Source organism: Callospermophilus lateralis, chromosome 1, assembly GCF_048772815.1.
Source record: "Callospermophilus lateralis isolate mCalLat2 chromosome 1, mCalLat2.hap1, whole genome shotgun sequence".
Lineage (NCBI taxonomy): Eukaryota > Metazoa > Chordata > Mammalia > Rodentia > Sciuridae > Callospermophilus > Callospermophilus lateralis.
The window spans coordinates 39,002,686-39,074,774 of record NC_135305.1 but is presented as its reverse complement, the minus strand read 5'-3'; the positions used below and the strand labels follow the sequence as shown (position 1 = coordinate 39,074,774).

At 34.0% G+C, this 72,089-nt stretch overlaps 1 protein-coding gene and 1 long non-coding RNA gene across 3 annotated transcripts; one reads left to right on the top strand and one right to left on the bottom strand.

Moving 5' to 3' along the window:
- Window positions 1-13,776: 13,776 nt before the first annotated feature.
- Window positions 13,777-40,256, bottom strand: Tmem106b (transmembrane protein 106B). 2 transcript variants are annotated; one of them, XM_076834074.2, is made up of 8 exons: window positions 40,061-40,254; window positions 37,557-37,778; window positions 33,715-33,778; window positions 27,285-27,444; window positions 21,227-21,367; window positions 20,916-20,965; window positions 20,166-20,219; window positions 13,777-19,241 (listed from the first exon to the last, which is right to left on the bottom strand). In XM_076834074.2, exons 2-8 carry the CDS (start codon window positions 37,774-37,776, stop codon window positions 19,103-19,105), a joined length of 828 nt encoding a protein of 275 aa, XP_076690189.1. In that variant the 5' UTR covers window positions 37,777-37,778; window positions 40,061-40,254; the 3' UTR covers window positions 13,777-19,102. The 2 variants fall into 2 exon arrangements, with proteins under 2 accessions (XP_076690189.1, XP_076690190.1); XM_076834075.2 differs by lacking the exon at window positions 21,227-21,367 and having other exon boundaries at window positions 40,061-40,256.
- LOC143380853 (uncharacterized) lies at window positions 40,228-41,262 on the top strand. Its single transcript, XR_013088730.1, has 2 exons — window positions 40,228-40,357; window positions 41,012-41,262. It is a non-coding gene; the product is annotated as an uncharacterized LOC143380853 (long non-coding RNA).
- The last annotated feature ends 30,827 nt before the right edge of the window (window positions 41,263-72,089 follow it).

The following is a 72,089-nucleotide window of genomic DNA, read 5'->3' as shown; positions in this document are numbered from 1 at the left end:
TTTGCAGAAAGTGTTGGCTTTTTAATATTCTGTATCTGAGAATCACAATTCAGGTTCATAAAATTAGCTCATTTTTTCCTAGAAATTGCCTCTTGTGAGTTACCAGGATTCATCCACTTTAGGGAACATTGCAGAAATTGTGCTTACCTTGCTCTTGGAAAACCCCAGTTGAAATACTACTTTATCTCATTCCAGAGATATAAACAAAGAGAAAAAATACTTGAGGGATGAAAACTAATCAGTGGGTAAAATTGAAATTATTGATATATGTGCTATCATTTATTGAAAAATATACTGTGGGAGTACTCTGTAGTAGAGCACTCGCTTAGCATGCACAAGGCCCTAGGTTGATCACAAGGAAATAATAAAAAGAAAGAAAGAAACAACTATGAGCCTTCTGATAAACCCATTCCGAAGACAAGGAAATTGAGGCCTTGAAAAGTTAGATATTTTGCAAAAGCACTGCTCCCCAGTTGGCAGAACTAATCCCAGAACTCTGGTCTTCTGACTCCTAGACCATTGCTCTAATCTTAATATGTGAATTTGTCTAAATATGATACTCTTTTTATTAGTACCACACTACTTGTTTTTGGTTCATAAATATATTTTAATTTAATAATTATGTGTTCCACTGGCTATTAAAAAATTTCCCTAATCTAACTGTGGAATTAGTGCTTATAAGAAAACTGAAGTAAGTAGAATCTACGACTGGGAGTAAGGGAAATGACAAGCATGAAGGTAAATAGAAGAGAAGAGGTTGGCAGTTCTACCTTTCGCTTCTGTTTATTTTTGAGAAGATAAAGCTGTTGAAAATGGTTTCTTGCTTCTACTTCTAGATATTAAAAACATTGAAGAAAAAAAAATTTAAATAAGTAGCCCATCCTATGAGGGTTTAGATTCACAAGAATTAGTGTTAAAAATCCAAGTATACCTACTTACCAATTGTGTGACTTTAGAAAGTTAATTAACATTTCTGAGTGCTGGATATTGTTCTTTTCTTATCTATCTATCTATTTATTTTTTGAGATGAGTTTTCACTTTGTTGCACAGGCTCACACAAATATCTATCCTCACCCACTGAGTAGCTAGGACTACAGGTATGGATGACCTTTCCCAGCTAGCTTCTTTCTTTTCTTTTCTTTTGGTGAGGCTGGGAATCAAATCCTGGGCCTCATGCATAGGCAAGCACTGTATTAATTATTAATTTGTAAATAGTGATGATAACTCCTTCCTTTCAGTACTGGGGATAAAGAATGTTTATAGAAGACTTATAGTATATACAGTATTCAACCAAAGGTATCCGCCATGTTTTTATCATAATTGTTATTATCTTCTGGTTCTAAATCTTGCAGCTTTGAATGTATCATCATTTATAAAAATCATTATAATGTTTTTAGTTTCAGACTCATTGTCAGTTTCTCCAACTCTATTCTGATCTTTGATGAGAACATGAATAGTCCCTGTAAAATGTGGGCCTCTAACTTTTTTAAGCTCATCTCTTCCCAAAACCTTGTTCTCCACCTTAATTTAGCCACTCATTTCCAAGGTGACATAATGTATCTTGACATCAATATCTGGCATCCTCTTATCAATGCAATCTCAATATGTAGTCTCTTAATGCCAAAGTTTCAACAAAATCCACAGAGTTCTTTCATCCACCCTCAGCTTCGTGTTCTCTTTTGTTCTGTTAGTCTGCTCAGGCTACCAAAAAATACTCTATTTGGGTGGATTAAACAATAGAAATTTATTTTCAGGGTTCTGATGGCTGGGAAGTTCCAGATCAAGGTGCCAACTGATTTGAGTTGTGGCAAGATTGCTTTTTAGTTTGCAGACTGAAGACTTATTGATATGTCTTCACAAGACCTTTCCTTTATAAGGAAGAAGAGAGGAGTCACTCTTTCTTTGACCCTTTCTCTCTCTTTCGCTTCTTATGAAGCCACTAAGCCCATCACAAAAGCCCCACCCTCATGACCTCACCTAACCCTAATTATCCCCTAAAGGTCTCACCACCACATGCTATCACAGAGGAGGGAGTTTCGCTTCAACATACAAATTTGGAGACTGGCTGCTTCCCTGTCCTAACCCATTTTAAATGTAATCATCAGGATCTCTCCTCACCCTCGACTTTGGTATTGTTCTTCCTTCATCACTTTCACCTTACAAAATTAAATTTGTGATTAAATCCATTCTCCAATACTTTGGACTTGTGCATATTAGACTGAAAGTGGCTGGAATAAAAGACACAAAAATGTTGATGAATTCGCTTTTAGTCAATGATAATGAACCCAAGTAGGTAGTTAATGCTGCCAGACACTCAAACAGCTCTTTCCTCATTCATTCAACTTTGCCATTTTCCCTAGAACTTTGCTACTCCCAGTGCGGTCCATAGGCCAGCAGTATTGGTATTACCTAGACCCTGTGAAAAATGTAGAATCTCAAATCCTATCTTAGACCTACTGAGAATCTGAGTTTTATCAACATCTTAGGAGATTCTTATGCATATTTAAGTTTGACAGTACCAACCCCCTTAAAGGACTCTCTTGTCAAGCCTCCAATTTCCTCCCCTATCTATACCCTCAGCCCATGGCCAGAAGTCTCCACTATAGGAAGGCATGGTATTATCTTTGTGAGGAATTGTGACAGTAGAATCTAAGAGTCCCAACAGATAGATGACTGATACATAAAGAAGCCATTCACACAAAAGGCAACTGATTTATTAGCCCTATAGCTGCTTTGTTCTTGGAACTCACATAAATCCAAACACCATAATCACCTTTACAGTGTCAGCACAATTCACCTCCATTATTTATATGTACTTCATAAATGGCACATTCATTTCAACAAGCATACTTCATGTAAATATTGAAAAGCAATGTCATATTGCTTTTCCATAATCTTCAGTTGTCTAGCCAATATATATAGCATTCTTGCTCCCTGAAAATCACTTACTAAATAGGGAAGAAAAAACACTAAACTGTCTTCAACCTAGAAAGTAGATTTTATAATAGCAATGTTTTATGTACTATATATAAAAAGAGACTAATTGTAAAAACTAAGTTTAAGTGAATTATTAAGTATTTCTCTGCAAAATAAACATAGCCTGCCTATACAGCACATTTGGATCACCTATCAATGCAATTATTAGCAATTATAAAGTTGTTTTAGTGGCTGTGTTGCTCATACTGCAATTGAATTATATGTATGGTTAAATAAACATAATGCATATTTTTTCTTTTTGAAGTGTTAGAGATCAAATCCCAGGCCTATGCATGTTAGGCAAGTGCTGTACCAATGAACTATACTACTATCCCTTAATTTCTTTTTCCCTAAACACCCGCAAAAGTCTTTCTCTGGAACAATTATGATACGAACCTGGTTCAGTATACTATTTATTTAAATTATATTCAGTTATTATAGAAAAGTAGAAATTATAAATAAAAATAAAGTAAAATTAAAACCATGGTTTAATTTTACTTTATTATCATTATTTATAATTTTAAAATGGGTATGCATCCTTTCTGAATTTTGGTTTGACCATTTAGCTCATAGTGAATTTCCCCCAGGTCACATAGTTATATAAGGTCACTACTGCAACATGACCTATATAAGAAGCTGCTTACAGGGACAAAGGAACTCCAGGAGAAAGGCTCTGTGCTGAAACTATAGAGAACAGTGCAATATGTGGGTCCTTATGGCAGAGTCCTTGAAGACCTTGCAGATGCCCTCCACAAAGGAGCCAATGTATGGTTCCTTGCTACAAGGGAAAGCTTGAGGGTCGGTCTTTATCAACTTAATAGGAATTAAAATACTATCCCCTAAATAAAAAAACCTGAGTCTTTCCCCCTCTAATTACTCCTCCTTACATATTTATACCCCACATCCAGAAAACAGAAAGGGAAGAAGTAGATCAAGAATTCCATGGAGAGACCATCTATCTTTTCTTCTGCTTATTTGTGACCTAAGAGATAACACCTGATCTGGGGTTGTGGAGAAACTTTAAAGTCAGAATGAGACTGAAGTTTTGATTTAAACTCTTAAGAATTTTTATTCCTGAAAAAGAAAAGCTGCTGCTTTTAAACATTAAAGTACTATTGCTTTTCCAGAGGGTTTTTTTTTTTTTTTTTGGTACTGGGAATGAACTCAGGGGCACTCAACCACTGAGCCACATCCCAAGCCCTATTTTATATTTTTCTTAGAGACATGGTCTCACTGAGTTGCTTAACACCCAGATTTTCTGAGGCTGGCTTTGAACTTGTGATCCTCCTGTCTCAGCCTCCTGAGCTATGTGCCACCATGCCAGGCTTTTCCAGAGCTTTTGAGGATATAATTTTGTCAAGTGAGTTACCTGTATTTTTTCTCAATTATTGTTGATATTTTATCTTAGCATTTATATTGTAGGATACCAAAAGAGAAGAAAACACCACCCAAGGATTTTGCGTCCTTTTCTGGGGAAAGGATTAGTATGCCTTCAGTACTATTGGATAAAGTTTTCTGTAATGTTAGGGGAAGGTATAATTTTTTTTTCATCATCTGTACTTAGAAACTGAATGTAGTTTAAGGAGATGTATACATGTGTCAAGGGTAATAGCTTCATTGCTCAATCAACTTGACTAGGTAACAGTCCCCACTTATTCAATTAAACACTAATAGGGGTTGTTGAATGGCATTTGGAAGTTGTAACAAAGCCCTAAATCTTAAGTAAGAAACATATTGCTGGATAATCTGAGTGGGACTGACTTAACCTTTGGGAGGGTTTTAAAAACTGGGCTTAGATTTTTTAAGAAGAAATAACACCTATGAACAGTAGTTTCAATTATGGACTTTGATTCCTCCTGAGGGAATTTGATTCCTTCATTTCTTGATGACCTTCCTTCCTGATATCTCCTATGGACCTGTTGGGCCAACCCCACAATCATGAATGCCAAGTCCTTGAAATGCATATATACATACATACATACATAAGACGTACATGACCAGTCTTACCGGGTCTGCCTGTCTGGATCTCATTCTTCTTTCCTGAGTTTCAAAACAAAAACTGTTTTACCTATCAAGTGACAGGGAAGAAAGTTGGAGAAAGAAGAAAGAATTGGGAACACTGGAGAAGTGGTAGCAGAGATTTCTATCTGCATTAAAACACATCAAGATCCATAACCTGCCATTCTAAACCTCCTAGTAGACACTTCAAAGAAGTGAATTTTATTGTTTGTTTTTAATACTTTCTGATATGTGGGGTCTTTTCAATATGAGAAATTTCTCCTGCCTAGGGAAAACTGGAGTCTATCATTTTAGATATTTTTCTCTTATCTATACCTTTTCTATCACAAGATTTACTCTATATCTTTTTTTCTTGTGTCCTAACTTACTACTTGGACAACATCCCACACATCTGGGAAGCCTGTCATTTCTTTAGCCCATGCTCGGTTGAGCTATGTCAGAGTCTGGCAAGCCCAGCCATTGGTCCTGAGATTAAACAGCACATGCAGTAGAGTTCTGGGGACCCAGCTTTCTGGGCAGTATTCTGGATGCAAATGGCTAGATTCATGGGGCATAGGCTGAAATGTTGCATGTTAGTCTGAGAAGGAAACCTTAAATGCCCACCATCTCCCAAGATCTTTCACATGCTTTGCTTTTTAAACTTCACCAGAGGTAACTAGGGTACTAGTTAAGGGGTGAAAAGATCATGCACTTGCTAGGAGACCGCATTCAGCAAACAAAATAATCAGTTTAGAATTGGGACACAGTGAGAACTAAACTTTTTTGATGACAAACCACTGATACTGATATACTGGGATAGTTTGATACAGTAGCTAACCTGCTATATAACTAATATAACTGCTAGATACAAAACTCATAAAACTATTCCTAATTTTTCTTCACCTTTAAAAAATGCTGTGTGGTTATTCTCGAATGCCCTAAGCAGGCATCTCTTTTTCTAGTTTTGTGAGCAGGAAATAAAAGTTACTTCTTCTCAGTCTTTCCTTTTTTTTTTCTTTTTCACTAAATGCATTTTATTTTTTTTTAAATATTTATTTTTGTAGTTGGACACAATACCTTTGTTTTATTTATTTATTTATTATATGGTGCTGAGGATCAAACCCAGGGCCTCACACATGTTAGATGAGCATTCTTCCTTTGAGCCACAACCCCAGTCCTACTAAATGTGGCTGCATCTGAAGGTTTTGAAATGGAATGCCCTAGAAGCCTCAAGACTCAATGATCTCCATTTCATTCTCCTTTTTGCTTTGAGTTATAAATTTCCAGCTCTACAAAAGTTTACTTATATATTTATTTTGTTGATACCTACTTGTATTGCATTCAGGTGAATGCAAGTTACCTATGTAATAATATATAGTGATATAATCTTATATATCTTAGTATATATTAGTAATATACATTATAGTAATAAAGTATAAAGTAATGGTCTGACAAAATTTTAGGTGTTTTAAAAGAATGTGTACTCTCTGGTTTGGGTTATATATCTTCATACATGACTATTGGATCAAAGATGATTTTTAGTTTTTTCAGATCTTCAATATTCTGAACTTTTCGGAGGAAGAAGTCAGTCTCCTGGATATATTGCCTATTTGTTGATTTCTCAGTGTGCTTTCTATATTTTCGAGTTGTTTTCTTTTGTACTGCTCCCACCATTTTACCCAAAGAGATGATCCCCTTGAGTTTCCCTTGGGCTCTCTGCTGCTCCCCAACTTGCCTCTTCAGGTACATAGCCTCTTTGCTTCTGTCTTTAGAACAATATTATTCTGTATAGAGGTGCTATGTTCTCCTTTAATACAATCCCATCTTCTTCTTTTCTTCTATTTCAGACATTTCTTTGGTTTCTAGTTAATCAAGAATTCCCTTTGGATTAGAGCTATTCCTTCTATTTCTAAGTTTATTTGGGTTTGGAAGAATATATATGGTAGTGCATATTCAATCTAATATGTTAACATTCAAAATCCTTACTTCATTAATTTATTCATATTAATATTCCAAAAAGAAAAATTCCCAAAGGACTTGCTAGGTCTAGGCAATGTATATTTAAATTAAGTGATGGTGACAAATTAGTCTCCAATGAGGCTATAGTTAGTTTCCTGCCAAAAGAGTGCATATACTATATACTATATATATATGTGTGTGTGTGTGTGTGTGTATATATATATACACACACACACACACACACACACACACACACATATATATATATATATATATATATATATATATACACACATACATAATTTGTGACAACTGTGCATGTGTGTGTTTATGTGTGTGTGTGTGTGTGTGTATCTCCCCACTACTGGGGTACCAATGAGTTACTTCTCAGCTGTTTGTTTGATTTTTGAGACAGGATCTCATTAAGTTTAACTGAAACTGACCTCAAAATTTTGATCCTCCTGTCTCAGCCTCCTGAGTCTCTGAGATTACAGGCATGAGCCATCAGGCCTGGCCTTAATATAAATCTTTTAAATATCTTCAGTCTGAAAGAAAAAAAATAATAAATTTCTGCTTCTTTGTGAATTCAAGTGTAAATTCCCACTCAGACATTTCGATTAAAGTTGATATCTACAATAAATGGATTTAAATTATGAATGGTGGACTTGTGTTAAGTCTCACCTTCTTTGTTTACTCATGAGACCACAAACCTACAAACTGACTAAAAATCAAGCCCATATAATCAGATGATTATGTTACCTATGCCATAGGATAGAAAAGACTGTTCATAAAATGAGTAAACAGACATTGCTTCCTTCATGTTCCAACTTTTCAGTCACAAAGTAACTTAGCCTTACAAAATAAATACAGATGAATACATCTGTTATTTGCACAAGTCTGAGTTTTAATTAACTCTAGATACAGCCAACTGGCTTGGCTAAACATCTCTTCAGCTGAACTGGAATCCTATTAAAACTGTCTGAAGCTTTAAATAGTTTGTGAAAAATTCAAAGTAGTAGCTTGCTGTCAGTTTTGCCTATGGTCCTCCATAAACCAAATAAAAATTCTTACTACTAGAGCAAGTGTCCTTGAATATTTATTTCCACAGATGGAAAATAAAGAGTACCCGAACAATGTTTCTAGCACTTAAAAATCATGTTGCATTTTAAAGACTATTTCAAGTGACTCATGCTATGCAAAGTCATTCTGACTTCCCTGTAAATTGATTTGCCTATATGACAAGAAATGGTATATAAGATGGTTATTCTCGAAAGTCAACTTTATCATACTATTGCTTTGAATTAAGAAAAAAATCATAAATATTTCTGTTTAAAATTATTTACCTTTACTAACTCATGAAGTGATAAAGGTAGAACTAAATTAAAACTCAGAGATATTTCAAGGAAAAACATAATTTTATAATCTATTTTAATGAAAATAGGTAAATATACCACATACTTTCTATGGGATATGATTAACAAGGAAAATTATTTTGTTTATCACTGTCTTAAAGTACAATTCTTCCCAACATTTTTCCTCCATAGCATTCACATGAAATAGTTTTCTCAGCTCATTGGGACAAGCAAGGATGCTGGCCAATAGTGGGCTGACGTACCATTTGCAGTATACTGTTTGGAAAGCTCTGCTTAATCTTTCCCCTGATTTTACCTTGGATGGCATTCTCACAGCCCCTTAACATAGAGTTATACTCCAGCTTTGGTCTCCATGGTGGTAATGAATTGAATAATAAAAAGTGGAGGGGGTATTTTAATTAGCTTTCTGTTGCTGTGACAAAATACCTGAGAAAACCAACTTAAAAGGAGGAGATATTTATTTTGTCTCATGGCTTTAGTCCATGATCACCTGGCTCTGTTGTTTTTAGGCTTATGGTAAGGCAGAACATCTTGGTGGCAAGAATGCGGCAGAGCAACACTACTCACCACATAGATCTGGGAAGGAGAGAGAGAGAGAAAGAGAGAGAGAGAGGGAGAGGGAGTGAGAGAGGGGGATAAACTGAGATTGACTGACTCCTCTCCAAGGGCATCATCCCAAGGATCCACTTCCTCTAATTCAGCCTCCTCAGTTTCCACCATTTGCCAATAGCCCCTTGATGAAGTTACAGTCCTCATGATTGAATAACCCCCAAAGATCCTACTTCTGAATTTTGCTGCCTTGGGGTTAAAGTTTTTAACACATGGGATGGGGGGACATTTCAGATCCAAACCGTAACAGGAGGGTAAAGTGTACAAGGGGTAAAAGTGGTGGGCTGCCTTATTTTTAGCCATTAAACTCTCTTTTTAGAGATTGGAGCTTAAACAAATATCTGAGGAACATTAGAGTTTTAGAGAGGTTATTGAGAAAGAGTTCATGAACTGGGAAACCTGACAAAAGAGTAGCATTCCAAAGACAAAAGGTCAGAGGCAAGTATTCACTAGGAAAATGCAGAAGAAAAATAAATTATTTGGATTCTTTGTTGGAAAGTCCCTAGTCACATCATCATTTTGATTGGCTAGCTATGAATGCTGGGGGTTCTTTTATTTCTTTTTAATATAAGTATTTATCAGAAATGACCCAAGGTAAATTTTTTCTTATTTGCAGTTATGACCTCAAAGGAAGATTTCATTTCTATTTGTAATTTAAGCTACATTGAGGCTATTTTTCAAGTTTACTTTGTGTGCTCAGAAAAAGTTTCATGATCCATCTCCATTTTAATTTTGCTTTAGCACACTACATTTTCAGCTTTTTTATTTTTATTTTTTCTTATCCTTGTTACAAAAGAGTGCCTTGTATGTGGCTGTTGCTTTAAGTTTACTGAACTGTAACTTTGGGTACCTATAAGCACACCATTTTGAGTTCTTGCCAATTCTTGGTATCATAAATCTTTAGGTATACCTTGAAAAACAAGATAAAAACAGTTTTCATTTAAAAAGATTGTGGTACGACTTAAAAAAAAAAAAAAAAAAACTTGCCTTCACTAAATCTTGATAAGAGGAGACTTAAATTAATACCCAGAGTAGCATGCATGAGAAGTGATGGGTCATTTTTCTGACATTGCTATTTGTTAGTTGAAAATTCAAGTCAAAATTAAAACCCCAAATTGAACTAAGCTTCTGTTTTTTAAACTGAAATAGGAAAAATACCAGCAATAATAATATATCTCATAAGTCTGTAAAAATTATATAAAATAATGCATAAAGAATTGTTACCATAGTGGCTAACATAGAAAAGATATTACCTTGATCATCAACTTTACTCCATTAAGCACATTGGCTCCTGAAATAATTTTTCAAAGATTTTTATTTTTCTTGGCAGGAATTGAATGAACACAAAGGTTATAGATTACCACTAATCTTTTGAAAAAGTATGTACATATGTGGCTTTAGAGGAGAGCTGGACAAATTTTTTTTCTGATATAAAAAACACAACATACTTTTTCAATTATTAATCTTTCCAGAGTGTGACTTATAGTACTTATATATGTAAAGCCTGAGCTAACTGACTTTTAAACATGACAGCAAAATTTTGATCTTCTCTCTTTTGGCCATGTCACAGATGCTGCTTTTGAAAATATTATTGGTAAAATAACAAAAATAACAATAAAAAGCATATAGTATACATCTGATCAATGTTTTCACATTACCCGTTATAAAGCAAAGACCTCAAAATCAAAAATATTAAAAAACATTTTAGATTCTGTAAAAATCTAACAATGTTCTTTGAGCTTTTTTTTTTTTCATCAATTTTTTTTTTTTCTTTTTAGCTAGGTATGGTGACGCTCACCTGTAACTCCAGAAACTCAGAAGGATGAGCAAGGCAGGAGCCAAGTTTGAGGCTAGCCTAGGCAATTGCCTCAAACTGAAAAGTAAAAAGGGCTGGGATGTAGCTCAGTGGTAGAGCAACTCTGGGTTTGATCCCAGAGTTGGGGGGAAAGAGAGGAAAGAAGAAAGGGGGAAATTTTATTTTCGGATGTTAAGTAAATAAATGCAGGCAATAAACAAGTAGATCATTAAATATGTACGATATTTTACATAGTGATAAATCCTGTGAAAAGATAAAATGCACTCAGATGAGATGGCACATACCTGTAAAGCTGTCTACTTTGGAGGCTTTTGCAGGAAGATCACAAACTGAAGGCCAACCTGAGTAACTTAGTAAGAAACTATCTCATGGTAAAACAAACAAACAAATACATGACAAAAAAGACTGGGGATGCAGCCCAGTGGTGGAACATTCCTGGGTTCATTCTCCGTAACTAAAAGAATAAAAAAGACAAAACAGGGGTGTTGAAACTGTTAATTATTTCTGGGCAGAAGGTAGGGTAAGATAGGTGGGTGTTATAACTCAATGGTAGTGTTTACCCACAAGCTCAAGGCCCTGGGTTCAATTTTCAGCACTCCAAAAATATAAATGAAATGAGAGCTGTGCTAGAATTTGACTAAAATTAATTTTTTTAAAATTAAAAACTAGGAATATTGGTAACATTATATTGTGATATCATTCATATACATGTATGAATATAGTAACAATGAATCCCACTGTTATGTATAATTATAATGAACCAATAAAAATACAGAAAAAAATGAAGTAAGTATACGAGGGAGCATTTAAAAATTGGTATCTTTTCTTTTTTTTTAACCAGATAGGATTACCAAATAGTTATCTAGTTATTTTTAGAAAGGAAAATAAGATAACTGGTTGGAGAAGGTTATGCTTTTAAAAGTGTGACAAATGACATATTCAAATAATGTGATTTTAGGAAATTCTTTATTTCATAACTTAAAAAATATAAAAATTACCCATGAGGAAAGAATTAGACAATTTCAAGTTTGTAAAAATTTTCCTTAAATACTCACTGAAAAATCCAACTCAAACCTTTTTCTTAATTTAAATGGGCTTTTAAAGATCTCAGGGATGTCTACATTTAGATTTATTCTAAACAGTAGAAATAATTATTGGCAAATTTGTAAGAAAGCAAAAAATTGGCTTTTATTCAGGGGGGACATCCTTTCATGTTTAAGGATGAAATATATGAAGATTTGGATTTATATTGACTTATCTGTTCTACTTTTGGTGTGTGGTGGGAAGTTACTGAGGATTGAATCCAGGTTACTCTGCCACGAGCTACATCCTCAGCCTTTTTTAATGTTTATTTTGAGACAGGGTTTTCTAAGTTGCTAAGACGGGGGCCTGATCTTGGAATGGTCCTGCCTCATCCTCTTGAGTAGCAGGAATTACAGGTGTGTGCTACCATGTCCAATTGTTCTGAGTAACTTCTTAAGAATGCTATCAATAATACATTCCATCTATGAATCTGAAATTTATGAAAGAAAAATGTTTTCCTTTTCATTATGAAATCACTTTAAAATGATAATGCACTGTAGAAAAATCTCTATCATTTAAAAAATTTCCCTGAAGACTACATTTGAAATGTAAAATTAAAAAATTACTTTTTAAAAAATAATAAATTTTTTATCTTGTCATTTTGAAGGCTATTTATGTAATATAAATTTAAGCTTGTATTTGCCCAGTGGTGAGATGTGTTTCAGTTATAAACCAAAGAAGTTCTGTTAGGTCACAGTAAGTTATCATCAAAGACACAGCTGCATAGTATGCTCCAGGCTGGTGCTCAGAGGCCTCTGGAATTAAGAGCAATGGTCTTTTGCTTCAAACTAAATCAGTGAAGCCACATTTTGTCATTTATTGGGGTCCTCCCTAAGACGTTGCTCAAAAACTAAATTCCACACTTAAATATTCTAAAAACCACTGATCAAGGAAACAGAAATTTATCAGAAAAAAGAGACTTGTCAATTTGCTAATAATTAATTTCTCTCTCCCTCCCTCCCTCTCTCCCTTTCTTTCTCCCTCCTTATTCTACCAAGGTATTTTGTGGCACATTTCAACTAACTTCAGGTTATGTTACTTGATGCAAGAATTTTAAAATAATTATTATAACACAAACTCTAAACTGGGTTTGGTGGGCATAATCTAATCCTGGCTGAGGTAGGAAGAAGGCAAGTTAAAGGCCAACCTGGGCAATTTAGTGAGACTGTCTCAAACAAAATAAAAAACAAATACAAAGGACTGGGATGTAATTCAGTGGTTGCCTGGCCTGTGCAAGGTCCTGGGTTCTTGGGTTCAAATCCCAGTACCACCAAAAAAATACAAAAAGAAAGGAAAAAGAGCCACAAACTCCCAAGTTGACAAAAGGTGTTTTAGTAAATGGTGATTAAAACAAAATTTTAAAACAAATTTCATGTCAGTTTAAAATAAAAAGTTTTGGGTTCAAAAACATAATCTTATTTGTGATTAGGAAATTTCTTTAAAAGTACATGTTTTTTTTAAAAAAAGCAAATGCTTGAGTAGAGAGGCAGGGAGGTGTGGGATGTGAGATGTGAATTGTGGGCACTGGGACAAAAAGAAATGCTCAAATAATTTTGTATGAAATAAGACACAGAATGGGCAAAGGGATAAGAAAACTACTGTTTCCAAAGAATGTTGAACATCTCAGTTTGTCTTGGGTCACAAGTTAGGGGCAATAAGAAGTAAGATGTGAACTTAGATTATGCAAAGTTCTTAATATTGGACTTGGGCTTTATCTTCCGTAAATAAGGGATCCACAGCAAAAGAGATTTCAAATAGGAGATTCCAGAGATATTACAGAAGTAAAACAGATAAAATTTGATAACTGATTGAAAGCTAAGTGAAAGAAAGAAATAGAAGTGAAAGATAAGGCTGAAATGGAGTTCAATAAGGACTATAAAGATTAAAGAACTTAAAAATGGACTTTCGGTATCTCCACTCATTTGTTTATGTAAAGGGGATTTCAAAAGCATAACCAAGATATTTGACTGATACAAATTTTATTTTTCATGCTAAAATTTTTTATAAATTTCATTTTGTCATACACAATTACAAGAGTGACAGTTACAACTGAATTAAAAAAATAGGATTTGGGGGCATTTCTATTCATTTGCTATTATCAATAAGCATGTTTTATTACATGAATAGCAGTAATAGTTATAATTATAGAATTACTTGATTAGTAAATTTAATAAATGTGCTATTATGGAGGTCACTACATAATATAAACAAAGTATAAATGCCAAATATATTTCACAATGAGAACTGAGGGTTAAAGTCTAATAATACCATCATTGCAATACCTGACCAAGTGGGTCATGTGAATGAGCAAGCATTCCAAGTCACTGTCCAAAATCTTTTTTAGTTCAGTTCTAGAAGAAAATGTAACATAAAATACAAAGACATGGCTTGCTGTTATCTTACATCTAAAACCAGCCATTACATAATGAAATTTTGGATCTTTTGCAACTTGGTATTTGTTCCACCTCACACAACAATTAGAAGATAAATAGCACTTGTAGTACTTAGAATCACCCAACCATAGCTGATACAGTATCTCCCAGACTTCTAGTTTCTAAAATTCTGGGGGAAGTGGGACACTTTGAATTGTAATAGTCTACATGGTAGTAATATTACCTTTGCGCCATTGGCCCAATACTAATTCTTTTTTTTTAGTATACAAAATATGCTGAAAACATTTCTCTTAAACACATTTCAATTAATGTAATTAAATAGAAGGCAACAACTTCCTTCTAGAACAGTTAGATTTAGCTATGAAAAATTTGCCATATATTAGGTAAATTAACTCATGAAATATTTTTAGAGTTAAATACAGACCTTACTATGTTCTTCAATTTAGAATCTATGCTAAACGTGTGTAAAAAGAACTATAGACATAATTGTACCAGCAGTTCAAAAAATGGAAACTACCATTTTTATCCCTATGGTGACTTTATTTCAGTTGATTTTTATCCAAATTAAGGATAAATTTCAAGAAGCCACTGTGAAGTTTGTTTTCTTAACAAGCACAAAAATACACAAATGTTCATTCTAATCAGAGGTTTCAGATGACAACTGAAAGTTTTTACTTTGATATAAGTACATCTGGAATACAGGAGTTAAATTTTGATCCAAGCACATCACAAACATATGTTGTTTTAATGTGACAATAAAATTTTTAAAGAAATATTTAACAGTCTTTTTATCCCACCATTTTGAGCACATATTTTTTTTTCTTAAAAATAAAATGGTTTACAATAAACATCTCATTTAAAATCTGATTTTACAAAAAAGCGAGAGAAATAAAACTAATTACTTTTAGATGCACTTGAGCCAAGTAGTTGTTGCTTCTAGTTACTGTGAGCTAGAAATCATTACCTGGTGACATTATGGTAAGTAACCTTTTGGTTATAATCTAGTAACTTGATGTTCAATGCATATTGCTTATCAAAGAAGACTGGTATATATTGGAAAATTTAGAAACTTACATCATTTATAAAGTACCTAACTGAAGCGATTTTCTTAAATAAGAAAAATTATTATATAAAGAACTGTTTTTTCTAACTACTTTGAAAAACAAAGAAAATGGGGGAGAGTTAGATGCATGGCCTTCAATGAAATATCCATAATTATATTGCCATAATAAGGCTAAGAACCACAAAAGATTCATTAGGCCAAAGTTTCAAGTCTCCTAATACGTTACTTACATTACGTTTGATAGTTACTTCCTACCTATTTTTTATATTGCACTGTTATTTCCAAACTATACACCAGAGGATCTGAGGTGAGTTATATTTTGTTTTTGTGAAATTTTTTAGAGAAAATAATGACCCCATTTGCTTAAGCAAACAAAAACCTACACACAAATAAAACTACAGTCATTTAAATGTTATATACCACAGTAAAGATGGTCATTTAACAATTTTAAGAAATTTATCTGGTATCTAATATTTTCATACTGTTCTTATTTCAAATGTCAAATGCAATAATCACCATTATTTATAAATAATTTATGATACCATGTCAGTTTTATCTTTATTGGAATGATCAAGGAGCATTAAATCTTAATGAAAAAATTAAGCTGTAGAATATTCTCTAAATATCCTCATTTAAAATATTTCAGGGAACAACTTAAAGCCACCATAATCTTATTTCATCAGTACTATTTTGATTGTCACTATTAACCAAGTGAACTTTTCTCTTAATTTCTCATCCCACTAACCTGAGTAAGTAGAGCTTTCCAATGAACATTTTAAATGATAGGGCATAGAGGTGAGACACAGAATAACCAGGTACAGCCCCAATTAAATTATGTACTAAATATGTGATCTCATAGTAAGTCCCTCAATATGTCCATGCTGCTCTTACTTCTAGGTGAGGATCCTATCATCTTCCTTTGGAAGATGATCTAAGAAAAACTACAAAAGAGGGCTAAAAGTAGCAAATGTGTAATATACATAATATTGACACATAAAGGCTTTTTACAGTGTTGGATTTTGTGAGAATAACCTAACTATTAAATTGTAACTTAAGTTATTCCTGAAAACATTAGAAACATGTTGTAATATCATTATCATGTCCCTGGGTAAGGTTTGAGAGCAATTATAAAAATATATTAATACCTATCCTATTCTAGTGTGTAAGAAACCACACAGGTCACTGACCTAAGAAAAACTAAAAGTTTCATTCATTATTTCCAGATTGATGTTTTTTATGGCTATATTTTTGCCTCTCCTGTAATTTTATTAATTTACAGCCTGTTTTGTTCTAGGCTTATTCTTATAGTTACTCAACTCTCTCTGAACATAGTCATAGTGACTTCATTTTTGTCTTCTACTAGTCTTTTTGCTTTTTTTAAATTCTAGGGTTTGTTTTTTTTCCCGATTCAACCTCCATTGAAACTAGATACAACAAAGAGTTTTCACTTTAAATAGTAAAGAAAAGACATTAAAAATTAAATCGTACAAAATGTTCTTCCACTTTCTTGCTTCTTCAGGGGATACTATGCGTGTACTCTAAGAAGGATAAGAGTCATAAACCATCAGAAAAATCTGTTTAATTTACACTCTGTAATCTTCCAAAGTTAAAACATGTAGAGCAGAAAAATCAGAAATGATTATCATATGAGGCATATATAAAGAATGACTCTGAAGAAATGAATGGTGACACTGATGTAAAGGGAACACAAGAGCAGGGTGGAACAAACAGAAGTAATAAAAGTTCTGCAAGATTATTTTTTTTTCCCACATGGAGGGCCAAGGAATACTATATCTCTAATTTACTAGCTAAATGTGAAGCTGGTCAGGGATGGAGAAACAGATTTAGAAACCGTCCTACAGATACTGGCAATTTTTGAAGTCACAAGATTAGAATGTTTGATGCAAAAGGGGCCCTACATCATTCATAGAAATAAATTATGTCAAAATGAGAGAATGTGGAAAAGTAAAAGGAGAATAATTTAAAAACATACAAACAGAATCAATATCAGAGAACTATGTGGTTTCTAGGAAAATGGGAGAAAACACAGCAGAAGAAAAATGAAAGTAAAGACTGGGTTTGACTAGAAAGTCTGAATAAATTTAAACGGGCGATCTGGGTTTAAAGTAAGAATGGCCCAGTTAACAATGGATTAAAAAAAGAATAAGTGGTAGAAAGAAAGAAAGAAAAGAAAGAAAGATGAATGAAAGAAAAGAGAAAAGAAAAGAAAAGAAATATTCTACCCACTTAAAATGTCTACTCAAGAAAACTTGGAGTAAATGATCTGATAGCTAAGGGGAGACCTGAGTGTGTTTAAAGGTCAGAATTAAACAATTAAAGTTTATATTTTATACTTGAAAGAACAGGCTGTTTCAAACCTGCCAGGCACTTGGGGATGGGGGAAGGGAAACCTGATTTCTGTCACTAGGGAACAGAAAAAAAATCAACTTCTACCCATTTACATTTTTTGGCATCATACTCAGCTCTATGCTTAGTGGTATGTATTTAAAAGTTCCTTAGAACCTGGAAAGTTAAAAGGCTAAAAGACCAAATGGAAAATGGTGCTGGAAATACAAAACAGCATAATGAACATACCAATAATTTATTCGTAAACACAATTTTAAATAAAACTAAAACCAAAAGCATATAACTTTAGAAATGGAATCGCTAGAAGGCATCATATCCAGGTGATGTGCAAAATGATTAGATTTTTAAAACCATAATATAGGTTTTATTTTTATATAGCCATGGTTATTTAATGGCAAAATTTATTGAATAATTTCTATCAAAGAAATAATTTTCATGTCTACAACATTCATAAAATTGGCAACTGGGTACCTATTAGTTGTGAAAAGTGTCTGCAACATTTTTTTTAGTATGGAAAGTAACATTAAAAAAGTGAAGCATCAAAATAGTTTATTTCAAATCTGTTTTATGCCAGATCTAACATATAATTGGTATCTATTCACACTGTATAGGTTTCTGAATTTCATTTCCTATTTTCTTTATTTTTATGATCAACTTGCTTAAATTTTGAATCTGTACCACTTCATTTGATGTTTATTAAACCTGATAAAAAGCCATGCATAGTTTATTTACAATATTGTACATTAAAGGTCTATGTTTAAAGATCACAGGAAAATTTCACAAAACTATAACTAATAAGGGAAGACAGATGAAACACTTCAGAAGTTTTTAATAATTTTAGGTGCAGAATTTTGCAAAGACTATTTTGGTTGGTAAGTATTAGGCAATCACTAGTTTGAAATACGACAAAATCATGCAAATGAGTAGAATTTCAACAAATTAAAAGCTAAAAATATTTAGCTAAAAACCAAAATACTGTGTAGTTGAAATACTACCATGTAGTAATGGGAATTTATAAAATAGGAAAAAATGATTATTTTTAAAAGTTTTCCATGAATAATAGGCTTTCAGTAATTTTCTATAAAAACATTCAGAACATAAGTTTCTCAAATTATGTTTATCACCAAAGTCATGTTGTCAGTAAAGGTATGAATTGGAGCTATGACTTTTAAATAATTATTAAGTATAGTTTAGAAGTCTCAGTTTTTCCCTTTGTGTCAGGGTATAAGAAACCGAATCAGTAAATTCATATTCAAGTAACAGATCCTGGTACAAATATATCATTAACACAGAATGGAGAGATGCAATAATTTCAAGTCCACATACTTTTAACCAAACTCTTAAAATAGAAGTGTAAACTTTAGGTTTGTTCAACTTAAGATCTCCTATTAGGAAATACCTCCTTCTTGAGAGTTTGGAAAATATTTGAGTATACTGTCTTCTCTAGTTTCACTTCCTTCAGTTTTTACTGTTGTGGCTGAAGAACATTTAGATATTCAGATTGCCCCAGCTGGTAAGTGGTATTCCTTCCACAGTCGACATATTGGTACCTCTCCTGGGATATCTGTTCAGAGTGGCCAAAGTATGTCGTTGTAACGGTAACTCTAAAAATGAAATAAACAGGGAGAAATGTTCAATAGTTTTATGAAAAGGTTTTCTACAGTAAGACCATTTTACACATAAATATCTTTTCCAGGGAGATATTATTTGATTAATGATGATGTTATAAACATGGTCGTCTTATTAGAGAATATGTCCCCCATGGACACACAAAAAGAGCTATCTAAGCAGCTGTATGCAAATAATTACATATAATGAATATTTTAAAAATAGTTATCTTTAAGTTTAATAATATATAGTTCCCTCATTATAAGAAACATGTTAATCAAATATCAATTAATAGCCAAAATAGCAAACTTATAGCCAATAATATTTATTGGCTTAGATAACATCCATTTTCTAAAGTAATAACATTACTTCTCCTTGTTGCTGTTTGAGATCATTTATCAAGGTACCAAGGAATTGGATGTTGAGCTTCATTCTCCCTGTTCCAAACCCTGCCATTTTTCTGAGCTCCTTTTTTTGGGGGTGGCGGGGAGGGAGTACTAGAGATTGAACTCAGGGGCACTTGACCACTCCAGCCCTATTTTGCATTTTATTTAGAGACAGGGTCTCACTGAGTGCTTAGTGCCTCACTTTTGCTGAAGCATCAAATAGTTTATTTGAACTTGCAATCCTCCTGCCTCAGCCTCCTAAGCCTTTGGGATTACAGGCATGTGCCACCGCACCCAGCTGAGCTCTTATAATACAGATTCACTATTCTATTTGGTAGCCATGTGATCCTTCATTATTTCTCAGAACAACCATATCCTAATTTGTTAAGTGTGCTAATATTTAATTATATATCATTTTTGTAAAGACTTAAAACTCTATTGAGATGGCATTTGTAAAGATGTTGTTTATAATATAAGCTAATGGTATAAATCTAAAATTTTTATAAAAAATCTTTTACAAGAAAATATACTTACTGCATCATGAGTACTATGTTATGCACTTTGATGGATATAAGTGTGCAGAAATCACTGTAAAAGAAATTAAAAAGTGAATACATATATTAGTACATTACAAATTTAAAATTTTTCTGTGTTAAAGCTAACAGAGATATTATTAAGAATACTATTTAAGAAGTATAATTTGATTGAACATTTTCTATGTTCTAAATAATGACTGGCATATTCATGACTTTTTATTCTAAATATATTTATGCATTCATCACTGAATTTATACAGTTGTTCTAATGTGTGCTACAATTACTTTTACATTTTGCTTACCTTTTAACATTTTAATAACCAGTTTGCTAGTTACCCAGAAATTATATGTCAAAAGATGATGAAATTTATAATTAATTATTTTTATTTAAGAAAACTTATTAATCATTTATACCCAATTTAAAAGCTTTAGAACTTCAAATCAATATTTTTAATCTTACTATACTAACACATTAATATGACACTATGTTTTTCATAACATAATGACTAAAAGTATAAAGTGATATATATAATCCCATAATATGATACTAAAAAATAAAAAAAATAAATTTCATGTATATAGGTATATATACATAAATGTTATTTATGTTCAGACAGGAAGATGAAAAAAATGATATGAGAGGCCAGAAGAAATATTGCAAAATGTCATATTAACAGATAAGGGTATAGAAATTTTAAAAGAAAAAGTATATATAGATTTAATAATAAATTATAAAAATCAAAACTTACTACATATAACTCATTTCTTCTGCTATAATAGTAGGTACTGTATAATCAATCTGAAAGACAAAATAAATAAAAGGGTAAAGAATCAACAGAGATTTGGATCCAAACATAAAAACTTCAAATATATGTCAAAAGTACAATGAATTAGAAATCTTCCTTCTGAAGAACTTGATTCTAAGATTTTTATCTTAAACATGTAACACATTATGAAATCAAGTTTTTGAAGAAATCTGTGGCCTCCCTTCCCACATAATATGATAGACAAGGCTGAAACTGGTATAACTCATTCCAAGTATTTCATAAGTGAGGCTTACTTGTTTCATATCAAGTGGACCAATATTGGTTATGTTGTTTAAGCGTGCCTTTCCGATAACTGTTTTTGAAAACTGTACTTGAGCAGTGATGTTTTCAACTTCAACAGAATAATAGTTATTATTCGTTATATTTAATGTGTTCTGCAAAAGAAAGGAGGCAGAAATTGTACATTTATTTGAAAAAACAAATATGCATTCAAAATTAACAAGGTAAATAACTTCAGCTGTGGCTATGTTTCATTTATCGAAAGGGAGAATAGTATCACCAAAAAATGTCAAAGAACATTAAATGAACTGATTATTTGGCTTTATGCATGAGTATTTATGCCTATAATAAAAATTTTAAAAAACAGCCTCAGAAAATATGTAGTATAGGAATGTGGAACAATGAATGCAAGAAAATGTATTTGTGGTCTTAGCAAAATTCAACAAAAATAATTTAAAAATTTCATCCACATTTTTACTAACTTTCATACATGTTTCCACCAACTATATTAGTATTTCGGATTCTATTAAATATAAGATGGCCACTTAGAATGTTAAACAGTATTGAAATAAATTTTTTTGTTTAAAGGAAATTGGTATGTTAACTTCACATGCTAATGGGCATTTATACCAGTTCACCATGAAGACGTAGGTTAGATTCAAGCATGGTTGTACACAAATGTGGTTGCATTATTCCTGTACTTATATGACAGCTGGGGTTAGTTTCCTCATTTCTAGTTCACAACGATAATTTCAAATTACTTTAGAAATTAGCCAATGAAAATAAAAAAAATATTAAGCCAAGAAATAACAGATAGTAAGTAAGACATTCAAACCAGGAATAGGAAAAGATCCCATAAACAATATCAATAGACATGAAATAATAAATATAGAAGAAATATTTATAAGGCAAATAGCAATAGTTATCATCTATTATATACAAGAAGCCCTTAAAATTTGGATGGAAAAAAAAAGACAAAGGTCAAATTGAAAATAAAAACCAAAAATGTCATACAAAGAGATGCATAAACATATCAAAAAGGACAGATCTAAAATTTTCAAATTCATTTATAGTCAGGAAAAAGTTGATTTAAGTAAAAACAGAATATTACTTTATATTCATCAGGCTAGTAAAATTTGTAGAAAGTGATGAAGTCTATTCCTCTTAGGGATATGGTCAAAGATTTCTTTTTACATTACTGGTAAATATTAAATGTGAAGTGTTACAGCCTTTTTGATAAATAATCTAGCAATAAACAAAATTTATGTAAATCTTATGTAGTCATCACAATGAATGGATTAAATCTAAACCAGATCAAAAGTTATTTCCACAATGTATTAACAAGTGAGAAAACCAAGGTGTATAAAAATGTGGAAAAATATTATGTTTTAAAACAATTTAATCGGGATGGGGATGTGGCTCAAGCGGTAGCGCGCTCGCCTGGCATGCGTGCGGCCCGGGTTCGATCCTCAGCACCACATACAAACAAAGATGTTGTGTCCGCCAGAAAAACTAAAAAATAAATATTAAAAAATTCTCTCTCTCTCTCTCTCTCTGCCTCTCTCCCTCTCTCTGCCTCTCTCCCTCTTTCTTAAAAAACAAAACAAAACAATTTAATCTAAACATGTAAATCTGTATGTATATTAATATCAATCTGGAGAAAGAAATGAAAGCTATAATATGGGATAAGTGGACAGAAATCAGTCTTAGTAAAAAAAAGAGTTAAAAAAGAATGTACTAGAGATTAGCAACCAATAATCATATTTATATTTTCATTAAATTATTATATTTATAATCATAATGGAAATTTTTTAAGATTCCATAACATGGCAGATATAGGTTTTGTTATTTATTAAGTTGTTAGTATTCATGTCAATTTCACTTCTGGACAATAGGAAAGGGGTGGTTAATTTGAGGTCAATGGATCTCCTGAAGCAGACTAAGAAATGGGATTGAAGAGAACATTAGAACCCTCTCTATATGCAAAATAATGTTGGTTTATGTGTTTTTTTGTTACAAGTGTCCATAATTGACATTAGAATACTAAAGGAAAAAATGATGCAAAACAAGTTGAAAACAAAAATACTAGGAGACTTAGAAAAAGATATATGGAGTGTTAGAAAACACAACGATAAATGTTGAAAAAAAAACCAACAAAATAATAGGATGAACGAAAATTTGGCACTACAGGGAAGATATTTTTCAATCTTCTTTATTTTTTTTGCAGTCTCTGGTGATAGAACTCTAGGGTACTCTGCTTCTGAGCTATACACCCAATACTTTATTTTCAGACAGAGTCTTGATATGTTGCTGAGGCTGTTTATGAACTTGAGATCCTTCTGCCTCAGCCTCCCAAGTTGTTGGAATTGCAGACCTATGCAACAGTGCTTGGCTACAGAGCAGTTTTTTTTGTGCTGAAAGCAGTAAGGATTGATTTAATTTCTAAGTCAAATGGGTGAACAATCATCAGCTTTAAAATAAAAATAACTTAATCAGAGGTCTTAAACTATCTATGATCTTGAATTGACAAATTTACTTTCAGTAGTTTATTCTAAAGAAACAACCTGAAATAGAAACAAAGTTTAAGCACAAAGATGTTTTCTGAATAAATATTTGTAATAATAAAACTCACATAAAGGACTACATGTGACAATTTAATATGGAAAAATGTGGTGTGTTCTGTTAAAATGTGCATGTGTATGCATGTGTGTATGTGTCCTTTATATATGAATATATAAGAGAATGACAACAACTGTTAATATAATGAATATGTAATATGTGAATGTATATATGCACTGTCAGAAAATATACAGATATGTTATAGCTAACTATGTTACAGTAGGAGTAAAAACCTTTATATGTCATAGGAATTTACAATGTCTAATAATAACAATTACATAGTTTCATAAGCATAAAGACAGTAAGTGTGACTATGATATTATGACATATATTTTTTGTTTTTTACCCACTCTTCCTGGCATAGCCCTTGTTATTTCCTAAATGCTAGAACAACATGGGTAAAGTACTTGTCTTTTTATCCTTGCTCCCTGAAGCAGCTGTGAAACAGCTTCACAGCAATAAAGGTGAAAGAGTCTTTTGTTACAATGCCAGGACACATCAGGCCTCAGAAGGCACAATCTCTTTCTTGACCTTCCCTTGCCCACCTTTCACAGGCTCCTTCTTTTCCCCATGGCAGAATGTAGAAAGTGGAATTTTCTTTCCTAATGTTAGTCACAGAAACTAAAATCATTCTCTAATCTTCCCCTGCCTCTATGTCTTGGAGATGGCCATTAGGAAATTCTCTGATTCACCTTGTCTGAGAGATCATAAGACCCTAACTTCAGAAGGGGTCTGCACCATCCCTAGGATAAATGGGTGCTGCTCAGAGAGGCCAAGCAGAATTTGAACACACAGGTCTTGTTGGGTTTCCTCATTCAGTTCATATCCATTTTGTCCAATCAAAACTGTCCATCTTTAATCACGCATATGTAATGAACCCTCCAATAAGAGACCAAAATAGGGCTCAAGGCATTACTGATATAAGAACACATGGAAGCTTATAGGAAGGTGAAATGAACTCATCCTGTACAAAGGGTGGTGCACTCCTACTCCCCAGAGTCAGAGTCCTGCTCACTGGAACCTCCAAGACTCCTATATATCTCTTTATCTGGCTGGTTAGTTACATGCTTTAAAATATCCTCTGTAGTCAACCAGTGATTATATGTATATTGTTTCCCCGAGTTCTATGAGCTGCTCTAGCTATTAAATCTGACCCAAACAGAGGGTTGTGGGAACCCCAAATTAACAGCAATTGACATATGAAGTGGGGAGCAGCCTGGTGGGACTAAACCTTCAACTAGTGAGATATGATGCTACCTCCAGGTGGAGTCTGTATCCTCTGGTATCCTCTGCAGCACTGTTATAGTTTGTATATGAGGTATCCTCATAAAACTCATATGTGAGACAATGTGAGAGAGTTCAGAGGGGAAATGATTAGGTTTTGAGAGCCTCAATCTAATCAGCAAATTAATCCCTGACAGGATTGACCAAGTGGTAACTGGAGGCATGTGGGGTGTGGCTGGAGGAGGTGGGTACTGGGGGTGACTTTGGGTATATATTTCTGTCTGGTGAGTGGAGTCTTTTTCTCTGCTTCCTATTCATCATGTAAGCTACTTGTCTCTGCCACACTCTTCATCCATGATGTCCTGCCTCACCTTACACCCCAAGGAATGGAGCCAGCCTCTCATGGACTGATACCTCTGAAACCATAAGCCTCTAAATAAACCTTTCCTCATCTACATTTGTTCTGCCCAGGTTTTTCAGTCACAGCAGTAAAAAAGTTGATTAAAACAAGCACTGACTGCCTACTTGGTGCTGGGGAGAAGCCCCAAATATCATGGGACCATAGAAGTAATCTATATTGTTTATGTATAGTAAGAGAAGCTGCTTTTTTTCTATTTCCTCATTAACTAAAGGAAGAAAAAAGTAGTATATATATCATTACTTACATTTCTATTTATTTTTTAAAAAGGTAATATAATTCTGCTTTTCAAAATATTGTTATGGAACCTATTGGCCTCTTATCTTAGTGCCTGCTAGTAAAGCCTAATTTCATCTAAATAGTGCTCTTCTTATTAAATGTTCAATTTTTCTTAATTGAATTATGAGGCAGTATCCCTAATGTGTGAATTCCTACATGATTATTTAAACTAAAATATCATGTTCTTATTCAAATACATTGAAATTTTTTTAAGTCACTTTTTTATTATTTATTATTATTTATTTGCAGTATTTAATACCAGAGCAGACTTTTGAAACAGGCCAAAAAAATCTGGGTACTTTTTTAAACAGTGTACAAAAAGAAAAATATCTTCCTTATACAAAAGGGCTATTAAAATGGGAAAATGATAAACAATAATTTCCCACCCATATATAATTCTTTATAATTTAATTAGCCTTGTTATGTTTTATTCACATACATATTTTTCCCAAAGATATAGTTTGTTTTTAAGCCCTCAGATTATCAACTTTTGATATTAAGCAATGAGGATAAATGGATCCATGGGAGTTCTTTTTTTTTTTTTTCCCCTGTAATTAGGGAGCAATACCATTTTAACATGCTATTCCCCTTTACTCTCTATCCCTCCAAAACTTTCTCCTCCCAAGTACCACAACAGTCATTTGCCACAACATTAACTACTTGTTTTTACAAGGAAAATCAACCAATTCCACTGTCACAACCAAGCAGATTACTGCCACACTGACACACCTTGGGCCTGAAGATATAAATGACTATGAAAGACATGACTAATATATACATTCCCTTCTAATGACAGGGATAGCAATCTATGCTCTTTTTATTTTAGTTATTTATTTTAAGATAATTATTTTACACTGAAGCATTATAGTTATACATAAAAATGAGATCAAGTTATATGCATGTACAAATATGGCATAAGGAATCCTGGCTCCTTTTAAACAAATATTAATGTGTAAAAAACAGACGACCCAATCTGATTTCTTTATTTTGGGAATGGGAGGCTAAAAGTTTCTTTTGAAAGTACTGTACTGGGAAACACAGAGGACATTTTCACATATACCAACATATGACAGAGAAATCAAAGAGCTATATGTATCTGTACTTTAAACACAATAAAGATATGATCTACTAAAATAATGAGAATCATATTTCCCAAAATGCAAGGGAGTGGAAATGGTACATTTATTACATCTACTGAATCAACTATGTTAATACCTTGCTTCGATCTATTTGGAATCAAATGTTGAAAAGTAAATTATTTGTAAGACTGTTTTTTTTTCTTTGTCAGAAATTGTTCAATTTATTGTACCCTCCAAAAAAAATCTCCAAATGTCAAATAATTCTGTATACACAGAATTGCCAGTATTGGGCATTTTCAGCAGAATCAGACATGATAGAGAAGGGTCAATATAGCACAAATAAAAAGTAAATCAGCCTGTGTCACATTTAACAAATATTATCTCAATACTAAAGGTGCTGCTTAACAAGATAAAAAATGAAGTAAAATATTTTTAATACAAATTTGTACTTACTGTGATATTTAAATATATTGTTCGCTTTTGAACATCATAACTGACATATGCTGATTTTACGCCAATGTATTTCACGTCGATAGAGCGAGGGAAAAGGAAAAACACAGCCAATCCAGAAAGGAGCAGACAGACAAACACAGATGCCATCACATACAGCTTTCTGAAAAGCAAAGGGGAATATTTAAATGTATGAGAATCAAAAATTATATAACATAATGTTTGGAAAGAGATTTTCAACTTGAATTTTTCTTCCATATATCACACTGGGCAAGAAAACATGTATACTTTTACCATATTCTCATACCCTAAAACTATTGGAGTGAGTTGCTCTGAGTCTAAAATGTTCTCCTCAGAAGATGAATTTACCCTTTTGGAGAATGGTATTTAAGGCTTACAATAGACCATTTACTAAAGTGATTCCCTAACATGCTTCATATTAGAATCAAGCTTAGGAGCTTTATAGAAATAGAGATTTCAAGATTTCCTTCTCACTACACTGAAGCAGAGTTTTCACATAGGAGTTTCACAATCTTAAGATCCCCTAAAGTCACAGCTCATCAGATGGGCCTATGAAGTTCTTAAAAATAAATACATAACGATTTGTCCCATTAATCTCACTGAATATGATCAGTCTTCTGAGTTTCCTCATACCAAAATATTCATAAACTTAGTTTAAAAAATATTGCTTACACTAGTCTAATTGGCTTTGAAGATGTTGTTACACTGTTTTTTGAAATGAATTAAAAAGATAATATTAAGCAGTATAAGACAAGGGCAAGGGAAAAAAACACAACCCACCCCCCCACCCCCCCCCCCGCAAAAAAAAAAAAAAAGGCTAAAACACCTGCCTTTGCTATCCTCCTAACGCCCTAGAAATGTCTCTTTCCAATCTCCACACAAGAAAATTTCCTTTTTTTCTTCAAGGTTATCCTCTTAACTAGAGATCCAAATTTACTGATTTCTTCAATATAGAGTCCTCTACTGAAAGTCCCTTGTTATTCATCTTAAGTCTCTTATTTCATCTTCTTTATATTCTAGTCATAACAAAAAAATTCATTTTATCTTTTCTTCCACTTTCTCCTCCCCCAAAACGTTCTATGCCTTGATGAAGTTAATATTTGTGTACCTCAAAAGAGCCTCCTGAGGATGTATTCTTTTTTTTCAGTATTTTAAGTTGCTTACAGTAAAAAAAAAAAAAAAAAGCGCAAAATGGTTTATTAAAAAAAAATAAAACAAGTAAATAAAAATTTGCCACTTACTGTTAAATCTATGCTAATATACTGAGCAAACAAAATAATTATCACTCATTTGTTTTGGACTTTCTCAATCTGAGTGGGGCAGTGATCACTATTGGATTACTAATAAGTACTTTGAATACATGTTTATAGTACCTATAATACACCCAAATACCTAAAAGAAATATAAAAAGAGTTTAAAATCAACATGATGAAAAAAAATCTGAACCTCAATGGATTTTCTATACAATACTGTTTTATTTTTAATTACTTGTGGGCAGATGAGTCCACCAGAATCAATTTAGTGCTTAGGGCCTATAAGTAAGCCTTAGTTGTGAATATATGAACCAGTGTTCTAAATTACTTTGCATATTCAGTTTAAACCATAGCAAATATTGAACCTGATGGGACAATAAAATAACATTCCATGCAATATTTTATTCCAAATTGAAAATGTGGCTATTTCATGACAATGTATATAGATCTTTATTATAAAATTAATCAGTACTATTTTTCCTTATGATCCTAGAGAAAGCAAGAAAATCCTGGTAGTTACATAGTGTTAATGAAGTTGTGTGGTATATGTGGCATCAAGTTAGAATTTAATTACCTCCATTCCCTACCTGCACTATTTAAAGTAATTTACTCTTTTACTTTAAAATCTATAGGTTTTGAGGATTAAATAATATAGCTAAAGTATATAGCCAGAATAATAAATAATTTCATAACTACCTCAAACATAACTTCAACTCATATGTAAATAAAGACCCAAAGTTGTTTCTAAAATAATATTATTTTAATACAAGTTGAGAAACAACTTTCTGGCCTTTCTGGTGTGAGCTCTGCAGATTATTTTCTCTGCTTCTACAGAGTGGTCTTCCCCAGGTTCAGGGACTTTCTGACATACTACACTGATGAAAACTGAGCAGCAAGTTAAGAGCAGTCTCTGCAGCTCTCCACCCTCTGCTGCTCTGCCCTGCTTGCTCCAGTGATCTTGCTTCCAGGACTCACATAGCACCAGCTTCTTGCACCAGGAAGACTGCTACACTCTGCCTGGAACCTCTTTCCAGACAATTAGTACAATTATAGGGCTTATCACATTTGTTTTCTTTTTTCTAGGGATGACTGTCCTGTGCTGTCTGATGTCAACTGTGAAAGTATTATTTCATGTATTTATCCAGTTTTTTAGTTATTTCAGGTAGGAGGATAAATCTAGTCTGTTATTCCATCTTCTTCAGAAGTGGAAAGCCAGTTTATTTGATTGTATCTTTTTGCTTTTATGCTGAAAATCTTGTTCCTTAATGGCATTTACATACTTACTTATTTGCTTTATGTATAATAATTTCAAAATTATATCAATAGTACTCCTAACAATGCAACTATTGAATACATTTTAACATTTGTTGTGGTTCCCTTAGATATTTACAATGTATCATTAAAAAGTAACATTCAAAATACAATAATTTCACTGTGCCCTACCTGGCTGCCTATAAACCCAGTGGCTCAGAAGGCTGAGGCAGGAGGATCACCAGTTCAAAGACAGCCTCAGCAATGGTGAGGCGCTAAGCAACTCAGTGGGACCCTGTCTCTAAATAAAATACAAAATAGGGCTGGGGATGTGGCCCAGTGGTTCAGTGCCCCTGAATTCAATCCTGGGTACTCCCTCCCCCAAGAAATACAATGATTTCAAGTTATGTGTTTTAACTTTAATGTACAATATATAGATACAAACATATACTATATATATATGCAAATAATAGATAACTATAAATATGTATGCATACATGTTATATACATATGTACATAATTCCAAAGGTCAAACAACAACACACACACACACACACACACACAGATTTTACTTGCTTACCTGCTCATTCTTCAAAGTGAATAGATAAACCAATTTTATCATTTTTCATTTATCAATGTATATGTTTTTTTTTTCCCAAGAAAACAATTTATTAAAGACAATGTTCAGCTGGGTTGTAGCCCCTGTCTGCAATGCCAACTACTTGGCCCAGGTCAGAGGATGTCCAGTGCAGGAAGCCACCTTCCCAAGCAGATCTCAGCAATGGCTAAGCCTCTGGCAGTTTTCCACATGCCCAGTCCCCCCTGGGGCCCTTTGGAAAGGAGGAATCAAAGGCACAGGGAACCCAGACAACACTGAAAAGTCTGTAAATCTCTGAATTCCCTCTGTAGCTGAGGGTTAGGTTTGGACATTTCCCCAATTGGAACATGAATGTCAAACCCACTGGCCACTAGAAATTAGGCATATTGAAATTAGGCTAGAGTTAGGGGTACCCAGTAATAATGCCTCTAGGGGAAACCACATTCCCATTTCACCCTGCGTGTCCTCTTTAGTGGGCTTCCTAGTAGTTTAATAGGGTCCATGAGACCAGGGTTCTCTAGCCCCCACTGGCGACTCAATATGCTAGTCTTATCTTCATGTGAACAATTAGCTGAGGCCAGGGTGGGCAGTGCTCAAGCCTGTAATCCCCAGAGGACTGCAGCAACAGTAGGCGAGTCTGGACAATTTAGCCAGACTGTCTCCAAGGGCTGGGATGTGTCTCAGTGATTAAGACCACTGGGTTCAATTGCAGGAACCAAAGAAGGAAGAATTAGCTTACTCTGGGGGCATGAAGTCTTACTGAGGGCTGGACATTGGTGCAGAAGTCACAGACATCCAGAAGTGTGGCTGTGCAAGTCAAAAGGCACACTGGCTCCCTGAGGACTTCTCAGACAGCAAATGTATATGTGTTTTCAAATAAAAATTTGTTCTGGATTTTACACAGTTCTCCCTTTTTTCCATTCTAATACTGTGTAAATGTAGTATAATTTATTAGTTCTCTATTATTGGCTACTTTTGTTTTTTCTATTATACATTGGCATATTGAACAATTTGTGCAAATGCCATATACTATATCTGACAACTATCCATAGAATAAATTTTTCCAGGAGCCCAAGAGTAAATGCATAAGTAATTTTGCTAGATAATGCCAAATTCCCATTCACTAGAAGGGATGAGTATATGTGTTTTCCCTTAGTGTTGCCAACAAAATATGTTGACAAAATTTTGTACTTTTGCCAATCTGATACAAATAGTGTCTCAGTGTAGTTTTAGTTTGCATTTCTTTTATGAATAAGATTGAACATTTTTTTTTAATTTAAAGGTCATCTGCATTTCTTTTTTTGTAAAATAGCTGTTCATAGCTTCTGTTCTTTTTTTCTTTTGGTAATTGGCCCTTTTCTTCTCAAATTTTAAAACTCTGTGGAGGAAGGATATTGGCCCTGTGTCTAATATGATTTGCAGACATTACTTCCTAGTTTGCCATTTGTGTTTTAAATTTAATTAACATTTTGTTTTCAACCTGTAAAAGTTTATCTACACTGTTTAAAATTTATTTATCTTTCTTTAATCACTTCTGGATTCTAAATCATAGTTGGAAAAATATTCCCACTCTCAGGTTATAAATGCTTTAACCCAAATCGTTTACATCCTCATATGTCACATACATTTTATAATAAAGGGTCAGATTGACTGTTGGTAAAATTCTTGGTTCATTTTATTTCCATAATTACTAAATGTGCTATGCTTCAGCTTATTTATTCAAAACACTGTCATCAAGAAGTAATGTGTCAATTTGGTTGTACCCTTAAAGAATTAATTGATCATTTTGCCTGAATGTTAAAAGAGATTTTTGCCCCTTTTTTTAATCTTTAAAATCTAAAAACTTTATTAGTTTGAGTTATTTTTAGGATGGTGGCATGTCTTTTTAATATGTAGGGTCATGTCTTCTTTTGCTTTGGAATGTTTTCCTGAATTAAACCTTTAGCTATTTGTTCAGTTGTATTTCTTTGATTTTCTTCTTTGTAGGAGCTCTAATGACATGCATGTTCAATATTCTTTATATTCTATGTAATTTTTTTCTCAAATCTTTCTCATTAATTTGTCTATATGCTTTCATTTACCCCTGTTTATTCTCAATTTCCCTTACTTCACTATTTAGAATATCTTTTTGCACTTTTGTTCTTCTAGTTTTGGGGGAGGAAACATATTTTTCTAATTATTTTAAAGGGTCTATATGGTTCACATTCACCTACTGTTTAGTTATCACATTTGTGAGCTTTTTAATTTCTGACTTAGACAGTTCTGTCATTTAGCTTCTATATTTTCCTTAATTTTTATAGTACATTTTATATTAAGTTCTCATCTTTTTCACAAGCTTTTACTACCTGTTAGCAATTTGGGGGGTTACATCCCTGTTGTTCAAATTTAAATAAGAAAATTTTTTGCAGTTGTAAAAGAATGTTCCATGTAGGGAGATGGAGATGGGACAGGGTTCTAGGTTCACTGCTCAAGGGCTCATCTCCATTAAACAGATGGCTTCCATGCATATTCACCTCCATAGATCTGAGACTCACTCCCTAGTATTTGAAACCTTTCTCTTATCTTTTAGTTCCTGCCCAGCATGAGTGGATCCCAACCCCAACATGTGTATGTGTGTGTGTGTGTGTGTGTGTGTGTGTGTGTGTGTGTGTTTTTCCTCCCTTCTCCTTAGAATGTATGTCTTTCCTTTCATAAGAGTTTCTGTTGAGGTTGTCTAAGGTTTTGGAGGACTGAGGATGGTCTAGTACCTTATGATTTTCTCAAGCCCTCTATGGCATTTTTGAACTCTCTCCAAATTAGAGCATGTACAGTGTTCCCATTTTAACAAGTTATTTTTGAAAGTATTCTGAGTCGGGTTCTTTTCTTTGGGGGGCAAGTATCAAGTATTTACTCTGTACATCAGGATTCTTAGAATCTCCCTTTCATTTCCTTTTACAACTGCCACATAGCTACTAAGCATGTTTGGTTCCTTGTCATCACCATAGTTTGAATACTCATTTTTATTTGTAGTTGATAGGAACACCTTATTACCCATTTTTGGATAAAAAGGATGTGTGTGTGTTTCCTACTATTATTCTAAATCTGTTAACAAGAGACTTGAGAATATGGAGATACCATGCTGCTTTTCAGACCTTGCCCAGACAGGAATCCTTTTGTATTCAATGACATGAAGCATATGATGGAATAACTTTACAAATGATAACATCTTTCCTCTTAGTAGTCTTAGAGTAATTACTTATACATAATTTGAAAATAAAAAGATAAAAAAAACAAAAATAGAAAGTATTGACATTTTCTCACAAGCACTTACGTTCTTCTTGGCCTTAATCTCTGATCACTGTACGGAATCAATGCCACCAACTGGTTTTCTTGCCCTTAAAGTAAAAGCAGATTTAGAGATTTATTAACATGATTAAATAAAAATAATGATACTCCATTATAATCTGATTTGGAAAGACCAGAATACCATTTGGCTCTCATCTCATTTCTTAGTCAACAGCTCTCCAAATTTTCAAAAAAGTATACAGCGAAAGTGTACCATGCTTTTTCACGTTAGATGTTTAGCTAATAAAAATATATAATAATGAAGGCTCTGTTACTCTTTTATCCACTGAAAAAAATCTAAAAAGTCCTAGCTTTCAAATGATCAGAATTTACCAGGCCTTCCCTCAACTCCACTGTTTCCCATTAAGACTCTGATTTGGTGACACAGTATAGTGATAAAGCCACAGCAGTGTTTATGGTAGTGTAATTCATAATAGCCAAGTTATGAAACCAGCATTGGTGCCCTCCAATAGATGAATGGATTAAGAAAATGTGATTATATATATACATATAATATATATATAATTTCATTCTTCTTTATGGCATTTATCAATGGATGGAAATGGAGAACATCAAACTAAGTGAAATAAGCCAGACTCAGAAGTCGAGGGTTGAATGTTGTCTCTCTCACATGCAGAATCTAGAACAAAGTAAGGGGGAAAAAGATGAGAGATCAGATACCATAAGTATAGAAGGAAGACCAGTGGAAGACAGAGACTTCGGGGAAAGGAGGAGAGTTGAGAAAAAGGAGAAGTAGAATGAATTTGACAAAATTATACTATGTGCACATATAAATATGCACAGCAAAAGCCATCTTTATGTATATTTATAAAGCAACAATTAAACATAAATACATAACTAAAAAGAAGCAAGACCAGTAGAGTACAGAAAGAGTAAAGGGAAGAGGAGGCAACAGGGACTAATTGGGAACAAATTAAATTTCATACATGTATATTTATGTCAAAATGAACCCAACGATTAAAATCATATATTAGGGAAATACAGTCACAGGCTTGAGAATAAAAAGAAAAGAAATGAGAGAAATATAGTATGATTCTTAGTATCTCAAGCTTTAAGAGGTCACTGGTCTCATTACTAAGAGGTCACTGGTCTCATTACTAATCACTTGAGATTAGTAATGAGACCAGTGACTTCTTAAAGCTTGAGACTTAGAATATATCCATTTTTATTTTATTTTCAAGTGGAATAGTATAAGAACCTCTAAAGCAAAAGAGGTTTCAGGAAAGACAGATAGCAACATGTTTTTCTGCTGTCATTCAGATAACCAAATCAGAGTCTTTGTGTGTGGTATGTGTGTATGTATGTATGTGTGTGTGTGTGTGTGTGTGTACTTTTATTAATTAATAATTAATTCACACCCTCAATACAACTTTTTAAAAGCACAATTTCATAATTTTAACTTTAGTCAAATCTTTAATATTTTCTCTCTCATCGCTATTCTTGATTCATGATATGTAAATAGAACAGAACTATCACAAGCCTCTATTACCATATTGATAAGAATTCTGAGATGCCCTAAATTAAGTCACAGGCCAGAGAATGAAGAGAAAATAAATAAGAGAAGTTCACATTAATTCACAGAACCAAGCTAAATCAACAACAAAAACCTTTCTACATTCCTTTCCTTATGGTGAAGATTATCTATCAAGGCCACATTTCATTCTGCTTTAGGAACTATCCAACCATAAAGAAGTAAAAATTTCTCTTTTTAGATTATCATCCTATCCCAGGATTTTGCCTGCTTTGTGTTGTCCTGTCCTCAAATCTACAGCTAATATAGATTCAACAAAAATAATTTTATGTCTCTTCTCCCAAAATTTTATTATAAAACACCTTGGCCCTAGAGGTCCAGTATACTTTTTTTTTTTTTTTGACTGCTATCTATCCACGCTGCTGGTGGCTTGGGGAATTTGTCCTGGAACAGGTCCTTTTACTTTTGGGAGAATCTATAACTGCTCAATAAACCCTTTATTTCAGAGACCTCTTGCCTTAAAATTTTGATTTAGCAATATCTACCCACTACTTGTTTCTATGTCCAAACACAACTTTCTCTTTTATTACTAAGAATAAGCTTCCTATATTCTCCTATAAAAGCAGCCTCTACACTTCTGCACTAGATTCTCATCACTTTTATTTACTTAGGAACACTGCTCCAATACTTCTATCATCTTTTGCATTGCCAGTATTTTCTCTATGGGTCACTTTCATCTGCATACAAACATCCACTATTCATCTATCTTTAAAAAACAATTCAACTCCTAACTTCATAACCCTCTCGAGCTATTACTTCCCTATTCTACTTTTCTATAGAGCAAAACTTCTCAAAAATAAACAAATTTTCTCTCCACATAACTTTTCCTACATGCTCTTGATTCCACTCTAAACATATTACATATGCTTTTACAAACTGCTCTTTTAAAGCTCCCTAGGGGCCTCCATATCAGTAATCTAATGGTCAGTTCTCAGTCCTATATAACTTGATGACTTGATGACATTAACAGTTGTCCACTCTTTTGTCCTTGGTCCACTTTATTCACTTATCTTTCAGGACACCACAGACACACAACTCCTCCCATTATAGATGCTCTTTCCTGGTGTACTTTGACAAAATCTTTCTCAGGTTACTGATCTCAAAATGCTGCAATGTCCCAGGTTTCATTGCTAGGATCGTTTCCTTTTTCTATCCACACTGATGAAGGCTCGTTCTTTCACTTGAATTCTAGATCCTTGTAAAAACTGCTTATTAAAAGTACTTACTTTGATGTCAAATAGGCATCTGCAAGCACATATGTCCAAAACTGATCTCCTAATCCATGTTCTGACAAATATACACAACTCTTCTTTTCTCTGCTATAATAAACTGCTACTCCATTCTCTCTGTTGCTCAGATGAAAAAATTTAGAGCCATGCTTGATGACTTTCCAAACTATAGCTGAGCTGCCAAAATTGGTCACATCTCAGAAACATAACTAGATTGCTCAAACAGCATCCCCCCATCTTTTGTGCATTAATTTCTTCACATACAAGTTCTTTTATTCTCAACTAGCTATTATTCCCACAAAGATAAAACCATTGTATTCACTGGCCAATGCAAATGTAAACTATTTCACCTCTAACTCAAGACATTTCTCAGACATTATGGTATAACTTCTACTGTTAATCTGTCTTTCTTTCAGTGTCTCTCCAGGGTCACATGTCTACTTACCACACAGAGAACAAAAACAGCCCAAGGTGCCTTTATTATTTTTACTTATTCCACAGCAACTAAAATAGTCTACAATGAGCACATTTCCCTCTGACTTTGCCTATGGTACACCACAAACTGAATTTTTTCCCCTATTTCGCTCAACTTCATATACCTTGAAATTCCCTTTAAGAAATAGCTAACTAGGACATGGGCAACTTACTACTATTCTTTAGTAGTAAGTAATGAAATTACAAATGTTGGATCACCAAATTACTTAAATTGTTTCCAATAAGCCGATGTTGCAAGGCAATTACAATATGACCTCTAAAGATGGCAAACAGCACTATAAACTTTTCAGTGAAATGACAATGTATATTGCTATAATAGAAAGCAGGAAAGAAAAACTACTGGACCAGTGAAATCATTTTCATGAGTGTTTTAGGAACCTTCATATATATATATTTTTTTCGCTGTGTCCTTTTGACTGGATAACTGATAAGCAGTTTTAACTTTAATTTTGAAGCTTTTAAAATTGAGTTGCTTAGACCCAGAGGTTCTATAATATTCAAGCAAATGCCTAAAATCACTCTTTAAAGGAAAAATAATATAACAACACATACCCCTAGGAATTCTTCCTGTTCCTTGACAAGTGGGACAAGTGACACTATCTCTTCCTGTAAATTCCACATATGGAAACTGAGAGACATCTCCATTTCTTCCATCTTCATTATGGACTTCATTATTAACCAGTCCATTTCTCATGTTTTCAGTGGATGTGATTCCATCATAAGAATCTTCTTTACTTGTATGCAAAGGCAAATGAGAAAGAGACTTTCCCATGTCTAATGAAAAAGAAAAATCTTACAGTAAACCTCAGGGGGGGGGAAAGTACACTTAAACTCTATGAGATATTTATGTTAATCTAATTACTTCAGAAGAAACTTGAAGAGAAAGTTCAAACTACTTTTCATATTAGAATTAAACCCAATCAAAATAATGTCTGAAACAAGGAAAACATTTACTAGAGTCCAAAAGAGTTCTTCATGCTACTGGGGAAAGAACACAGGACCTTGGGCAAGCTAGGCAAGCACTCTACTACTTAGCCATATTCCCCAGCCCTCAGAAATGTAGGAAAAAAAATCTACACCTTCTTAAATAAAGCAAAGACACATCCTACCTTTTCTTAGAATAAAGCAAGACACATTCTACCTTTAAACCAGTTGGCACTAAAGGCAAAAGCTGCTTTAGAGAAATGAAACTAGTTATTATAGGTATCACTAGGTAATTTCAAAGTAGTACTTTTTACTCATTTAAAATTCACACTACTGAGAAATCTTCGCTTCCATTGTTAGATTTCTTATTGAGAATACTCCAAAAAACTAAAAAATTCCAAATCATAGATATTCTTCTTTCGTTCAACACTTGGCAGTTAATATTATAAATTTAAAATTCTAAAATACTAAATATAACTTACCAATACAAAAATCAAAATTGAGAACATTAACTTCAAAATTTTAGGATAACAGTATCAAAATAACATGGAAAAAATAAAATATGAATTCAAAAGCCAAATAAAAATAAATAATTATTAGGACCTCTCCAAAAAACGTCTGCAGTGACATTGCAGTTAAGCTTATACAATTTCAAGGCTAACAAGAATTTTGAAAGTCACCTAATACAACCTGATGATATTTTGAGAAAAAATAAAATAAAAGGGGAAAGCAAACTTGAAAAATAACACAATTCCACTCTTACTAAATTTGATCAAGTACAGATTATTATAGACATTCATACATATATTTCTTTTAAAAATTCTCATTTATTTGAATAAGGAAAACTGACACTATTTCAAATTACCCCATAGTATGAAAAAAATTTGCTTTTAAAATTGGTATACCACATATTTGTTGAAGTTACTCATAATGCAAGGAGCAGAATGAAGAAATCATACAAGTTGAACACAAGCTTAAAATTGTAGAAAATGGAATAAAAATATTTTTTCATCATTAAAAAAATATGTACACACTGTCCACATAAGTTCCAAAACATAAATGACTCATGTTTCCTTAAAAACAAACAAACAAAAAAAGTATTAATCTGGCTCACTGACATTAAGTGAGGGCCAAAGCACTTGCCAGCCACAGGTGGTTCAGGGGTGAATGCTAATCATCACTGTCCTCACCCACTGTGACCTTGGAGTCTTGGAACTACCAGAACTGGGATCAGTCTCAGAAACAAGCTTTCAGGTGCACCCTTTCTGGGCTGTCAACACACCACGGGTGGAAGGTGCACCCTATTGGAAAGCCTTAGGGGAAATGACTCAGAGGACAAGCCAAGTGGCTTTTGGTCCTGGCCTGTTTTCTATTCTAATGTAACCACCACCTTGATTGATTCTGCTTTAGGCAGGTGTTTGGACAATCGCCAGACTTTGCCAGGTATTAAGAATCCCTGCCTTGCCTGCTACATTTTCTTCACAACATTGACAAATTTAACCACTTTATTCTTGGAGACCTATTGGCTTCATAAAGAATGCTAGACCCTTTTCTCCCTTCCTCCTGCTCAATATTTTTATCGCAGTCTCTTGCTGAAAAAACCAACATGGTTCTCAGGTTCTGTTTTGCGAGAGGGGGGAAAGAGGAATACAATACTCCAATTTAAATAGATCGTGATCTTTCTGTGCATAAATTGGTTATAGTTCCGAAAGGGCACGAAAACGAAGAAAATCAGCACCTTTCAAAAAGCTCCATACACAAAACCCAGGACATAGGCTACTCTGTAAAGGTTAAACGTAAGATCCAGGCAAGTGTGCAAGAAAAGAAAACCGTTTCAAGAACAGAAAAACCCAGGGCCACCTGGCCGTTCGAGGGGTGGGGGCCTGGACTCAAATCTCAAGCGCCAGGAGTGGACAAAGCCGGGAGCTCCCTGGCAGGAGGCTGAGTGCGGGTAAGAGGAGGTGACAACACCTTCATCACTAGCCCAGCGCGGCGCCGCGACATCCGGCGGGCCCTGCTTCCCCGCAGCCTCCCCTCCTCCACCTCCTTGACAGGCCCGGCTCTCCGCGAGGCGCGCAGCTGGGCCCCGCAAAGGAAGGGGGTCTGGGCGCTGCGCGTCCGGGGTCGCTCACCGGCACGCGGGGCGCTGCGCAGTTCCGGGCTGCTCCGGGCCGGATAGGCCCGAGGACAGGGTCACGGAGTCCGCAGTCCCAGTTGCTGGGGGTTGGAGCGAACGGCCTAGAGCGTCCGGCAGCAGCCGAGATGGGCGGGGGAGGGGCGGGACAGCGAAGGCCTCCGCTGAGCCGGGAGCTGCGGCAACCTGCTCCTGCGCCTGCGCAGAGCGCGCCCGGAGGGGCGGGGGTGCTCCAGGAACGCGCCTGACAGTGGCGTCCTTTCCCGGCCGACCTGGAGCCCGGAAGCGCGCTGCCGTGAGTGTGGGCTTGCAGACTTTTGGTGCAAGTCTAAGAAACCTAGACTTAATGAAGTTTGTCCGCTCTGTTTTTGTGTGACTTAAGAATAAGTCGCTCTTCGTTTACCCGCTCTCAGATCATTTCCTTTTGCAAGGGGGAAAAATATCCACCGTTTGATTCAGTTTTCAGCTTAGCAGCCTCCTTTCCCAGGCTCTGGCAGTGGTCTCTAAGATTAGGAAAAGCTGGTTAGCAGTTTTAACATACACCTCTGGCAGCTAAGAAGTTCCATATATTGAAACTTCAAGCAAAAAACAGTTCCTTGGTTTTTGCCTGGTCTTGGTTTTGCTTAAGCTGCCTTCCCTTCCACCGCCTTAACTAGGTGGTGAGTTACCCCAGTTTGAGATTCCAGCTCCAATCCAGTCACTTATGAACTCATCCTTGAGAGCTGGGTCTAGTCTCGCCAGCGTCTCCAAGCCTAGTTTATCTGATTTTAAAAAGAAGAATAACCATACAAAGTTGTTTTGAAGGTTAAGGTAATGGTAGTGAATTTCAAAGCAGGCTAGACCACATGTGGAGAGTTTGACATTAGAGAATGTACCTATTGTTATGGTCACAAATGAATCCTAACCCAGCAATGAAGTCGAATTTTTTTTTTTTTCTCTGTTCTGACAGGATCAGTGTTTGACCAATGGTATATGAAGATAAGTAAGAAGCCAAAATGATATACAGTTTAATGTTCAAAATTATTATACCCACGTATGAGATAATGAGCCATCTCATACAGTGTTGGTGAAAAGATAAACTCTTGCAAGTTTTCTGCCAGTCCAGCGATTTGTATCAAGTCTACTACAAATGTTCACATCCTTTAGCCCAGCAATTACTCTTCTTGGAATTTATCCTAAACCTAATGAAAACTCTGAAAAGATTTTTTTTTCTGTGTATTTATTTGTGTATAGTGTGTGTCCATTTAAATACACCAAATGTCTAACAGTAAGGATATTGATTAAATCATCACTTTCCAACCTTTCATTTAGCCCATATTTTCCAAAGTGGGGGTGGGGGGCAGGGGTGTCCTCCATTAAGTCGTTTAAAATTTCAAAATAAATAGGTTGGTTAAAACAAATCAGAATGATGAGGGTGAAAAATAAACCCCAAATTTCTTCTATCTGCCTGTGCAGATATGACCCTCTCCTTAGAATAACTGGGTAACTTAAATTAAGGAATAACCATGCAATGAGATCTTATAAAGTCAGTAAAAATCATATGATATTTTCATGTATAGATATTTTCTTACATAGGAAGTTTAGTAATTAAATTTAATAAAATCAGTAGGCAACACATAGGATATGAAGTAATATAGGATGTAGAACATATCAGCATATAAAATATGTTGCTAAACATGTATGTATCTTCCTTGAAATAGAAGAAGATGTACAAAATCTTTAAGTCATCTGCAGTGTCAAACTAAGTATGTTTTTTCTTAATACATTTTTGAATTATAAAATGTTTCTGTAATTTAGCATAAATTACTTTTCAATTAAAAAACAAACCTCTGTTTAAAAAAATCCTAAAGAAGTACTTAGCCAGTATTCTGTCATTTGCCTTTATCATTTAAATTAAACCATATTCACCACACTACAGGATCATTCCTTTTCATTGTAATTCACATAGTAGTGAATCTTTCTAAGAAAAAATCTCTGTTAAGAACCAGTTTAGGGGCTGGGGATGTGGCTCAAGCGATAGGTAGCCCGCTCGCCTGGCATGCATGGGGCCCGGGTTCGATCCCCAGCACCACGTACAAACAAAGATGTGTGTCCGCCGAAAACTAAAAAATAAATATTAAAAAATTCTCTCTCTCTCTTAAAAACAAACAAGCAACAACAACAACAAAAAAACAGAACCAGTTTAGTGGCATGGTTAGAAACTTGCCTTAGGAGCCAGATTGCCCGAGGATAAACCAAGCCCCATAGGCATACACAAAATCTGTGTAGGGGTGGGCAAAATACTTACCTAACTCTTTATATCTGTTTTTTTTTTTTTAAATTATTAATTATAAAATGACAATAGCAATGATTCCTATCTCAAATGGTTTTATCTAGAGACTGATAGCTGAAGGACACTCAGTAAATATTAGATATTATTATGATAGATTGAGTACTTGGTTCATTTGTCCCCTATTTTAATTTTTCATTATGAAGGTACATTTAGAAATTTTTCTGAGAAGCTTCCAGTTCTTTGCTTAATGATTTCCTGAATTCTGAGATATCTACCAGTCTTTGTGCTATCAGATATTAAGGGCAATGATTTTAACAGTCCAAGATAACTTGAATAGAAGACTATTCTTCCTCAACGTCTGCTTATATTCAGCATGATGCTAAAGCTAAGGGATTTCTTCTTGATAAATTAAGCCTTGGAACTTAGCCTTGTCTTTTCCCAATTCTTTCTGTAATCTCTTTTAATGGTGAATTACCCAAATCCTAATAGTAGTCAGCCATGTTGCAAAAATGACTTTCTTAGAAAATTGCTATTAGAGTTATAAGCAGACATGCAATTCATGATCATTTCATTCTTAATTATTCTGAAGTATACAGTTTGTCAGGTGTTGATGACAGCCCTACCCCTTTCACTTTCAGGCTGGCTAGGCTACATTAGAAAACTGGATTTAAAGGGTTGGAAATTTTCTAGCTAGATTTTTAGGGAGTGCTCTCTAGACACATAGCAAAACTATTATTTCCTTTAGCCATTTGGTCTACATTCACTTGTGGTGAAATCCTGGTTTTATTGATACAACCTGGTCATTCCCTCTCTTTTAAAAGCCTGTGGCTGGTGTGAAATTCTGTAGGTAACTCATCTCTCAGAACCTCTCAGCTTCTGTCTCTGACTCTTTTTTTTTGAGGCAGGATCTTCTGTACTTCCATGTCATCCATGTTGCTTCACACCTACTTAAGGCTTGCCCCTCTTCATGTATTAAAATTTCTTTCCTTAATATTAGTTTAAAACTAGTAACTTTAAATTCATTTTCATCTTTTATAGAGTCTTTGTTATGACCATAATTTCTAATGAGAATAATTTTGAAAGTTTGATGTTTACTGAATGAATGAATTTATTGTATAGGCATTGCATGAAGTGTTTTACGTCCTCTTAATATTTATAGAAATACTATTGTAAGGGTCCAGCGGAACGTCGGAGGGAGAGACCACAAGAGACCGACTCCATGCAATTGGCAGAAGGGGTTTTATTGATTCAGCATGCTGAGGCTCCAGGCTCACTCAGGAAGATACAGCAGCCCAGAGCCCAGAGCAGAGGTCAGGCAGAGCTTAAGTACACTTTTTGGAGAGGGCGGGGCGGGGGGGGGGGCTTTGCATACATCAGAACAAATCATCATGAGGCGCGGGAAAATTGAACAACAACTCTGAGACCTGGTTAGCACATTTGTTGGCAGGAACAGATTGGACAGGGGTGATTGGTTACTTCTAAGTGGGGTGCACATTCAAACTGATTGGTTTTGGGACTTGTAATGTCTACGTGCCATTTTACATAGAGTCCCAGGTTATTAGACAACCAGAGGAGCCAGTGAGAATGTTTACTGGGCAGCTCGGGTATTGTCCTAACAGCTACAGGGATTACAGGTTCCGGGGTAGCAGAGGAATTGTAACAATACTTAATCTTTTACTCTTTAACCCAAGCCTTGCAGTTAGAGACTTCACAATGTCCGGTCCTTTACATTTTAACTCTGGCTCTGCGGCTTAGAATCAGCTTAGAAATTTTACCTTTACACTATGGATTAGATTTGATTATTATCTCACATCTCTTTTTAAGCAGAAAAAAATACAGGATTCAAGGTACTGTTTGCCATGGTCACATAGCCATAATACTAGAAGTATTCTAACTGTAAAGTCTGAGCTATTAGCCACTGTGGCATAAATATCTGTATTTATTTGAGGAGGACGGATTTTACCAAAACAAAACAAAAACAACAATAACAACAAAAAAACTAACTGACCACTGAAATATGTATGACAATATAGAATTAAATCTTAAACTTTATAATAAAAATTTTCAAGGGAATAAAATTGCTATAGACTTTTATGGAAGAGAATATCATAGACAGCAAGAATAATGTTTTAAAAGCTTCTTAGAGAGGATCTTAAGCAAACATGCTCACAGATGTTCTTTCCCAATACTAGTGACCATATTATTCTTTATATTTTAAAATTCTTAGCCTAATAGTTCACATATAATACAGCCTTGGGTTATTGTCTTAAGAGAGAATAGGACCTTTAAAATTACAGTTCATTCAAAATATATTTCAGAGCAATGGTTGTTAAATTAGTTTTAGGTCACAAATCTCTTTTAATAATCTAAAAGAAAATATGGGCTTCCTCCTTCTAAGAAAACAAAAAGAGCCCTGACTGCCCTCCTCAAAAAAAAAAAAAAATAAATAAAGTATACATCATATATGTTTCAGAGTATTCACAGATTCCCTTGAAGTCATCTATGAACACCACATTAAAAACCCTGGCTGTAAATTAGGTAAGGATCAATGTGGCAAGGAAATAGATTACAAAACCCAAGTTGATAAAGAAACTATATTTAGACTTTGATTATTATGACAATAATATTGTTTTTGCTAGCCATTGTTTCTCCTCATTTTCAAACATGGCTTTAGAAGCAATAATTATAAAGTAGAGCTAAGGATGGGGATATAGTTCTGTGATAGAGTGCTTGTCTAGCATGCATGAGGGCCTGCTTTGATCTCTAGCACCATCAACAAACAAAAAAACAGAGCTAGAGAGGAATTAAAGAATCAACTGTGGCATAGCACTATCAGGTAATTCCATATTTCTTTTCATAAATTCCTGAGTGAATTCATCTTTCTCTTTCTGCAGTTTTTCCATTTCTTCTCTTTAAATTGCAGTTTAATGTCGAAAGAATAAATAGGGCGTAGCTGGACACCCTTGGTTCTGACTTAGGGTTTCATCAAAGTTGCCTTAATAGGCACCAATGGGAGGAAGAAGTGGGGAGAGATCTAAATGGTTTCAAACCTATACATTATCATTTAAAAAATTTCAGTACCCTAGTTACTTATTTCCTAAATGTATAAAAAATCATTTAAGTGAAGTAGTGTTTTAAAGTTTAAGTCTCAAGTGATCTTCTGTAGATTTCATCATTTCTGCTCCTAAATCTCCCAAGCTCAAAATAATGGTTTTTAAACATCTATTTAGAGGCTATAGCTAAATAAATTTGTTTTTTTTTTCTCATTAAATATTAGATCTGAAATTGGAATTAGAGGTAGGGAAGAAACTTAAAAATGTCTGAGTGGGTATTATCCATCTGTAGTTTCTCAGTGTGTATGCCTAACAGATTAGTACCAAAGGCTTATAGATAATAAATAAGTAATTTAAGTAAAAACAGGGAAACAACTTGAATCTGAATATCAGACATTACTTCTTATTAAAGTTCAGTGTTTTCTGCTGAGTTATATTGTAGCAGTCTTCTCTGTCCTGACCCTAGTATGTCACTAACTAACTAGGGCTCATTCTGATTCTTTCCCTTACATTTTTATGAGTCCTGGAGCTCAGATTTTCCTTTTCTCAAGCTTCTGCAGGGGAAAATCAAACAAACAAACAAACAACAACAACAACAACAACAAAAAAAAAAAACCAGTTGGCTTTACGTTCATGTCTTCTTCTCTCTTATAATACCAGCATGGATAAGCCCCTTTGTATTGGTTCCCAAACACAGCATTATCCTTCTAACACTTTAAAATTCAGTGACATCTATTATTAAAAATTGGGCATAGTTTCTTATTTTACTCCTCTGTTCAAAATAGAAACAAAAACATAAAATTCTAACCTATGAATAAAGAAAATCTTCCTCTGAAATGACAATTAACAGATCAGACAGTAGACAAAAGTGTCATTCTCTATGTCAGTGCTGTCCAACAAAAATATAATTTATCAACAGATGCAAGCCAGGATGAGGCTATAGCTCAGTGGTAAAGTGCTTGGCTCGCGTGTTCAAGGCCCTGGGTTCAATCTCCAGTACTATAAAACAAACTAAAAATCAAACACCAAAATAAAAGTAAAGTGTGCATAGAAGAATTCTACCTAATAGGACTAAAAGATTGATAAAGATTCCCTGGAAAAGGTGAAGAATGAGTAGAAGATTTTTATTATTTTTAAATAACTTATTGAGGTATAATTGACATCCATAAACTGTACAGTTTACAAGATTGGATATATGGTATATTTTTGAAACAATAGACTTCATCAAAATAATGAACATATTCATGCCTGAAAAAGCTTCCTTGTGTCCTTTAGAAATCCTACTCATTTGCCACCCCTTCTCTGTTTTATTTTTTGTCATTACATATTAGCTTGTATCTTGTAGAATTTTACATTGATGGAATCAAGCACTGTGTAGCTTTCTCTGGCTTCTTCATTCAGTCTGCTTATACAAGGTGTAAGTCTGGAAGTACTTCCACCTTGTATAAACACTAATAGTTCATCTCTTTTTTTATTTTATTTCTGAGTAGTATTCTCTTATAAGAATATACCACAAAATATATGGTTGTGTTAGTCAGCTTTGAATTACTGTGACCAAAATTTCCAACAAGAACAAACTAGAGTAGAAAAAATATATTTTAGCCTTGGGTTCAGAGGCTTAATCAATAGTTGGCCAAGTCTATTGCTCTGGGTCCAAGGTGAGGCAGAACATCATGACACAAGGGCATGGCAGAAGAGTGTTGATCACCACATGATGGCTGGGAAGCAGAGATAGTGGAAAGAAAAGGGTAAGGGACTAGGCAGACTTCCAGTGAACCATCCCTTCAGCTGTACCCATGTGCCCACAGTTACTACACAGCTCATCTATTCAAAGTAGAATGTACTGATTAGGTTATAGCTCTCATAATTCAATTATTTCAGCTCTAGACATTCCTGAGTTAATATAGGAGGTTTTGATTCACAGCTCACTTCCAAATCATCACAATGGACGTTTGGGTTGTTTCTACTTTCTGGCAATGCTGCTTTGAACATTAATGTACAAGTATTTCCAGGCATACACTTTTTCATTTATTTGGGGAATACATCAAAGAGTAAAATGGCTGAGTGTGGTAGGTGTATATTTAATGTTTTAAGAAACTTAGTTAAAAATAGTTTTTGAAACTATTTTCCAAAGTGGCTCTATCATTTGCATTCCTACCAGAAGAGTTGGGATCTACATCTTCACTGGAAGTTGATAGGGTCTTTCTTTTTAATTTTAGCCATTTGATAGGTGGGTAGTAGTTGTTTATTGCAGTTTTAGTGTGTATTTCCTTAATGGTTAATGATGTTGAACATCTTTTCAAGTGCTTGTTTACCAAACTCACATCATCTTTGGTGGAGTATCCAATATTTTGCTTATTTTTAATTATTTTTATTTTGCTTTATTTTTACCGACTCATAAGCATCCTTTATAAATTCTGGATTCAAGCATATATCAGTAAATATGGTGTGCAAATATTTCATCCTAATCTGTGACTGCCCTTTCATTTTCTTTACTGTGTCTTTCAAAGAGCAAAATTCTTAAAAAAATTTTTTTTGGGGGGTGGGTGGGTGGGTTGGAGGCAGTACTGGGGGTTGAACCCAGGGTCACTTTACCACTGAGCTACATCCCCAGCCCTTTTGATTCTTTTTATTTTGGGACAAGGTCTCTATCTCTCCAAGTTGCTGAAGGTCTTACTAAGTTGCCGAGACTGACTTTGAACTTATAATTTTCCTGCCTCAGCTTTCCCACTTGCTGGGATTATAGACATTCACCATTGAACCTAGCTAAATTTTGATAATATGCAATTCATTGAGTGGGGCATGATGGCACATACTTGTAGTCCCCGCTAATCAGGAAGCTGAGGTGGGAGGATCATTTGAGCATTTCAGTTCAAGGCCAGCAAGGGCAACATAAGGAAACTGCATCTCAAAAATAAAAGTAAAAACGGGAGAAAAGAAAGAAGAAATCAGTCAAATTCATCAACACAAAGTTGAGAGAGGAAGAAAAGTACATTAATGATTATAACCATGTGATAGGTACGAAAGAGAGTAACAGTATGCATAGAGAAATGGAATTTATTTCTGACTTGGGGTCTAAGGAAAACTTTAGAGGAGGAGCTACCTCAGGAAGAGCAGGCTAGGTAAAGTCAGAAAAGTAACTGTACATTAGAAAAGAATATGTGCATAGGCCATGTGCTATGGAAGAGTATGGGATATTCAAGTATGAACATCCACATGACTAGAACTTAGTCTGTGTGTGAGGATGATTAAATTAGGTTGAAAGCAAGTTAGTGATAAATGATCTTGTGCATTAAACTAGGAAGTATGATGTAATGCTAATCATTATGGTCATATATGCATTTCAAAATGATTATTCTGGAATCATTGAAGAAAATAAGAGAGGTATGAAGACACAAATTGGTGTGAATATACTGTGTATACAATGAGAGATGTGAAAAGTTGTGCTCTATATGTGTACTAAGAATTGTAATACATTCTGCTATCATATATAAATAAAAATAAATTAAAAAATTAAACAAACAAACAAAAAGAGGTGGGTTAGGAGGCAATTAATAGGCCAAGAGAGTAGATAAGAATTGTGACAAAGATCCAGGGCAAAAGAAATGCCTCAAGGACAGAGATGATAAACACATAGGAATAATTTGGAAATAGAATCAGTGACTTTGGTTATCAAACATGTTCAGACAGGCTGTGGAAGGAGTTAAGAATGGAACTTGGAAAAAGGAGTTTAGTAGCTTGAGCAAAGTCAGTAGTAAAGCTTAAGAGTAGGGGGTTCATAATTTGAAGTTTTATCATTTTTTATGAACTTTGTTTCCAGACAAACCAGTGAGGTGAGATCATTGAGGTGACTGATAGACAAAATAATTAACAGCCAGCTGTGGTCAAGGAATAGAGCAAGCCCACTATACTCAAAATACACTCCCGTATGGTTTTCAAATTGAGGATTATTGGGGACTCAAATCTTGTTGAAGTGTTCTTTGTAGGACAATAATACTGTAGTTCAGCATCTTAATTAGAATCTTTTGTGTTAATATTTTATGGATGTGTATTAAATCACATGAACAGAACAACAATCTCAAATTAGACAGCCAATCTAGTAAGTTACTTGAGAAACACTGGGACTATAATCATGTCACTTAATGATGGAGCATGTTCAGAAAAAGTGGCCATTAAGTGATTTTGTCGTTGCATGGATATTATAGCAAGTACTTACACAAACCTAGAAGGCATAGCCTCTTACACACCTATGATAGATCATATCATATTGTCCCAAAGACTGTGTTACTGTACTGAGTGCTGTAGGCAGTTGTTACACAATGTTGTTTATGTATGCAAACATGTAAACATTAAAGGGTACTGTGGAGAGCAGCCTTTGCCCTGCTCTGAGTTACTTTATATTGGATAGAATAGTTTTTGGACTGTGCCTAACCCTGAGTTACTCCATTTTTATAAAGCAGCAGTTTGCCATGAGTTGCTCCATTTTTAGTTAAGGGTTGAAGTAGAATAACCCTACATTTTATCTGTACAAGTAAGTAACCACCATCTGTCTAGCACAACCATAAGACACAAACTGATTTAATTAGGCATGCTAATACAAATGACTACCTGTGTGAACTTACTGAATTAGTCAGAAGCACATGGGTGTACGGGCGTCTCAAACTTATATGGGATAAAACAGGCTTATGAGCCTATTAAACATACCAGATTACCAAATAAAGCAACTCCCTTGCCTGAGGCTCATAAAAGGAGGAGCACCCCAAGAATGGACATGTGGCACACTGACCTTCTCACCCAGTCTCTCATCAGTGGCCCAGGAGAACCACCACAGTGATGAACCTCTGATTTCCTGTCCCATCAGGGCTTCAGCACAACAGAGTGGGGTTTCTCCGGCCTATGTGGTCTGTGCCTACTCTATGCTGATTCTGAAACTGCTCAGACTCTGGCCTAAAATAAGTTCCTGAGCTTTGACAGCTCTGCGCCCAGAATGAGTTCTTCAGCTCGTTCATAGTCTTGTCTAACTACACATAGTAACTCTTACCAGTTGTATCTGCTCTCTGTGTTTGTTCTCAGTTCAGCCTTGTGAACCCCTGTGGCTGCCTTATACCTTTCTTAGCCTTCCTGTAATACATGTATGTGTATGGGGCAGGGTGTAAAGTGTCATGTGTGACTTGAGTGTTATAGATATTGGTGGTTAAGATTGGAATAAAAGGATCTGTTATTGCCTGGTTTATTATATAGCAACCTATGAGTATTTGGAAAACTTCCACTGCTGAAGGAAGTATAGCTTGTGAATTAGGTTTATGTTAATGGCATAGCTCACTCCTGATAGGTACAGTAAAAATACAAGGGAATTGGAATATTTAAGCGGTGTTATAATTTTACAGTACCATTCTTGTATATATGGTTTGTCATTGACTAAAACATTATTGTATGGTACATGATTTTACTCAACTTGGAATTCTAGTAATTGAAGCAAGGGAAAGAGGAACTGACAGATCTCCACCCCCGAAAGGTCAGAAGCCATTAGTATGGACATCTGAGAAGTTAGGGAATGATAGCCAAGTTTTATGCATTTATCTGGGCAATTGGTCAAGTCCAAAACATCAGCTTAGCTTGGAGGTAGCACTCTCAAGTTTCAGACTTAGACAGGTTGGTCAGTATTAATTAAGTGAACAAAATGTGTCAAAAAGAAGTACTTCTTAAAACAAGGGAAGAAACCCTGAATAAAGAGCCAACATCATGAAAATTAAGGATTTAGGCAAAATGTCTAAAGAATACATCTGGGATAGAAACCAATCCAAGAATGGAGTATAACAAAGAACCAAGTGTCTTTAATACTTATATATTTCTTCAAAATAAAAAGTGTTCCTGGAATATAGGAAAGCCAACTGTATAGAGAAAACAGAGAAGATGACTGGAGTGAGGGTTGGGGAGAGAGCACAGGCCAGACCTGACAACCACAAGGAGACTCAGCAGCTTTCCTCTGCATGAATGCAAGTGATAAGAGGGAATGAAGTCAAGAGGTTAAGGGGAGAAAAGAAGAAAATATTTTCAGGAGGAAGATGGCCAGTGTCTCCTTGTGTGGTTCTTCTGCCCAGAGGAATCCAAGCTACCCTAAATAGCCATGCTAAATTTTAATATCTCAAATAATTAACAAATAATAAAACACAAACACTCAGAAATGTATTTACAAAAGCTAAGCTCCTGATAGATCTAGTCTACATGGGTTCTGGAATTAGACAAAGGGAAGATGGCTCCAGTGGTTTATTTAAGGAGATACATCAAAGGCAGGGATAAGGTTTCAAGGGCCTGTCTTGCTTTGTGAGGTCTTGCAGTCAGCAGGTTGACTGACATGTTGGCAGGTTACACCCATCTCTGGTGCTGTGTGAGATCTTAGAGTTTAAGGGGAAAGTTCATCTGCATAAGGTGGTCAATCCCTGTGCAGAGTGCCCCAGGGAATTCCCAGAGCCAGACTTATCCCTTCAGGAGACTACTATGTGCAACATAGTCCACAGACAGCTCGAGACACATATTTCCATTCTTTTCCTAAGTGATCTTCACTTACAGAAAGGAGGAGAATTAGGTCTAGAAATCCTAAAGTTTAAAAAAGAAAAACAGAGTCCAATTAGGATTATGTTACAAGAAACTGTTGATCCACCTCAACTGACACAAACAAAAAGAGATTAAAAAACAAAACAAAGCTCGGTTTTAACAATTCTTATTAGGTGGATGAGAATGCAAAGAAATAAACTTACATTCAAAAAATGAGAATTTTCAAAGAGTGAAGAGAATTATTTGTGCTTTTAACTCTTAGAAAACAATGGGACAAAGAGAAAATACCATAAATAAGGGAAAAGGGAGAGACACCAAAAATTTATTGCCTGTGTGTGGGCTGGAATGACAGATTACAATCAAGGAAATCCAGGCACAGAGGGAGTCTGCACACACCCTCCAGCTCTTTCCCAAAGAGCTTCTCTTTCAGGAAGTGTTCCACTTGGTACCTAAAAGGCTGAGGGTAGGGCAGGATGGCTGAAAGCAGTTCCTCTGCAGATCCCAGGCCTTTATCTACTACACTGCAGAAAGTCTCTGAAGGCTGGAGGCAGGGCAGCACATGGAGAAAATTCTCCTGAGGCACAAAATGATAGGCAAGACTGCAAACTAAAGACAATATACCATGGGTATGCTGAAAACAGGGCTTTGGACTTAAGAAAATATCAGTTTTGTGGAATGAGCTAGAAGATACAAAGTGATCTCCAGAGTCTTGCCAGTGGTAAGAACCCAAGTATATTTGAAAGAAACTGTGAACTGAATCTAATTAAATTTCAACAAAACTAAGACTCACCATTCCAAATAAGAAGACCTACAGAAAAAGTGGGAAGATAGGTTTTAAGATACTCACTACTTTCTTCTTATATATATGATGTTCTTCTAACATACAGTGAAGACTATAAGCATGTGAAGGAGAAGGAAAATGTGAAACATAATCAACAGAGAAAACAGTTAATGGGGTAATCATAAAAATGGCTGAGATATGGAATTATTTGACAAACTAGGACAAAAATCTTATATGAGATCTATAGTGGAAAACATGCATGAAGAGACAGGGCGTTTTAGCCAAAGATGGGAACTGTTAAGAGAAACGAATAAAAATGTTAGAAATTGCTAAGAATGAAAAATTCACTTCATAGAAGTATGAGGAAATTGAAAACAACAGAGGAAGAAATCTGTAAACTAGAGATAAGTCAATAAATATTGTACAAATTGAAGATCATGAGCAAACACAGGGATAAATGAAAATACTTTTGTTTGCCACAACATAGATGAGCCTGGAGGACATGAAGTGGCATGAGGAAGCAACAAAAAGACAAGTACCCCATGACTTCATCTAGAAGATGAATCTAAGAAATTTCATCTCATAGGAGTTGAGAAGACAACATTACCAGAGACTGGGAATTGTCAAGGGAAAGAGAAAGATGGAAAGAGGTTGTGGGTAACAGGTATCATGTTATAGTTATATAGGTTATATAGGTACTCTATTTTATGGTATTTAACTCTTGACTATAGTTAAGGATAAAGCATTGTGTATTTTAAAAGAGCTTGAAGAGAATTTCAAATGTTCTTATTACAAAGAAATGATAAATGGCTGGGTGTGCTGACACACGCCTGTAATCCTAGTGATTCAGAGGCTGAGGCAGGAAGATCACAAGTTTGAGTCCAGCCTCAGTGACTTAGCGAGATCCTGTCTCAAATAAATGAAAAGGCCTGAAGATGTAGCTCAGTGGTAGAGCATCCCGGAGTTCAGTCCCCAATACCAATAACAATGACAACAAAAAAGAAATGATAAACATTTAAGGAAATGGATATCCTAATTACCTTGATTTGATCATGACATAATATACCTGTATTGAAACATTACATTGTGCCCCATAGATATGTACAATTATTATGAGTCATTCTAAAATAAAAATAAACCAAGAAAAAAAACATGACTATAAAAAGATTTATATATACATACATATTCATAGCAGCCTTATATTTACTAGACCATAACTTTAATGGGGAAAAAACCCACACCAAATATCCATCAACAGAATAAGCAACATGACTCAACAGAATAAACAGTGATATATATTTGTACATTCATGTAATAGAAAATTACTCAACAACAGAAAGGAACAAACAAGAAACATGGATGGATCTCCAAAACATTTTGTTCTGCAAAAGTATTTAAATGCAAAAGAAAGCATATAATCTGATTCCATTTATGTGAATTCTAAGAAAAGACAAAACAAATACATAGTTAAAGAAATCAAAGTGGTTGCTTCAGAGTAAGAAATTGACAGGAAAAGGAGGCATAAGATACTTTTGGGAATTATGTGAATGTTCTTTAACCTGTTTGGATGATAGTTATGGGGTCATATGCAGTTGCCCAAACCCATTAAATTGAACATTTAAGATCTGATGCTTATTTTACATAAATTATACTTCAATAAAAAATAAAAATTCATCCTTATAAAAAGCATTAGAATTTCTTTTTCTTTTCACCTACCTCATCTTCCATTCTGGATGCTTTTTGTCTTGGCTTTTCATTTCTTTTCTTCTTTTGGCAGTATAGAGGGTTGAGCCCAGGGCCTCATAAATGTTAGGCAAGTGCTCTTCCACTGAGCTTCATTCCCAGCCATTTCTGTTTTATTTTGAAAAGGGTCTTGGCAAGTTGCCCCAGCTGGCCTCCAGGTTGCAATCCCCTTGCCTCAGCCTCCTGAGTGCCTGGTATTACAGTCATGTGCCACCACACCTGACTTGGCTTTCATTTCTGAGACTCAATATTTGGTACCCTTTTCTCTCAAGCAGAAAGTTGACAAAGTCAAATTCATTAGATCAGGGGACTACTTGATATTGACCTATAATTCCCATTAATATTCAGAGTTGGCCTCTCAATTCTGATTACATGCAAAGTCTACTTTTGTCTTGACAGTGTAGCCCAGCCTTTTCTGCCCTGTGTTCCGATCTCAATTACTTACTTTACCTGTTTTCCTTGATTTTGTATATCTATTACCTCTTTTGACTTCAATACACAGGTAAACGTTAAAGTCTCTTCTTATGTCTATGTATCTTTATCGATCATTGCACTTTCATGTTCTTATCACAAAGTGATCCTCCTTGAAATGAGGAATGATATGTTCCTGTTGAAATAAATGTTAATATTGCCTGCTCTGACTTCAAACTAAATTGGTTTTGTGAAAATCAAATTAAAAATAAAGAGGTGCATAATAAATGAGATTTGACATTTTGACTCTCTTTTTTGTTTTGTTTTATTTTGGTATTGGGAATTGAACCCAAAGGTGCTTTAATATGGAGCCACATCCCTAGCTCTCTGTATTTTTTATTTTGAAACAGGGTCTCACTAAGTTGCTTAGGGCTTTGCTAAGTTGCTGAGGCTGGCCTCAAACTTGTGTTTCCCTTGCCTCAAACTCCTAAGCACTGGGATTGCAGCCATGCACTACCATGGCCAGCTATGACTTTGTATTTGAACAAATTCATTTTTTCTGGAACACCTGGCCCGATATGATCATCAATAATTTTGATGAAACTTAAAAATCTAATACATACATTAAATCTCATGAAAATGATTATATATTATCTATCTTCATTTCAATTTTCCTTCACAGTTACTGTTGTTTTCTGATTTATCTTTAAGGTCCAGTGGGACAGAGAGACAAAGAAGAGAGAATATGGGCATATATGTTATCTAGAATTTTGAAACAAGAAATAAAGATTGAATCCTATGAACCAAGGGGCAAATCTGACAGTAGTTTTAAAGAGCTGATATGAAATGATAATAGCAACATGCCACTTGCTCCTTCACCTAAAGGAGTTAGAGAATGCATCAGATACTAGAAAAAAGAGATAAGAATTGTGTCCTGCAATGTTGTTGGATTAATTCCACGCATATGTGCTTTTCTGTGCTGCTGATCATATTTGCATTCTTTAGCCCCAGTGGCTGACTCTGGGCACATGGGCCAGTGTTTGCTGGGATGACTGTTTAACAAGACACTGGTGCCTTTGAAGAGAGAATCCAATCTGTCAGGACTCCGCCTTTCCTGGGTTGTTCTATTGGCCACTGTGCTTTACTCCTATCCTGCTTTCTGTTTGGAAAGCATTCATCACCCTCATTTCACCATTTCATATTTTTTACTGCTTACCTCATTTTTTTTTTTTGCCAGCTAATGATAAGTACACAGTGTATCACTAGTCACTTTTATTATCCTTATGATTAAGAATTCATGATCTACATGAAGGGCTTTTTTTCTTCTTCTTCCACTTGCTTACAGATTTACTTAAACTTTTTTCTTATTACAGTCATTCTTCTGACGTTAGTCAGCCTGTGTTCATTGAAATATTTTGGAGAGCTCATGTACTACTTAGCAGCAAGAGTCACAAACACAAAAGTAAACAACACACAGGGAACATTTAACAGACTTTGGCACCAGCGAAATAAGCCAATCAAAAGATGCAATCTGCTTTTTGAATCTACTAACTGATGACTAATGGAAAATTACAGAGCCTCACTTCTGACCTTGACATTCCTATAAGCCTTTAATTTCACATGATATTAGGCATGCATATGTAACAAGTAGAACACCCAAACAAAAACAAGCCTTGGGAAGAACACTCATCTGTGAAAAGGTTCTGTTTATTTTGGTTTTCTTGTTCCAGGCACCAGAGTTTGGCTAGAGTAATTGCATAAGGGACAGACATTGTTGTAAGTATGCCTGAAGAGGTTATTTTTTCAGGACTCTATGAAAAGTTTATGTTTGGAACCATTGAAGTCACTGTATAATGAGAACTATTTAAATGTTCCTCTGCAAACAACTGGGAACATAGTTATGTGCAACAGTGGGTTTCTAGATTCATTTTCCACTAAGAGTTACAATAAAATGTATCCTTGTGCATGTGAAGATATAGTTTTCTTTTTTGGTCAATGGTATGTTTATTACCATGACTTCCAAGCTTGTTAGTTCTGTGTGTCTTCTAAAGCTTATGTACCATAATGGTTTTATACACTTTTTGTAATTCATATTCTAAGTCTAGAAAGTTTGTTTTAAGCATCATCCTTATTGATTACATTTCTGAAATAATGATGTCTATTTTATATTCTTTGTATAACGCTAAGTGCCAGTTTTACAGTTCTAGATACAGCTTATTTTTCTTTTTAGCGAAAATATGTTGTACCTACCTCTTTTTCTATTACGGATTTTTTTTTTTTTTTATGTTTTCTGCGTGGTTACCTAAGTGGTCTATTCATATCAAGGCAACAGGAGGAGTACAGAATTCTAATATTGCCTGAAAGAATCCAAGTTAAAAAGAGCAGGAATATGTTGCTTTTTGTGTAATACCTCAAAAATAGCCCTGGGATAATAAAAATAGACTGATTTATATTGACATGTAGATGATCTACAGATAACCCTACATATAATATACAGAGAATTAAACATCACAGTTTTGGCCACAGTATCTGAAAATAGTTGGTTTAAATATAGTCAACATTAGGACTCAATGTAGAATCTAGATGAAAAATTCCAGGTACTTTCAACTATTTCCCCAAACCACATATTCATAAAGTAGTAAAAGTGTATTTTCTTTTTTTTTAAAAAAAAAGACTCAGGAAAGAATTTTTGGTCACTATAGCAGTTTAAATCTGTAGAATCATTAATTAAATATGTAAATAATTTTGATATTTATCAGTGTGGCAAATGGGCACACTGGGCATTTTTTTCAACGTGAAAATGTAGCCTACAGAATTCTCTACCTGGTTTGCAAAGTAAAACGTGAATTTAAAGTTCCTTAATGCATTTTCTAATTATGTGGATATTTTATTACAATGCTCATTCACCTTTAAATGTTTCTTGAAGTTCAACTGAGAAGATGCCTATCAGATATAAGTGCACAAAGCAAGGGACCTAAAGTTCATATTTATCAGGAAATTTGAAAAGTCAGTTTACTCCAGATTTCTTTGCCCGAAATATCATAGGTGAACAAGTAATTATTGAATGAATGAATGAATAAATTGCAAAGAAGTATAAAATGTCTTAATATCAAGTGACTTGTACTATCTATGTTTTCTCCAGATAAATGGTTCTAAAGTCTGAAATATGGAAAATTAATTAACTAACTCCACTCATTCTGTAGATGCTATTTAGTCTTTCATTGTTACTAATTAGCTCCATTTGTTTTGGCTCATTTATTGTCTACTTCCTTCCCACCAACACCAATTCTTTACCCCCTCCACAACAAAAAAACATTTATTACATTGAGTTCTTGTAAACACTTGTACTTCCCAAGACTCGTAAAGGTAATCTTAAAATGTGAAGGAATTAAGACTTATTTAAGTAATGACATGCTAATAAATAGTCACTCAGGAGGGCACTCATTAAAATGAACCACATTGTTTGACCACAGTGCTGTATTAATGGACAACTCCTCCACTCTAGGGGCAGAGAAAAACCTTACCTTCATTTGGAACTCTTAACGTTGGTAAGCAATTTCCCTCAATTTCTTAGTAGAAAAAGCTACTTATAGGAGAAACAGACTGACTGAAAGATTAAAAGTTCAAATGATTGTGATTTCAATTTATTTGTTTTCTGCTACTTTCCTCATCCATGTACTTTTACCCTGTCAGTCTCTTCTCACTGACTATAAATCAATATGTTTATATAATTTGAACTGGAATGTTTTCATAAAATATTTTAATTTGATTCATGTGCTAATTTACATTAACAAATTACAAATTGACACTGACAAAACACCTACCAGTACTGTGGTGCAGTAGAATGCCTTGAAACCTGCACTGACTTCCATTGGATATTTTCAAACGCTGTTAGAAGTAGTAATGGTGATACAGCAAAAGAGTACTGATTAATCACTTTAACATCAATAAAAAATAAAATGTGTATCTGTGGCAAACAGAAAGTAAACATAGTCAATAATAAATCATTATTAGGAAAATACAAAATAGTATCATCATGACATAATAACATCATGACGTACACATTTTTAACTTTGGGGAGAGAAATGAGATACTTGAGGTAATGGCCGAGCATCAGTCTTTTAACTTGAGGTTGCATCTTGAAATAGATATACTTTCCATTTGTGACACAGTATAGTTAATTTTAATGTGAACAAGCTTAGCTTATCATTGATGATAGTTATGCAGTATTTTTAAGGAGAAATTTCTCTAAAAAGGATCATAATTCTGCAGAGCAGCATTACCTATATTGTTTTATTGTTCTACCAGAGTTTCTTCCATGGATTTACTCCATCTATCTTCCTAACAGTTTCCAAAAGGGAAGAGAATGTTGTATATTACTATAGCTGCTCTGTCACTTAGATATGTAATGCTTTTATTATATCAAGGCAATAACATGTATTGTAGTTTAATGAATATTGTTTTTTGGGTTAGGAAGTCACAGGAAATTATGTGGAATTTAATAAGTTGCATTAATTCATGGAATCAGCACTAGTAAATTTTCTTGAAAGACCCACCAAAATGATTTTATAAATTACGAAATTGCACATAATAGAATCTAGATTTATAAAGCATTATAACTTAATAAACAATAGGTTTAAATAACATTTTCATGTAAATAATACTGTATATTTAAAGTCAATAGCATATGTACTCACAGGTCTTCCTGATCCAGGGATCATTTATTATACTTCAGTTTCCTCTCTCTTTCTTTCATTCACCATGCACATACACACATACACATGTGCTTATATTACACACACCACACACACACACACACACACAAACAGAGAGAGAGAGAGAGAGAGAGAGAGAAACACAGAGAGATATAAATGCATAATCTTAAGAATTAAGGGTACATTCTGGGAGTATTCAAAAGACTAAAATTAAAGCTTAAAGGAACCTATGTCTGTTTAGCACAGTACTCATATCAACTCGTTCATGCATTATCTGTACTCTAAATTTCTTGCATTATTCAAAGTCCTTAAAAATTAAGTTTCAGCTAGATGTGGTGGCACACAGCTGTAGTCCCAGTGGCACCGAAGGCTGAGGCAGGAGAATTGCTATTTCAGAGCCAGCTTCAGCAATTTTGTGAGGCCCTAAGCAACTTAGCTAGACATGGCCTCAAAATTAGAAAAATAAATAAATTAAGAGAACTGGGGTTGTGACTCAATGGTTAAGTGCTCCTGGCTTCAATCCCTGGTACCAAAAGTATTTTTTTCAAAGTCAGAATTTTTCATGTTCTATATACTATCCATATTGTAGTATGGCTAATAAGTAGTCTATTTATTATGAAATCTGTTAAATTTTAATCATAAGACCTGAATTAAAAATGCTATATTGTTTATGAAACGTAACATGGGAAGAATTACTTCCTAATTTGTCACAGAGACAGGAGCCTATGGGTGTGTCTCTGTATGTTTACTTCAGAATATTCTGGATTTTCTTAGAGTGAATGAGTATGGATTTATTTGGGTATTACTAACAGTGACTTTCTAAAGACCTCATTTTTGCCTCTCAGATATAGCACAGTTTGAAAACAAAACAAAAAAAAAGAGTGGTTATGTTGGTGTTTATACCTCAAGCAGGGAGAACAGGGTAATGGAAAATGCAAGGCTGAAGATTTAACAAATGAATCTAAATCCAGATCCTTGGATGGACATATGTATGAGTATATAATTTCCTCCTTGTTTGTAAGGTTGATACCACACCCTAAAGAGTTTTTGCCCATCATGGGAATATTATGTTAAATTTTTAGTCTAAAACATTGTCATATTTTACTTTGCCTGAAAATGAATACCTTTAATATTCTGAACATTGAAAGGAGATATCCAAATGTAAGAATCATTGATGATCTCTCTATTTCAGTGGAAATTTAAGATAGAGTTTTAATGAAATGTTTCTCCACGTTCTGGTTTTGTATCAGGGAGTCAACAATTGCACCTAGGATGTGATGGTACTGGACAAAGCAGGAACCCAGAATCATTAATGACCAGACGATACTGCTGCCAGGGGAATACCCCAAATTCAATTTTCAAATAGAAAAAGTGTTTCATGATATTTGTATCCAATCAGATCTTATACCCTACACCAAAGATTTTGAATACATTTTCATAGTGTTTTACTTTTTGGCAATTATTTTTACATTTTATTTGGTTTGGATATTATAACAATTTTATCAGGTGTTAAACAGAAGTGGAGGTTAGTGGAATTTTCACCATTTTTTTCTTCTCAGAAACATTAAAATATTAATGTCCTAATTAATTAAAATACTAACATCCTAAATCACCATAGAAAAATGAAACTTCAGACCCTAAAAAGGTATCAATTATATAATTAATTCATAACTTAGAATTCATTTTGTATACTCACCTTCTGCTCCCTGGGTTTTTGTCTTGAGAGTCTCAGGTATAAAATTTTACAATATAATTTTTAAATCTTAAGTAATGAAAGGATGAAAAATCCCTGCCATAGTCAAAATTGAAAGAACAGTAAAGGATTTCTTCTTTTGCAAATGTAATGTTAATTTCTGTAAATTATAATCAGAATTACATATGCATAATGCTTAACTATTCAGTATTGAGTGGAATGTTTAATTTATTAATCTCTAATCCATTAGCTCACTGAGGATGACACTAAGTTAAAGTTAAAATTAACATGTCACAGGTACATTGTTGTGTAAGCTTCATAATGCTTTATGTAAATTTTTTGAAGTCAAAGAGCCATTTGGATGTTAATATTTTTTGTGATTTTCATAAATCATTTTTTAAAAATAATTTGAATATAGCACAATTTAACAGGTTTGTCTATCTCTACTAAGCAAAACTTTTCCTTTTTTCTCTCCTATCTCAGCTTCTTACTGCTCTTGACTGTACAATTAGGCTGAACCTTATAAAATTGAAATTCCTGCAGTTTCTTTCATTTGGTTCAAATTAAGAGAAATTACTTTGGAAATGGGAAAATGTTTATGATGCTAAGGGTATGATGTTTTTGAATATCCAATGAATAATGCTATGTCATTTTTTTCTTGGAAAAATGATAAACTGGAATTACTAGACAGAAGTTTGATTTAGCTTCATCAATATAAACATTACTTTTAGCTTCATCAAGATTCCAAGATCAATTCATTTGAGGTTAATCATGTTACAGACATTATTATTTGTTGTGAAATAACATTTATCTTACAAAGAAGATGTAATATTTCTACATGAAAGCACACAAAGCATATTCCTTCTTGATTAATTATTTTGTCTTTGAAACTTGATAAATGACCAGTCACTCAAAGTACTGAATTGTGGATTCAATGTAAATTAATAGTTATTACATAGGTAACCTATCTCGGTAAGATGATCTTCAAGTATCTTTTTCTTGCTTTATATACAATCTGTAAGATTGGCAGTCTTTTAAATAGCTAAAAAAGAGTAATAATAATAATATACACTAAAAATAATTGTAACAGTATCCTATGCTAATATAAATAATGAATAACTAGGTAACTATTGATTCTTTCTTTGCTTTTTTTTAACTAAATAGATTGTTGTTCTATAGTGGTGGGGCAAACAAATGGGAGTCAATATTAAAAACTGTACCTAATTTCCTATCTTGTACTCTAGTCAGATTAGAATGAAGAGAAATCCTCTTAAAAATTAAGAATAGCTTTAGCTCTTTTTTAAAGTGCTGCTTCTATTGGTAGATATAGAAGAACATTTGGCATTTGACAGCAGATATTTAAGTATCAAGAGAGAAAAGAGGAAGCAAAACAGAACATTTTAGAATAAAAGGAAAAAGGAATTTTTAGTTTTTAAGATAATATTAGTGGGATAAGGCTAAACAAACCCAGAAATCTGTCTAGAGTGGTCCTTTCAGATATTATTTAAACTATGCAAGGAAGATAGAATGAACACAATCATTTTATTAATTATACTTTCTATTTATTTTTCAACATGGGCTTTATAGGTGTTGGCTAAATTATATTTTGGTGGGATTAAAGAAAAAGAAGATATAAAACTTGGTCAATACATTAATTTTATCCTGTAGACTAGAAATTTGTGGCAATTTTATTTTGTCACAGAAAAAAAACCTTCCATTCTTCCTTTGCTCCCCCCTTTCTTTGCCTCTTGTCTCCCTCACTCTTTCCATCTCTTCATCCTTCCTTTCTCTTTTTCTTCATTTCTTTCCTCATTTAATGGAATTGACATCAATGGGGGAAATGAGTTGAATAAGCAAGATGAGAAATGCTCTTAAAATAGCAAAGACTTTCAATGACACAATGACAATCATAAAATATAGGGAAAGATTTGTTAATTCCTTCACCCATGTATTGAGGAGGTCTTTTCTCCCCATTAATGCTATTTGTGAGATGACAATGATCTATCTAGATATCCTTAATGTTACTCTGTCTATCACTCTCACTGTTAAGGCTCTTTATCCAATTTCACAGATGATAACTTCTAGTTTGTAAACCATTGGTTATCAATTAAAAGAAATCATCCATAACTAACTCTTTCACTAGTGTAATTAATCTTTATATAGTCTAATCCCTATGTGATGAAATGATCTGCATCAAAGGAGGGAGTTTTTACTCCAGATCATCCCCTTAGAGTTCTAATAATCAATTTTTACCATCATTAAAGTCATCTAGGAGAAAGGAGAAAGAAAATGATGCATCTCACATATCAGCTATCATTCATCATGATGCAAATTATATAATTTCTCTAAATAAGGAATTCTGAAAATTTCACCTTCCTTTGCAAGGTCAACTTTGAATATAAAATAACAGAAACAAAATAATAAATAATAACAACTATTACATGTTAGTCCATTTAGTTTTTAGTATAGGACACATCTCAACTCCTCATTCATTTACACTAATAGCACATGAAAAATTATTATATTATAGTAGAAAATATACCTTAAATCTTACTTTAAAACCTTGGTCTAAATTCTGTAACTGTTCCATAACATTGGATATATATTACTTTCAACCAGTGGTTCTCAATTGGAATTGTTGGTTACTCCCATCCAGGGGACACTTGGCAATGTCTGAAGACATATTTGTCATGACTTAGGATGGACTACTTGCATATAGTGGAATGGGGTCAGGAGAGCTGCTAAACATGCTATTGTGCTTAGGACAGCTACTTACAGCTAAGTATCTGCCCCAGATATTCCTAGTGCTGAGGCTGTGCTCATTGAGCACTTTCTGTATGTTTGAAATTGAGCTTAGGAACATTTGGAGATGCAAAATAAGCCAAGTAATCAATACACTCTAGAAGCCTGAAATCTCAGAGATGATTAAGTTGAAAGTCCAAATAATGCTGCTGATCATGATGGTGATATCAAACTAATGACTACATTACAAAGAGGCAAGACAAAAAGCCATAGAAGCTCAGTGCAGTGTAATACAAATTTACATGGGGAATAAGTAAAAGCTTTTCAAAGATTACTGAATCTGTATAGTTTTCACTATCTTTTTTAAAAATTTTTTAGTTGTAGGTGGACATAATATCTTTATTTTATTTGTTCTTATTTTTATGTGGTACCCGTGATCAAACCCAGTGCCTCATGCATGCTAGGCAAGTGCTCTACCACTGAGCCACAACCCCGGCCCCTTCACTATCTTAAAGTCTTTAATTAATGTACATAGTTATAAAATACAAAATATACAGAGTAATACTTATTGCAAAGCAAATTTCCCACTTCTGTCACCCTGGTCACCACCTTCTTTTTCTAAAGTCAGTGTTGTTTTGACTTTCTTATGAATCCTGTGAGATCTAAGGTATCCAATTTGTTTAAAATACATGTATATCATATTGTACAAATGTTTTATAATTAACTTAATAAGTTCTATTGATAAACATGTAATTATCTTGTGTGTGTGTGTGTGTGTGTGTGTGTGTGTGTGTGTGTGTATGTGTGCTGGAGATAGAACCCAGGGCTTTGTGCATGCAAAGCAAGTACTCTACCAATGGAGGTAGAGGTAGCCATATCCTCAGCCCCTTAATTTTTTTGCTGTTGCTAACAATACTGAGATGAATATATTCTGTCTACATCAGAGTATATATTTGAACAATAAGTAACTAGAAGTAGAATTTTAGTTTCAGAATATATATGCAAACTTGATTTTGAAAAATGTTTTCCACATTGTCTCCTGTGGTTACCAACTTCTAAGATGACCCCCAATTATCCTTCCCTTCTGAAACAAGCCCCTGTGTAGTCTGCGCCTACACCGAACAGTGCAGACACTATGAAAATAACAGTGTATGGGACCATAAACTGTAGGTCATAAAAGACATCACAGATTCCACCTTGGTTCTTGGATCTGTGGCTCAGGATAATCCAGTTGTCATGTTGTGAGAACACTTAAGCAGTTATGGCAGAACCTTTAGGGAGAGAAAAAAGATTTTCATCAGTAGCCAGCACTAATCTGCTTCTTATGTGCATGAGTCACTTTTTTTTTATTAAATTATTTACTTATTCTAATTTGTTGTACATGATAGCAAGATGCAATTCATTTCATATTACACATATAGAGCACAATCATGAGTCACTTTTAAGAGTAAATAATTCAGGCCTAGCCAAGCCTTCACATGGCTATGTCCTCTATTCCTTCATAAGAGGCATTGATCTAGAACTGCCCAACTTAACTTGCTTCTAAACTTCTGATATAGAGAAAATACTGGAACATAAAGTAAATGTTTATTGCTGTTTTAGACTTTGGCATTTTGAAATAATTTTTTTATAGTAGCAATAGATTATACATTCTCCACCCAAGTATACCAAACTACATTTCTAATAGCAATGTGTGAGAGTGCCTCCTTACCCTATCTAATGCAGCATGGCTGGCTGACTTTTCTTTTTTTTTTTATCTTTTTACTTTCTTTTCTTTTATTTCTTTCTCTCTCTCTCTCTCTCTTTCTTTCTTTCTCTCCTTCCTTCCTTCCTTCCATGCTTGCCAACAAAATAGGTAAATACAATGTCATTATAGTTGGATTGCATTCTCTTATCGGTGCATTTCATATACTTAACATTATTTAATTCAACATAGTCTAACTGTTACAATACTTTGCTAATCTGTCAATTGGATTGTTGGTTGTTTCTTATTTATTTTTAGAAATTTATTATATATGTGGATATAACTACCACTTTGAGTATGGTACAAATTGAAGGTATTATTCTGTTAGTTTTGTTTATGTGGTTTTTCTGTAATAAAGACATTGTTAAAAAATTTTTGTTATCAATTTTTTCTAATAGTTTTTGGAATTTATGTTATATTTATAAAAGTGATTCCATTCTAAAATGACAAAAATTCTACCATGAGTGTTCTGGTACTTTTGGGTTTTGTCCTTTTATATTTAAATGTTTATTAGGAATTTATTTTGTTTTAAGGTATAGGAATCTACTTAATTTTATTTTGTTGTTCAAAATAGTTATTAAAAAACCAATAAGTATGAACCAAATTTTTGCCTAATATTATACCAAATTATATTTGCATTTGGACAATTTCTGATCTTTTGTATATATTACATTTGCTGAGGACTCTGTCATGGTAGCATACTATTTCATTGCTATTTTCCTAATATACTAATTTTCAGAATTATTCTGTCTCTATTAACTCACTCATTTGTATTGAGTTTTGACTATATATCAAATAGTCATTCTAAATTTGCTAATATTTAGGATCTTTACATCAATATATATAAATAAAAATATTTTGTAGGGTTTTTTCCTGCTTTAAAGGGATTTTTAACAATGTTACACTTATTAAAAATTTGAAACTTTTATTCTACACTGCAGGAATGTTATTACATTGTTTTTTTTTTTTTTTTTTTGCAATTCTTCCAACAATCTCAAACTGAATATATTTTTTATTTGGTACAGGGAATCATTCTTCAACATATGGGAATCATAAAGTGATTCATGCTCCTTTGGTAATTGATCTAGTTAGATATTCTATGTCTTCTGAGTTTCACTTTAACAACCTATATTTTCCTAAAAAATCATCTATTTTATAAAATTTCTCAACTTTATTTAAATTGAGTTTAGTAAGGTAGTTTCAAATATTATTTGATTTTCTTTTTTATATGTGTTACCTTTTCTAAATTAATGATTTCATCTTTTTTTCACTATTTTCTTGGCTTTATCTCAATCGTAGATAACATCTTAACATGTCATCATTTAGTATGGTATTTTGTAGGTTTACTCCCAACTCCCTTTCATTGACATGTTTTGATAGTCTTTACATGCAGTTCTTCAACTGGTGAAGGGCCACTCAAATTTCTATTCTTAGCTTGTTCTGTCCTGTATATTTTTACCTAGGAATTTGTCCATTTTATCTCACTTTACTTAGCACTATGTTGATTGTAATCACATCCTGTGATCTTTTGATCTCTGTAGAATTTATGGGTCCCCACCCTCGTTTTTGATGTTGGTACCTTCTCTCTCTCTCTCTCTCTCTCTCTCTCTCTCTCTCTCTCTCTCTCTCTTTTCCCTTGCTCATTCTGATCATGGAGCTACAAATTTACTAATATATTCAAAGAATTCTCCTTTGGACATTATCTATTATTTATTGTATATATTTGCTTTCTATTTTTATATTTTGTGCTCTTATGTGTATTATTTCCTTCTTATTTTATTTAGATTTAATTTGTTGTTGGTTGCTATATTTGTCATCCATTCCTTTTCTGTATTTTTATTTTTTATGTAGCTTATAAATTTTCAATCTTGTCTGATAATCTTTACCTGTTAATATCTAATGTGATTACTGATATATTTGCAATTACCTACTTGCTTTTTGTTTGTCCTGTTTATACTTCCCCCTCCTTCTTTTTATCTGATTAATAGTTTCTATTGTTCAGTTTATTCTCCATTGCAGTATTGTACTCTTCTTTTAGAGAATACTTTAGATGTTTCAGCAATGCACAAATAGACTTCTCTCAGGCCTGAGTTCCTTTTCTTTTCACTGCCTCACCAATGAACTACCCTCTTCACAAAGGATTTATCCATGGTTTTCCATGCATCCTTTCTTTCCCAGTTTCTTTAGACTTTCTCCCAAATTAGATAATGGGAAGGTTCTCAAAGCCTGCCCACTTATACTTTCTTCTTTATTATAAACAAATAATTTTTGGTTTTGCTTTTCAAAATGAGATGCTTGGAGAACTGTGTGCTCTACCAGCAGTGTCTGAGATATACAGCTGAGGGTAGCCTTTCTCCGCAGTTTCCTGCATCTCTGACCTGTCCTGTTTTGGGCAGTCCTTTCATTTGTTCTGTGTTCTTTTCGGGAATATTTTTCAGGGTGGTAGGGCAGGGAGGGAGGTTGTGATTATTTCTAGAAGAATGGAGAAGCCCTGCGTTTATTTGAACTTTCAAAAACTTGAATCCCTATGGTATAGCATGCAATCTTGGTTTCGAAAATTAGGTAGGATTTGGGGCATGGAGAGTACACTTTGGGTTAATAGGACAGTGTAAGAGCAGGTGAAAAAGCATAGTGTACACATATATTTAGCAACCTATTACTAAATATTGAAAAGGAACCAGGCATTATGCTAGACAACTGGTGTAGAGGGATCTTTGCTAAGTATCTGTTCTCAGCAGTCACAGTATGGAAGGAGCAGCAATTAGTAGAGTTGAAACATACAGTGATCATGGAGATCAAGTTAGGCTGGGGCGGAGGAGTTCTGGCTGAATTTCAATGTGTCTCATTAATAAACATATGATTCAGTAAACAAAGCCCACATGCTATTGTGAGGGCAGTCAGAGATTTTGAGTAAGGACTTTGGGGATAAATTTCCTAAAAGAGATAGACAGGCTTATTTTATAAAAGTGTGAATGCACAAGTCACCCTTAATTATGTGTCCAAAGCACAAGCTATCCCTTGTTCCTGTATAATTCAAATTCAGTAAGAAACTAACACAAAGCAGAACTTGCTTTAGTAATGTTTATTGCCTCTATTTTTCTTCTTCTTCAAGACAGAACTGAAAAAGAAAAGGGACATTCGTTCTGCTGTTAGGAAAAATTATTTAAGTAATAGATGACATTCTAATGAAACATGAATGTGTATTTCAAGCATTTATGTTTTAACTTCACAGGACTTTTAGCTTCAGGGCACATCATCAGTTTGTCATGAATTATTATCATATAAGAGCAGATGATTATATAATATTTTATCCACACATTGCTTTTCATTTCCTTATGTATATTTTCAAAGAATAACAGCAAAATTAGAAATAAAGTTCTAATTTTTATAATTCTCTTCTTTGCAGTATGAAATTTAGTTCACTGCTGTCATTATTATTGTTTTTACCCATTTAATGTCATGATAGAGAATAATGGTGGTTTACAGGGGTTGAGGGTTGAGGCAAATGGGGAGATGTTGACCAAAGAGTATGAACTTTCAGTTATAAGAAGAGCAAGTTCTGAAGATATAATGTACATTACAGTGGACTTGTTAATAATACTGTACTGTATATTTGAAATTTGCTAGGAGAGATTACAAGCATTATCATCAAAATAAAAAGGTAATTATGTGAGGTGATGGATATGCTAATTAACTATAGTAATAATTTCACAATGTATTCATATATCAAATCTTCACATTATATACTGTTTCCAGCTTTTTCAACTATACCTTAATAAAGCTGAAAATGCTCACAAGTTGTCATATTTTTTTAAAAGTCATATATAATTATTTTGTAATATTAATTATGTGTTATTATTTTTGTACAACTGTTCTTTAAAATCTTAAATATTTACATTTAAGATGTTATATTTTTTATTTTGGTACTGAGGAGTGAAACCGGGTGTGCTTTACCACTGAGCCATATCCCCAACCTTTTTTATTTTCTATTTTGAGACAGGAACTCACTAAGTTGCTTTGGGCCTCATTAAATTACTGAGGCTATCCTTGAACTTGTTGTGATCCTCCTGCCTCAGCCTCTCAAATTGCTGGGATAATAGGCATGCATCACAAGTTCTTAAGTATACTTTGAAATATTTACCTGTTATTATTCCATCCAGTGTTCTGTGCATAATAAAAAAAGAATTCATGGTTGCATATTAGGATCAATATAATCATTAGCCCTATATAGAGAACATTAGAATAAGAGACAGTGGGAACAGGGCAAAACAGGGTTTTACTCAGTCCTTCCTGATCACTGATTTAGCAAATTACAGCACTTTTATCAGAACATGATATGGAGTATTGTTCCCCTTTGTTAATCATGTATTATCCAAAGAGTTCTCTGGAACTGTCTCAGAGTCAGCATTCTGTATGCAACTCAGTTTCACATATTAATTTGAGCTCCCCATAATTTTGAAGTATTATCTGGCTATAATCTGATGTCCATACACTTCACACACTAAATAAATTGTTCCATTTTACAAGCAGTAAAATGCCCACAAATGTGTAAAGTGCACTGTGGGTGCCTTGCAGAAAATATGCTTGAATGGCTCCAATAATTAGGCAGGCACTCCAAGGATATCTTTCTAATCTGTCAAATATTTAGAACCTATATAAGATCTATCTTCAATATTTTTTATCATTTTTAATCAGCTCATTTGAGATAAAGGTTATATGCAATAAAATTCACCAGTGAATGTACAATTTAATGAAATTTGACATTATTCATAATATAAAACATTTTCATCACAGCAAAATAGTTACCTATGCCACTTAGTAGTCAAAGTCAATTCCCTTATCAACCCTAGCTACTAATACTGACTGCTTAGCTTTTTCTCACAATGAGCTAGTGTTTTATGGACAGTTAGAGGAAATCAAATAATACAGTGGCTAGTGTTCTGTGTCAGGCTTCTTAAATTTAGCACAATGCTTTTGAAATCATCTATGTCTTTGCATGTATCAGTAGTTTATTTTTTATTGCTATATATTATGTTGTGTAGATATGAAAATTTTTTTATTCATTTCTTTATCTAGTGTCCAGTTGACGATCATTTGAGTTGTTTCCAATTTCTAGTTATTACTAGTAAAGCTGCATTAATGTTTGAATGCTCTTTTTATAAATGTACTTTTTCATTTCCTTGGGTTAACTAGTAATGGGATTGCTAGGTTTTAATAGTGTGTGTTTACATATGAAACTGCCACACTTTTTCCAAAGTGATTGTATCATTGAGTATTTTCACTGACAGTGTTCAAGATTTCCATTTGTTGCATCCACATTTTCATCCATCCTTGCTACAGTCAGCTTTTGGAGTTGGTATAGAGTGGTATATCATTGTTTCAATTTGTATTTATTTATTAATGATGTTGAACAACTTTCATGTGCTTATTTCTTGTTAATTTTTTTGTTTAATGAAATGAGTGTTTCAATCCTTTATAAATTTCTAATAAAGATTCTTTGACATCTTACTATTAGAACCATACGTTTCCTCTGTCTATTCTACAAAATATCCATTTATCAAATAATCCATTTTTCTACCATTGTCTTTTTTTCTGTTCTAGAATACAACCCAGAATACTACCATGTGTTTAGGCATTATAACTCCTTAACTTCCTTGTCTATGGAGTATCAAAGTGTTTTCTTGCTTTTCATGACTTTGAGATTTGTGAGGATTACTGAGTCAGGTGTTCTGTAAAATGTCTCTGTGTTTGGGTTTATCTGATGTTTTCTCATGATTATAATGGGTTTATGAGTCCCGGGGAAGTGTACAACAGAGGTGAAGTGCCCTTCTCATTGCCTTCTGTCAGAGGAATATGTTGCCAACATACATCATCCTTGGCAAACTTAGTTTTGATCACTTGCAATTGTATCTGCCTAAAGTGATTGTTTTTCCCTTTGCATATTCTGTACTTTGGAAGTGAGCCATTGAAGTCAGCCCTCTCTTAAGAGAAGGAAAATTCATTTGGAAGAGGGATATAAAAAACAATGTGTAAATATGTTAAAATCCCTGTAACAATTAATACATGGGGAAGGAGATACTTTGGGACATACAAGTATCATGTATCACTATTTTCCCATTAAGATTTGTCACTAATTTTAACATTCATCAATGAAACTTATTACCGTTGGGTTATCATGGGCATTTCTTATTTTTCGTCTATATTTAATATTTAGAATTATCTGTAAGGAATTTCAATCCCTGTTTATTTATTCTCCGAATGGAGAATTTTTTTTTCTGGTAAGGGCCACAGAGTAAATATTTTAGGCTCTGAGGACTG

What these genes read in the sequence shown, in the direction of transcription:
- Tmem106b (XM_076834074.2), bottom strand. Translation starts at nt 37,776, where the DNA reads ATGGGAAAGTCTCTTTCTCATTTGCCTTTGCATACAAGTAAAGAAGAT. An exon ending in GAAGAAATGAGTTATATGTA is followed by an intron (nt 20,220 to 20,915) that starts GTAAGTTTTGAT and finishes TTTCTTTTACAG; the next exon opens with TGATTTCTGCACACTTATAT. An exon ending in AACATAGTACTCATGATGCA is followed by an intron (nt 19,242 to 20,165) that starts GTAAGTATATTT and finishes TTTCATTTTTAG; the next exon opens with AGTTACCGTTACAACGACAT.